The sequence below is a fragment of the Bombyx mori genome, chromosome 21 (assembly GCF_030269925.1).
Source record: "Bombyx mori chromosome 21, ASM3026992v2".
Classification (NCBI taxonomy): Eukaryota; Metazoa; Arthropoda; class Insecta; order Lepidoptera; family Bombycidae; genus Bombyx; species Bombyx mori.
Genome location: NC_085127.1, coordinates 8,008,458 through 8,080,546, shown reverse-complemented (window position 1 = coordinate 8,080,546; position 72,089 = coordinate 8,008,458). Strand labels below are relative to the sequence as shown.

The window sequence follows — 72,089 nt, the reverse complement described above, 5'->3', positions numbered from 1 at the left end:
AAGAGCGCTAGATGGGTCTCCGGAGACCGGGGTATATCATTGATATACAAACTAAATAATAACGGGGAGAGCGCGGAGCCTTGCGGGACTCCGGCGGTCAGTTGACGGGGACGAGAACGAGTTCCCTCTACTCGATATCGAAACGAACGGTTCGACAAGAAGTCTCGTATGATGAGCACGAGTCTGTCTGGCACTCCCATGTTGTACAGTTTATAAATTAAACCGTTGTGCCAGACTTTGTCGAACGCCTTCGCGATGTCGAAGAAGAGGGCGCCGGTCGGGATTTGTTTACGCCTATTTAGTCCTATCAGAATGTGCTCCGTGAGGCGGTGCACTTGTTGTACGCACGAGTGTTTTGAGCGGAATCCGAACTGTTCGTCTATGAGAATTTTGTTCGCGGTAACAAAATCCCAGAGGCGTTTTCTAAGGAGACGTTCGTAAATTTTTCCTATCGTCGAGAGGAGACTAATCGGACGGTAACTAGAAGTTTCGTTTCTCGGTTTGCCCGGCTTATGTATACCGATAACGTCCGCTTCTTTCCACACCGCGGGAAAGATGCAGTGCGTCATAGCGGCATTTAAAATTGTAGCCAACATTGCTATCAGTTGGACTGGCAAGAGTTTAAGCGCGCGGTTGTGGATGCCGTCGGAGCCGGGTGCCTTCCTAGGTTGTAGGTTGTGGATCGCGTCTCTAACTTCGTCGGTGGTAATGGGGGGTAACGCGTCCGAGGGCGGCAGGGAAGCTCTGCGCTCGACCTCCCTGTCGACTAACTCGGTGTGTTCGGGGTCCGCGTGTTGAGTGCTGGTGGTGCACTGCTCTTGCAGTGCATCGGCCAGCAGCTCAGCCTTGTCTTCGTCATCGAATGCCGGTGGTTGGCCTGAAGGGCGTACGAGGGGAGGCATAGTAGCGGTAGTTCCGGATTTGAGAGTCCTAGCTAGTCGCCAGTATGCTTGGTGGGAGGGCGCGAGTTGTTCTAAATAACTATGCCAATTATCGTTACGCGCGTCGCTTAAGCGGGAGTGGACTTCGCGTTGTAGGCGACGCATCTGAATCCGGTTTGAATGCGTGGGAAGACGATCGTAGGCCCGGATTGCCGCGTTCCTAACTCTTAAGAGATTCCTAAGATCGGGGGACAGTCTGATGCGGTGGAAGCTGTCCTCCACATCGACTTCTTTAGAAGATCTAATGATCGCGGAAGATATGTGATCGGTAATGATGTTTATGGATTCGACGGTGTCCTCGGGGGATAGATTCGAATCCGGGCCGTAAGGGAGGATTGGCGGAGCGGTGTCGGCTAGGCACGTGCCCAGCTTATTCCAATCCACCATGGTCCTCGTAACAGTGACTGGGTTGTGGGGGCGACCGAGCTGCATAACGACAGGTCGGTGGTCTGAGTCGAGCTCTGACATTGCTTCGATGGAACGCAAGCGCAGAGTTACGTTCCTAAGCAATGCCAGGTCTATAGTGCTCGGACGGAGCGCGATGTTATACGGATAACATGTTGGAGTTGGGGGACCGACTATTTCAAAGGTGAGGTCGTCTATAAACGCGTCGAGACGCCTACCGTTAACGTTAGTACGATGGCAGTTCCACCTAGTGTGGTGGCAATTTAAATCGCCTGCCAGGATGACGGAGTCTCCCATGCCGAACAGTGACTCGATGTCACTGCTCAGAAGGGGCTTGTCCGGGGGGAGATAAACGGATGCGATGACGATCGGCTGGTGTCCCGTCAGCGAGATACGGCACACTGACGCCTCGATATGTGAGAGCGAGGGAGTATCGAGAGGGACAACGTGCAGGGCCCGCCTATAGTAAATGGCAGTCCCGCCTTTGGAGGCGGTGAGTCTGTCATTCCTAACCATGACGTAATTCGCGACTTTCGGGTCGCGACGCGAGGGCTTCAGACAGGTTTCCTGCACTAATAGAATATCTACAAGATTATCGCGGAGGAATTCGAAAATTTGATCGCGTTGCCGCGCGAGTCCGTTAGCATTGTAGAATGCTAACGTAAGGGAATACGGTTTTTCTCTACCTTTTTGCGCCATTGATTACCGGTAAGATTTTATAACGTACGCGACACGGACTCATAAACGTCCATGTGATCGAACGCGGCCGCGAGCCGCTGTTCGGGGGTTGTCGACCTACGGATAGCGTCAGCGAACGATCGCAGACGGTCGAAGTTCACCGCGGTGACGAAGTCGCGCACGAGCGCGAAGTCGTTGGCGGCAGAGGGTTGCGGGGGACGGAACGCGGGCGCGGGGCGAGGTGCGAGCAGGGGCTGAGGCGCGGGGCGTGTCGCGAGCGGGGGCGGGGGTGCGGTTTGCGTTCCCGCCTTCGTATACGGCAGCGGCTTTTTCCACGCTGAAACCGTGGGAACTGCAGCCGGCACGAAGGCAGGTTTCGGCACTGAGGGTGCCGAAGTCTTTGGGCCGACGGTTCGCGGAGCTGGGAGGGTTGAACGCTTGCGCGGAGCCCTAGGACATCCACGGTAGTTCGCGGGGTGCCCTTGCTTAAGGCATAGGACACAGCTTGGGGGTTCGGTCGCGGTTTCCCTAACACGCGAGCAATCTAGTGTGGCGTGGTCGCCGAGGCACTTTACGCAGCGGGGGCGCGCGTGGCAATTACGAGCCGAGTGGCCGTAAAGCTGACATCTGTAGCACTGCCCGGGAGTGCCACGCTTGTGGGGGGCTTCGATTGAGATCCCGGATAGGCCGCAAATTGTCGTGAGACATGCGATCTTCTTTTTGGCCTCCGGGGTGGGTTCTAACGCCACGAGTATCATATTATAGGGCTGTTTGCCCCGCCCGCTGTGCATCCGGTGCACACTAACTATCGGGAGGGCCTGAGCGATCAGATCCTCCTTTATGTAGTTGATGTCGAGTTCTTTAGGGACTCCGCGTATCACTACGCGGAGCTCTCGGTCCTCCTGAAGAGCATAGGTGTGGAAACCTATGTTCTCCTTTCGGAGGTATGCTGAGAGGGCCCTATGGTCGCCCGGCGTTGCGACCTTTATCTGAATCCCATGCGCGACGTTACGCGCATGGGTATAATTAATTTTATTTGCCTGAAGGGCCTGGGAAACGCGGTTCCACGCAGTTTTTTCCTGGAGAATCAGCGGGGGCGGGGCAGCTGCTTTAGGAGCGGGCGCGGGCTTGGGACGCGGCGGCGGGGTTACGCGGCGAGCGGAGTCCGACTCCGGTGTCACGACTACCTGCGGGCGGGAGGCGGTCGCGGATTTTGTCTGCTTCGTCGTGGAGCTCCGGGACTCCACGGCGCGAGTACGCTTTTTACCGCGCGTTACGGTTTGGAACCCATCCGAAGTTCCAGGCTGAGGGCTTGACGCGGATTCGAAATCCATCTCCGATTCGGTATCGGAGCCTGAACTTGAAATGATCGAGGTCGCGGCGGACGTAGCGCGTGATGACGTAACCGACGCGGGCGCGGGGGTGGGGGTAGCGCTAGGCGCTTCGTGAGTCGCATCGTTGGAACGTGCGCTCGAACTTAACGCGGCGGCGGGGGGCGCGCGGCGTGCCTCCGAGGCACGGTTGAAATACGCGGCGACGGACGCGGGGGGGGAGGGATTGCCACGGGAGGCCCTATACGCTAAGTACTCGGCCCTAATTGACGGGTACCTATCCCGGAGGAACCCGACAATGTCACTAGCACTTTCACTGACACTTTCTTCATGCTGCATTTTCGGTCTTCTTGCCCGGGGGGGGCGGCCCCGGGACTTTTGTTGAACTCGCCGAAAGGCGAGGCCCCGGATAGGATTTGTAACCCCCCTGTGCTGCAGGACAGCAAGGAGCAGGGGGGGGGAATGCCTATGCCGTGAAAACGGCAATCGGCGGGGAAAAGGAAAGGAACCCGCTCGGGCTGTATAGTGCTACAGCAGGCAGAATCGCGAGCGGGGGTCTAGTCTTGAAAAAGACTGTTGTTTTGGGAAAGGTTAGGAAATCGCTAGCCTGTGAGTGCCACAGGAAGCCTGATCGTAGCGATTGGTTTTGCCTTGAAAAAGGCAGTTGGTAAAGGGTGGGTTCGCGGTTACAACACTTTAGCGCACAAAAATGGACTCCGAGACGCAAATCGCAAGCGACCAACGGATCGGCACGTCCGCACTACTGAATTGTAAGCACGATGTATTCACGGTCACTACACTGTCGAGCACAACTGTGAGTTCAGAGACGCAGCTCGCAAGCGGGCCACGGATCGGAAAGCACGTCCGCGCACGACCGAGTCGTGAGCGAGAATGAAGTGTGTTGCTAACACTGACCCTAGCAAGAGCAGTGCTTCGCAGAATCTACCACCGGATCGGAAACGCGACCCACTGAGAAGATCCAGCAAGAAACTCAGTGGGCTGTGTCTATGGGTTAATTCGCTCGTCGAGCCCTTCGTCGTAAGCGACAGGTTCGGCAAAGATGGTGACCGGTGCTTGTGGTGCCTAAAAGCACCGTTAATGGATTAGGAGGATCCGTAATGACGTGCTTTGGGCGACGTCGACTGTTTACCGTTCGGCCTACAGGATCGGGTATGTAGTTTCTAGCGGCCACGACAAGAGGGTTCTCATGTCGTGCCGCCTTCTCGAAATTGCGCAATGATGCCGACTGTAGATACTTACTGACAGAGTCGAGCTCCAGATCGTCGTGGAGATCCACGTTCCTCAGGAACCACCTGCACGTTTCATTTTAGCAAAGGCTTTATTATAGCTGTAATCCAATTCACACAAGGCGAGACGTTATGATTGAAAACTTAATTTAAAAAATAATTAGCCCTGCAAATATTTTCATTATTTCAGCGCTCTTATCTGCGGGCTAATTGCAGTTTTCCCCGACATTAATGAATTTATTATCCTTTAGCTAAAATTGGCTCTTCATAGTAGGTGGTACTTTACTGCTCTACAGACTTAACTTATGAAAACTAGGATAACTTGTTAAACTAATTTTATTATTTGTTCAACAAATTTCAAGTTCTTTTAATATATATATTTTTCTAAAATACACTTATTTATTTAATTATTTATTTATTTATTATTATTAAATTTAGTTTTTTTTGGTTAGATGGGTGGACGAGCTAACGGTCGCTCTGGTGTTAAGTGGTTACCTGAGCCCATCGATATATAGATAGATAGCATTAACGTAAATGCTTCCACCAACACAAGCTAACAAGTAACAGTTTTGATAAGTCAACGACTACCCCACTCATCAAACCGAAACGCATTACTGCTTCACGACAGAAATAGTCGAGTGGTGGCCACCACTCGACTACTCTCAAGATGCCCTATTAGGTAAATTATATTGTTTGCGAATTTGATTACTTTTTTTATTTTCTTATTTCATAGATGGGTGAAAGATCCCACAGCTTAACACATGGTGTTAAGTGGAAGAGCGGACAGTGGAATTCCTGTAGTGATAAGATTAGTGATAAGCTCCGTTAACTACATAGCACTAAGTGCGTCGTGAGCTATATAACTATGTAAATAATACAAATAATGTTAACAGAGCGATCAACTGAACCCTAGAATGTGGACCGCCACAATATATTTTATGTAGTTCAATAAAAATATACTGGAACTTCGATCCTCATTCAGATAAGAGCAGGCTTAAAGAGTTCTCTAATAAATGAAATAATTGCATATACAAAAGCTGGTATTTTCTGAAGAGCATACATTAATACTGATTTGAATAAATCAACAGCAATAAAAATATGACGATTGATGAATCGGATTCTCTTTCAACAATAATAATAAAACATTGAAGCAAGTTTGAATAATTCACGCCTTCAGTTTTGTAGTGAAAACATGAAAAATGTCATGTGGCTTTCTAACACAGTACCATTGTATCATAATTGAATTAGTTTTTTTTTAATGCGACTTAACGTATCGTTGGATACAAGAATATAGCGAATTTGTTATTCCCCAAAGAACAAACCCGACAGCGGTGTTTTCGTTAATTAACTACCTCAGGTCAAAGAGACCGTACTTCATTTGGACAAAATTATACTTTGTCATTGAGAACATAAATTTAATTTCTACTATGTAAATTGGACGTATTCGCGCTTCCATCGCAAAAAAGGAACGTCATTGTAGATCACAATTCTTTGCCTCAATTTAATTACAGTTAATAGTTGCTGCGAGTCTTTGGTATCTGGTGTAATCGAGTGAATTTTGCGAATGTCGTTACTGGAATTCCGAGGCTGGTAACATTTTTTGTCGGTAAAAACGTACCTTCAACAAGTTCATTAATTATTTCCGAGGCGAATGAAAATCATCTAATAGAAAACGCATAGATATGCATAGTTTATGATACAATAACAGTAAATCTAACTGCAGCTTATCTATGCGAGTATTTATGAAGACCTCAATTTGCCTTTTGCGCGTGGGGAGCTATGCGTGGTTCAAATTTGAAGGGTTGTTCTGAGTAGAGGCTCGGGATGCAATAGTAGAATTATTAATGACATACAAGGAGCCTGGGGTTGTGGTAAAAATTACATGTTATAGTTTTTAGGTTATGAAATAAAGTAATATTGTTTACTGACAATAACTTTAATACCAATGTCAACGTTGATTTACAAAAAAGATCATTTTTGAAAAGCTTCCTGAAATAAGAGAAAAGTACGAAAATATAAAAGATGCTATTACAAAGACCTTGTCATATATTCTGCGTAATATTAACATATTATATCAAATTAGCAAGATTGTTTGCGCCACTATTTTTAAGAAACTGTATTTCAATTTCTGTCTATTTAAATGTGTATAAATATCTATCTGCCAAAACTTTCAAATTATAGATAAAACTAAAGTTATAATTTAGAATAAACTCCTTGGGATTTTATTAATTTTCATTAACAGTTATGTTACTAATTGGATAAATTATCAGACGAGCTCGACTGTATCATTATCATTAGAAGTACACATATAATAAGTAACTGTTCTGTAAGACAAAGCATGTTGCGGATAATAACATGTACTTTTAGGTTTTTTTTTTTCCACAGGAGAAAATCGCCGGATCCCCACCTGCGCGGCAGGTGGGGTATGTGGGAGTTGAACCTCACTAAAAATTCCTGCCGCTCACAACCGGCGCCCTAACTCGGACCGGGCCGGAGCCCAGTCGGGGCTACTGAGACGGCGGGACAGGGTTGACGCAGAGCACATTACATCCATCCCACCGTCCCACGGACGCCAGACCGGCGGCCGCCAGCGACACGACCACCGGTTCCCTCGTTCAGCGGGCCGAGAGCCCGCCTTGATGGCGCCGCGTTACACCTTCCCCATAGCGGTCGGGGGAACGCGGTCTACCATCACCTGGCTTTCTACTGCGGGTGAGCGTGCAAAGCACGCTACCCCACGTCTGGGTCTCTCCCCGCACAAAACGGGTGGGAGCCCTGGCTCTTAGGGGGCCAGGTCACCGATACGACCCCGGTCCCGACCCCCTGCTCGGCGGCGGCGGGTATGTACTTTTAGGTTAGGAATATTATGTTCTTTTTTTATAATAAATAAAGTTAATACATCTAAATTTAAAAAAAAAACAAAAGTAATAAGTAACTTAGTAGGGCTGCTGTGCGAAAGGTATATAAAAACTGCTTATTTGTTTATTTGGCCAGTTTATGGTACTGGCTAATCATTACAACCTTGTCACCTAAGAAGGATGACAGTCATGTTGGTTAATAGTTGGTAGTAGGGTATATTATGGGTAGATAGTATCATCCTTCCTCTTTTTGCCGTGAAGTATGCATAAGTAGTATGCGTTTCAGTTTGACGCATAGCCGTTAAACTAAACGATTATGACTTAAACGTCGAATCTCAAAATGACGGCAAACTTCGCCAAATTGTGGAAACAAATTTTGCAAAAACACCCAAACTATATTCAATCAACAAAAACCTTCGGTGTCCACGAAAATGTTTCAAGTAAAACTATTTAGATCCCTATGCTCCATGAATGTCGAATGAACTAAACTTCGACGAAGAAATAAGGGCACTTTCTTTTGAGACTTGATAAAGTGTAGAATTTCCTACTGAATACGTTAAGAAAGTTTTGTGTTTATCTGACTTCTGAATATTTTATGTTTTCGAATATATGATGATTATGGTATAATGCTATTAATCATAATGAAATAATCTTAATATTTCCTTTAATAATATTATATGCTGTTAATTTATTGTTAATAAAATACTTAATTCGTAATAAAGGCTATCCTTAGATGTAAGTTTCCGCCAGTGATTGTATTTCTTTTTTTACTCTTTCTGTTGATTGGACATTTCAACTTGTGACTAACATTTGTTTAAATTTACATAATAACATATTCAAAATTAAATGAAACTGATAGTGTACACATGACTGTACATTTGAATTCTGTTACGGTAATTTCTTAGTTCAGCTATTGAACTAGGAAAAATCATGGTAATGAAAAACTTCGTTATGCTCAAGAGAGTTAATGTTATTGGCATGACGAAAAAAGTGAAAATAAAGCCCACACAACTTTATCACAAAATCGATCGCAGATTGTCACGTGATTTTCAAGAAGACCAATCACAAACCACGAACACAAATAATAAATTTATCCGAGAAGAATTGCATGATAATTATTTGTGCATTTGCATTTGAATTTGTGATCTTAAATCTTAACTCTGTTCAGTATAAATCAATTAAGCTAAATTATTGAATACTGCACAGTTACAAATATTTAAAAGACCATTACGATGTGCTAATCAACTATAATGGAATTACAACGGTGAGATGGTTACTCAGGAATAAAACATTTTCAGCAGTTGTTCGTTCTTTGAGAAGATCTTATCTTCTAAATTTAAATAAGTAAGCAGTTTCTACTTACCTACTTGAAGACGATCAAGACATTGCAAACATAATACGATTGTCGACGCCGGGATCTGACTTTGTGGATTCAAGTTCATTCTTGCATGATATTATTATCAAGTTGAACAAAAGATGGTTCTTTTGTAATGTGATATCGTTGAAAATTGATCTCTGTATTCGTGTCACGTTCGCGAACCTCCAATCAGATGGAGAGGAATCGATTAAATTTAATTATTTTGTCGGCCCTTTCAATTTCGATTATCTCTGTAGAGTGCTTCTGAAAGGGAAATAGCTCGCCGAACGGGTAACATCTTTATTTGCCAGTTAAATTGTATCATTACCTCACCTTTATCGAGATCGGGATCCTCTTTGCACTAAATTATGAATCGAAATAGGAAATGAAGAGCTGCCGAATTTTTTCCTGAAAAAAAAAACTCAATTCGACTGCAGATCTTTAAGTTTTTAAGCTATTGCATAGGTTTTATCGCGGGTTTTGACCGCGGCGACCGAATCAAGAAATTCCGTAACGAAAATAAAACCTAACACCTCCCACTCCGCCTACCATGTAGCTCGCATTCAACACATTCACACGTTGCGCTTGTGTAGCGCTTGTGAATAAGCGCGTGGTGTGATATCGTACTGCATGCGCATCATGAAAAGTCTGCCTATCTCTCTCTCGGTGTGAATGTGACAGTAAATGTTTTCCCACACGTCCTTTTTTTATTTAAATTTAATATTACTTTAATAGTATTGACGTTCATTCATTGATCATATTCATAAGATCACAAAATTATGACGTTGAAGACTTAATTGTAACACATAACGGCTATCCTACGGTTTCAGCCGGATTTTTTCCTACCTATTCACTGGTAGCTAAGAGGCTATTCCAGCTTCTCGTGGATGGGTAGGTGAGCTCACGGGCTCATCCTGAAAGAATTTGCTAACACCAGCCCGAACAAAAGCATCACTTCGCGGAATCTATCACCGGATCGGAATCGCGACCTACTGAGGAGGTCCGGCGAGAAACTCAGTGGGCTGTGTTTATGGGTCAAACCGGAATGCATGAGGGCATCGCGGCAGAAGCTCAACTTCGGACCAAGAGCTTTTGGCTCCATCTCAAGCGAAGCAGAAAGATGCAGAGAGACATACCCGTGGAGGCAATTTATATTGTAATAAAAAAGTATCAACCCTAAAAATGTTTCGAATAGATCATATTTTAGACAGGACATTGTATCTAGGTTTTAGTTCGTGTGATCCTGCGCTGTTACTACGGGTGTAAGTAGGTCAGTCCGTAACTACTACGATATGAGGGTAATGTTACGGGTGTTTAGATAACGTTTTACTTCGTTAAGCATAGTTTGGGTAAAACAGCTATTTTTAGGGATAGTGTTTTTTTTTCTTTTTTTATTATCTATGTTGATATATTGTATTAGCCTTGAGAGGCTATTTCAGCTTCTCCTTGACGTTTAGGAGAGCTCATGGGGCTCAAACCGAGAGTGCTGCTAACACTGGCCCTAGCAAGAGCAGTGCTTCGCAGAATCTAAAACCGGATCGGAAATGCGACCCACTGAGAAAATCCGGCGAGAAACTCAGTGGGCTGTGTCTATGGGGGTTAATTCACTCGTCGAGCCCTTCGTCGCAAGCGACGAGTTCAATGAGCACGGTGACCGGTGCTTGTGGTACTTAAAAGCGGCGTTAATGGATAGGGAGGATCCATAATGACGTGCTTAGGGCGACGTCGACAAGGGATGGTCTTGAGATAAGGAATATAAGAAAATAAATAAACAATAACAATTCAAAATTCAATTTTTATTTGCTGACTTAATTAAAAATCTACCTATATGTCATTGTTCTAGAATATAACAAAAGGCTTACCTACATTACTGAAACTGTTGATTATTCATGAGATAAGTAACAGAGGTTGATAAATATTCAGCGATCGACTAAATCCTGGCAGTAATGCGTCACCCAGTGATTAACAGTCCTGTAAATGAGCACTGAATTATCGAATACTACTGTTTCGATAATAGTAACAGTGATTAAGCATTTCATATTTTTGTATTCTTTTTTTTCCTATATTCATTCAAAATCTAAATGCTGGGAGCGTTATTGTAAAATGATTGTTACATGCTAAAACAGCAACGAAAGAGCGAGTGCGTATTTCATTTGAGTGTATCCTGATTAGACAGTTAAAATTTTTGTTGCTCGGTAAAGAATGTATTTCTTTTTTATTGCTCTTGACGATAAATTTAATTATGCTCTGGGTTCGTAGATATCGCAATCACCACAATCACTACAGTTGAAAAGGCTTGAACAATTTGGTAAATGTACAACTCTTACAATCGGTGGTAGAGTTATTTCATTTATTATTTTGTATGCATTCATGCTTCCATGACATTTTGGTTTAAAAAATCATTTTGAATTTTAAACTCATTTTAAATAATATAAAAATATAAAAATATTTCATGTATGATATACTAATGAGCTTACGTCGATATTGCATGTTTAAGAATAATCGTTATAAAAACTAATATTTTGTTTTATGTATCATAAGAAAATCAATCGCATACATTGGTTAAGCTCAACAATATTATTATTTTACGCAGTATATCTTTGATTTCAATCAAGAATAAATGGGATTCAATCATGTTTCTCATTTTACGAGCGATGCAAAATATAAAACGAATATTGTTTCTTATACGTGGATTATGATTGAGCACGGTCACTAAGTAATTTTACTGTATATTTATATTTACTTTTATAAGATCTTATGGAGGAGGTCTAAAAAAACACCGACCTATAAAAAACCGTACCGACAAAATTGAACAGGAAACTATCTCTTTTATTTTTCTTATCACGTACGCATGTGGAAGGCTTCACGATAACGACCTGCGTTTTCCTCTTTATTTAAGATACAACCTTCTATGATATTATCCTAAGTTTGTCTCAATACGATTTATTATCACATTTTTTGTAGAATAAATTGACGGTGTGGAGTTCAACACAAATGCAAATTGACAATTTCTGTTTTGTTTTTAGAACGTATTTTTATTTATTGTTACTAGTCATCATCATCATCATCTTAGGCCTTACAGCCCAAGGTGGGCCTTAGCCTGGTCCAGTATGTCTCTCCAGACTGCTTTGTTCAGGGCTTTCTCCTTCCAGTTCTTGACGCCGATATTTTTGAGGTCGCACTCCATTGTAACTAGTGGTCCCCTGGTATTCAAAATTCGACATTAACTAATGGAAATTATAAGTTTGTACACTATTTTGATTCTATTGTCAAAGACTATTAAATACTCCTTTAATCACAGATTTCGTCAAAGCTATACTTTAGACAAATATTAATAAAGAGAAAACAATATTTAATCATTGAAGTATGAAGCCTATTTAATCTATTCTCAATTTGACAGACTATAACTGACAGACTGCAAAGAAAAGCTTGACAATAAACAAATAGTATGAATGCGTGTGTGCGTCAAATACATGGTAGTGTGTGTGTAATGTTTTTTTATTGATTTAATGTATTTTTTAGGCATAACTTAAAAAAAATATTAACATTGTGCACTCCTTCTCTATATTCTCTATAAGTGTGAGAAATTTTATACTCCTCCGTCCGCGCAATTTTCGTAAAAAGGGGTACAAAGGTTTTGCTTCACGTATTAATATATATATTGTTATAGTTGGGCTGTTGCAAGTCAGTGTTTTAGAACGTGAACGATTACGCGAAGCATCTTTTCATTTTAGTATTCGCTACGGACAATAACTACCTGTGTGCAATAAAGAAAATTTATGGCTTGTAAGCGATTTTTGCTTACAGTCCATTTTTATTGCCAAAGGCAGGGTTGGAGTCCTATTTATTACGGGTATTACAAAATAAACTGAGCCGTTTCGTTAATCTGTAATGTAATGCGCAAATGCTCGGTCTTTTCACGTTAATAATAAATTATGACTTGTTTTGTTTACACAAATACTCAACGTGTGTACCGATTTCAAAAATTGTGAACGCTTAAAATGTTTCAAATGTCTTTGTTGACTGGTTCGAGAATAATATTCTGTCTATTCAATTTTCCCACGCAAACATTCGTGCTTCCACGAGGAAAAATGTAGTTGTATTTTCTTATGCTCCAGTTAGTACTCTTAATGCTCTCATGAAATGAAAATATTATGATCCCACTAAATGGACATTCAAAGCTTAAAGGAATGAAAATATCATGACATCTTGTGTTTATTCAGAGATTGCAGTTTTTAGAAACAAGCATGAATTTAGTACTCAGATATTACAGAAGAAATTAGTGTTAATTTTTACTGAAGAGCCCGTGAAACGAAAGTCTTTGATCTGGCATAAAAATCTTGATTTACACTTGCATTTATAAGTAACCTTACTTTCTCTATCAACTTCTAACAAGTTGGTGAAATACTGGAGTTCTTTGAAAACTCTAAGGACTTATCTTAGGGAAGTGATATTACATTATCGACTTTCGCACATCAAAGGATGGCTTAAAAAGAGTTCGCTCCCAGGCTGATTAGTCGGCGATCCGGGAAGTATATAAAAAAGTTAAAGGACATTGCGGCCGCTCTAGTTACGGATCTTTTCATTTAAATTGGGGTCATTTATATAATACGCTGTAGTTAGGTATTTGAATATTTAAAATTCGTCAGTATTTTTACTTCGACTGATATATAACAAGGCATGATCTTGGGTCCGTGTGACCTCAATTTTATTATAGTACATTGTGAACTTATCTATTTAATAAATCTATTTAAATTCATACAAGCCGTCTGGATCTTAATCCAGTTGACCTTTTATATTACATGAACGAGCCACCTAGTATTGAGTGGCTACCGGAGCCTATAGATAATATTATATAACGGAAATAGCGACACTCATCTATAGACACAAAGTCTAATTCTCAAGTGTATAGGGTAACGGTTGTCTCAAGCTTCTAATCGGAATGCATGTTTGCTTTGTGTGCTTGTGAGTCCGCAAGGGTAGGTACCACCGCCCTACCTATTTCTGCCGTGAAGCAGTAATGCATTTCGGTTTGAAGGGTCGTTGTCACTATACTGAGATCTTAGAATTTATATCTCAAGGTGGGTGGCGCATTTACGTTGTAGATGTCTATGGGGTCCAGTAACCACTTAACACCAGATGGGCTGTGAGCTCGTCGACCCATCTAAGCAATAAAAAAAAACCTATATTCAAGCAAAAAAATGTACTTAATGTTTCAGCGGTATTTAATTCTTGTCTTATTCCATACAAAAAAACTTGTTCATTGTCATTTTATATTCTTCACGAATTTACGAATCAAATGATTGATCATTGATAAGTCTTAATCAGTGGTTTAATTTGAGAGCTGTGGTTAATTAATATCGAACTGAGCAAGTAACTTCTCTAAGAAACGTGTAGGCGTAGCATTCGTGCTACGTTATATACGTAGATCATGAGTAGGCGGACATGTCTACGCTAGTTGTAGTACATAGATACGTCACCGAATTTGTTATATAGCCAAACAGTATTGTATTATATGTATCTAGCTCACTGAGTTTCTCGCCGGATCTTCTCAGTGGATCGCGTTTCCTATACGAAGTTAGATTCTGCGAAGCACGGTTCTTGCTAGCTAATGATACCAGCATAGGGAATACATATATCATTTTCTTTACAGATTACCGTAAAGAAATATTACATTATTATGAGTGCCTATGTTTTTGTTAGTCATAATATGATGATAGATTTTTGGAAGGCTTAAAAGCCAAATAAACGACGGAATTGTTTCAAATTATTATTTTTGATTTCCCGTAGAGTTTATAGCGATGTTAAGAGTCTTAAGATAAGAGCCATTCACGGGCTCTGATTATAATCGGACATATATGATCTTGTCAACTGATATAAAATCCAAAACAAAAGACTTGTCAATGTTAATGTAATCTGCTTAATAAAGTAACTTTTAGCCTTGATTATCCCATTTGGCTGTGTCCCTGGCATTGCTGACTTCCATGAACACCGGTAGCCGCTCATCATCAGGTGGACCGGATGCTCGTTTGCTTAGGCAATAAGTAAAAGAAAAAAAGAAAACTTATTTAAACTTTAAAAGGAAATAATATTTCCGTTTGTAAATAAATACAAAACTTATAAAGGTCATCAACTCCATCATAAGTCGTATTTTATTGATAGGAATAAAAGCGAAAGCCGAAAGGTCCTTTCGATATCGCACGGATGTGAGTAAGGTGACCTTTTTTATGTGAGGCCGTTAGTGTTAAGTCCTCTACAAACGTACCTGGGCGCGGGCGTGTGATCGGCGAGAGATTTACCCTAAGGATACAACTTTATGAAGAAACATTGCTACTTCTTAAGATGTCGGCCTTTGAAGATAGTGTGATCTGCTTTGAAAATAATCCCTGCTGTTCCTTAGCACCTTTTATATACCCTATACAATCACATATACATATTATTATATATTATTACATACTTATTTTCCTGAATATAAAAGATAATGTTGTACTGAACAATACCTATGTTATGTTGTTTTATATTTTAAGGAAATTAGTGTTATTAGTAGACTATGGAGAATATTGTACATCATAACATAATTTACATTGAAAATTAGTAGGAGCTAGAGTAGCCAGAGTAGGTATGATAATAGGTTGTTTGAAGTCGTCGTGGCCTAAGTTATAAGACGCCCAATGCATTCGTGTTGAGCAATGCACCGGTGTTCGAATCCCAGGCGGGTACTAATTTTTCTAATGAATTACGTACTCTACAAATGTTCACGATTGACTTACACGGTGAAGGAATAACTTCGTGTAATAAAAATTAAACCCAGAAAATTATAATCTGCGTAATTACTGGTGGTAGGACGTCTTGTGTGCCACCACCTTGCCTATTTTGGCCGTGAAGCAGTAATGCGATTCGGTTTGAAGGGTGGGGCAGCCGTTGTACTGTTAAAAGTCATGTCTCAAGGTGGGTGGCGGTAACTACGTTATAGATGTCTATGGGTTCCGGTAACCACTTAACACCAGGTGGGCTGTGAGCTCGTCCATCCATTTAACCAATAAAAAATAACTAGAATTTTTTTCGCAACAATTTGTTTTGAGACAACTGCTAGAGCAATAAAAAATAACTAGAATTTTTTTCGCAACAATTTGTTTTGAGACAACAAACAGGTACCGAATACCATTTTGACTATTTCTACTGAAAAGCAGTTGAGGGATTCTGTTTAAGGAGTGATATAGCCGTGATGTAATGCAAGTGATTACGATTTTCAGCATTATGAACAGCAGCTGAATCGTAAGCTCGTTGACAAAATATGTGATGCAATAAAAAAAATCCTTAAAAATCATTCATCGTACAAAAATACTAAAAATTGTACAATCCGTTTAAAACATCAAATAGGATCCTTTATTTTCCTTAGATGTCAGCTGTATAATTGATTTTCTGCATCGCTGGCACCCTTTCTCATTTCTTCTTCAAGGTGATGTTCTGAGGTCTGCCGTACGCGGTAATCATGTTACATGGGACAAGTATTTTCAAAGAGTTAATTTGGTTTTGGAATCCAATTACGTAATTCGTAGAATATCGTATACCGTACAGTTTTGTTTGAAAAAAGAGTTTCATTGTCGTGTTTGCTTTTGTAATTTTTTTAGTTTTTTTTTTAAATGAAAAAAAAAATAACCAAGTTATTCAACGACTTGGTTTTATACCAGAAGATTTTATATGAAAATTGTGTGTCAGAGTCAGACTACTGATCAAAAGTCACGAGCCAAGCGACGTACAAAATGAGACGAATATCTTAGCTATCGATGTATTCACAATGCCACGTCCATCGTTTTGCTCCTGAGAGAGGAATTTGAGGAATGCCAGTGGACTTGCGACCCTGGTGCCGGGCTATAAGTGCGAAATTCCTCCCGTAATTTTTACTATCATAATGATGGTAAAGTTTAATTATGAAGGCCTATTTATAACAGGAAATAATCTTGCGTTCCGGCTTAAAGAAAACTAGACCCTAATTTTGTGCTAACAAAGTAAACGAAAAACAAAATCTCAACTTTTAAGGCAAGATGGTATATCACTGTAGTGAGATAACATATTTATCAGAATTTTTATAGAGATAAATCGGAAAAGCTCTTTCTAAGCTACACCTTTTTCTAAGACACAAGCTTCACTTAGTGCAGAGACTGTTGAAAAAGTGTATGTTAATAGTTATAGTTTTTGGGAATAATATAACATTAATCATATTATTCATATATATGCACAATCTATATATATAAAAATGAATTGCTGTTCGTTAGTCTCGCTAAAACTCGAGAACGGCTGGACCGATTTGGCTAATTTTGGTCTTGAATTATTTGTGGAAGTCCAGAGAAGGTTTAAAAGGTAGATAAATATGAAAATGCTCGGAATTAAATAAACATAAGATTTTTGTTTTCACTTTGATGTGTCCCCCGTCGGACGGATTCATTTTGTTTGTTTCAAGTTTATTTTATACAAAAGTTTAGGTCTTTTATTTATCGATTGAGGCACTACGAAGTCTGCCGGGTCAGCTAGTCTACTAATAAAATCATAAATTGACTCACATGCATTGTCCCTCATGAATGAATGTTAATTGAATATTCAAAAAATTATCGTCGATCAATTTATTACTTTGTTGATTTTTATATACCTGTGAAATATGCACAATTTAATGATATTTTATTACTTGTTTGTTATGAAGTATTTTTTATGAATAAATAAAACAAAAAAATCTTTATTACACTAAACTTTATTAATAGTCTTATAATGATTATAACTTAGTCTTTCTCTGTTTACAGATAAAATGGTAACGAAATAAAAATGTTTCATAAAATTTAATTTACTCTTTATCAATTAATATGGTTTGGGTTAATATCATATAAAGTAAGGGGAAAATAGTGTAAGGTAAATAAAAATAATCTTTTGAATCAGTCAGATAAATATTAATATTATCTAGTATGGTTTTTATTACCCCGTAATAAGAATAATAAAATCAATAATATCGAAAATAATAATCATCTAACTCGAAAGTTTCAAAATGTCGGACAAAACGCAATTCACCTTTCAATTTCCCAATTACTTTATTTCATAGCTCCACATCGATATATTTTTATGAGAATCAATACCAATCTTTTATGTTTTTAAAAGTAATATTGTATCTTATGATCATTACTTATGCATTAAAAAGCCCAGCAGTAATTATAAAATACAAAAAAAAAATGTAATTAATAATTACCTAGAAGAGTAGGGAACTGCAGTTTTCATACAATTCATAGAAGCAACCACTTAATAGAAACTTAAAAAAATTAAACCAAAACTTTAAGTTAATTATCAATTGCACTGAGTTCTGGTATTCCAATTATTTTTAATTGATAAAGAGTAAAATAAATTATTTTAGGGGCCGGCTATGCCATAACATTGTAACAAACATTCGTGGTGTAGCTTCCACAGAAACTATTTACTAAACTGTACAATTTAATATTCATATCAATTTTTTGGTTAAATACGCAATAGTTGAGTAGTGACACAAAGATATTGAAACATTTAATATTTTTTGTCATATTATGCAATATGTACATTCTACCTTATTAAAATTAAATAATATATTTCAATAAAATTTTGGTAAACTTTACACTTAAAGCTAAAATACACTTCGTGTACGTATGCGGTTTTGGCATAGAGATTCAGACATTCTGCTTAAATTATTTTACAAAAGATAAATTATATACACCGAATACAAAAATAATAATTGATCAAATTAAAATATTTGTCTTGATCAAAATCTTTATGCTTAATTTCGTTATAAAGGCTGCTGTTATTGTAATTTACGTAATTTTTTAACGTTTTTTATTTACTTTTAATACATATTGATGATGCGTAAGGTTCTATATTAAAATTAAACTTAACTAAAATAAAGCCTAATCCATTAAACTAAAATTTAATTGAAAAAATGTTCAACAAATATGTATAATACGTATGTAGGTTTATTATACTCGTACTTGCGATAGAAAATATTAAGCTATTCAACAGTACAGATTATTAATTAATTCGTTATAATTTTATCCTAACTTTCATGGTCATTCATGTAATCACTAGTCTACAAAAAATATTGTTACTTAAATTTTGTTAATTTTTGATTTAGTTGAATTTAGAAGTTCATACTTAAACAAAAGCAACCAATTAGATTATAATTTATTCTGAACAATAAAGCATAAAGAAGATCGAGAATTAACTGTAATTTTAACAATTATTTTCAAAATTTAAAGATATAGCACAAGTAAATTTGATAGAACAAATAGGTAAAACTCTTGCGAATGCCAAAACAAAGTTCCTTTGTTCCACGTGTCATGATGTACAGCAGCTTGGTTCTCGCCTGACAAAGATACGTGTATTGTTAATTTTACACAAATTTTCCAATGTATTTAGAAAATTCCATTGTACCTACTCGTACTAATAGTGGACCCAACTATCTATGTTATGCCTAAAGTTGTTGATTTATCGTAGTAAATTGTTAACTAAATTTATAAATCTACTTAAGGTACTTCTCCACTTAAATGTTATACAGTTGCTTATATTTGTAATAAATATATAACAATTCGATGAATTAAAAAAAGTAATTGCCAAGATCATATATTTAGTAGAATTAAAAGTATCTCTTTATATAAAATAACTGCTTACCAATCAATACGTGAACGTTAATGGTGACTTGAGAATGATTGAGTAGAAGGCATGTGTAGGTTCCACTGTCATTTTGTGATGCCGACGTTACACTTATTGTGGCACTAAAAATTACAATACGTTTATATACGAATAAATATTTCATAATCTCTATTTTGGATTTAAAGATATTTATGGAACATTCTAAGGTTTTATAAGATAAATCTTTGAGTTTTTTAACTGTTTTCTCAGCGTAGATAGAGAAATGAACCAAAAGCCCTTTTTAGACACAAGGTCTAAAATAAAAAAATAATAAAAAAATGGTCCATTACTCAAACCAAAACCCTTAGTGTTGTTCGTCAGTAATATAAAATACATAGCAACGAAGCTCCATCGCTCACAAAATACTCTAGAATCATTTGTATATTTACTACTAATATTAATATTTTTACAAAATTGGTTGTTTATATTTACCTTAAATTCCTCCAAGTGACATTTTGGAAAAAGTCCTTCCCCTGTTTCCTCCACATAATTCCGTACACATTATTCACCGTAGGCGGTGTGGTTGGAACAACTGTTGTCAACTCTTTTGTAGTCGTTTCAGGTTTTCTGGTCGTTGTACCTATACTAACCGTCGAAGTAATTGTAGATGTTTCGACACTCCAACTTTTGTTCATCATAATATCTATTCTATTAAATATAGTACTTGATTTAGTTGTCAGTTCTGTTGTTGTTGTTCTTAAAGTAGTTGTTGTTGTGGGAATTGGCGTCGTAACCGGATTGCTTGTGGATAGTGTTGAAGCATATTCTTCAGATAATATACAAGATAGCTTTATTGCACTACCCGCTTTGTAAAATCTATCTTTCATATCGTGCGAATCGTCTCCGTTTATTGTTATTACTGGAGCTGCAAAAGTATAATTTAAAGTTTATTTTTTATATTAAAAAGTCTCAAATTAAGTAAAACCGATTTTAATGAACTTATTTTATGGATCAATTAATCTAATGAAGACACGTTATCTTTAGAAATAAACTATCTTCGTATATTTATCTAATTAGCAACATAAATTCTGTAATCTATTTATTATTAAAGTTTGCCAAATTTTGGAGATCTAAGAGATTTTTGATTGTAGTTTTATGTATTTATGTTAAATTAATATTCTAAACTATGGAATATAGCTTTTCGGTTACAAAATTTTCGGGTACATGTGAACGAAATATCCTTTTTTTAGGTCTCTCTGAAACATATTTAATTTAGAAAGAAAAGAAACGGCGCGAAAGCGAAATGAGAAAGATTTTTTTCCTTTTCAAATGTAGGAATCCTCGTATCTAAAGCTCGTTGGTTCGTTTCAATTAATGCTGAGAACCGGGAAAGTAAACTTGTCGCACTTACGTAATACGGTTAGGTTCGTAAATATGGTTCTAGGAGGATGAGTGGATATTTGGCACATATAGTGCCCTGCGTCAGATCTTTTCACAGGATTCATGCTAAGCCTCCAATTGTTTGGATATTGGAATTTTACTGCGATCCGACTATCGCCCGTATATGGAGCGGGACCAACGGTAAGTAGTTGCGCAGAGTCGGTCGTGTTACGCAGCCACATCACCTAAAAAAGTTTCTTTAACCATAAATATTTGATGATCATAAATATATCAAGAGCTTCCGCACAGGATTAAAGTCTTTTGTATTTACACTCTTTTGAAATAAAGTTTAAATACAAAATATTGCTGCCGTGGACTTAGATTAAAAATATAACGTTGAATTAACTGAGCCTTTGTATGTAATAGAGTTTATGTATTGCAATCACTGATTTATTGAAAACATTTTTTTGCACAATATGGTTGTAACTCATACTGTTTTATTAGGTATATTTTATCTTATTTAATAAAAATTATTTGTAGCGCATACATTTTTTACGTAAGTAAACACTCCACGTATTGAATTCAAGTACTCACTGTTTTATCTTTGAGCATTACAACCCGGCAATTTAACAGCGCCTCAGCTCCCACGTGAGCCGTGACTTGAGTGTACTTCTCCTCCTCGAAATATGGCCCCCAGTGGTGTTCGTGGTGATGATCGTGGTAACTTTGATATGGAGCATAATTTCTCGTGTCTTCTACCTTAGCTGTAAAATATTTTATTCATTGTTATAAAGAAAATTACTATATGAATAAGTTATTTGCGATATTTTCTAAAATGTAGCCATGTTTTTGTTATCATAGTTTTGTTACCAAGCTCATGGCCTTTCTGCTGCTAAGTGGATAACGGAGCCCATAGACATCATTATGCGGATTTTGACCTTGAGACATGAGATGAATATCCCGACTGTACGACTGCTTTTTATTATTTAAATCATAGTTAGGCCAACGAGTCGCTAGGCCGTCTGAGGGTAGGTGGTCACCGTCGCTTATGGACAGCATTTCTAGGGGCATAGCCAAGTCATTGTCTACCACTGCAGACTCTCCTCAAATTTTGTTTGAAGAATGATATATAGCATTCCGGAAACATTATGAAGGGGAATTCATTGCAAAGCCGGATGGTACGTGGTAATAAAGTCTGAATATACATAATAGATAAAAGTAGTGGTTACAGATAGTACGAATTTACAATGAACCCTTGCTCTGGATACATACAGTGAAATAGTAAAAATTCCATGAAGGGATATCTCAGTTTCAGGTGTTGTTCAATTATTAAATATTATGTTACAATAAAATGTTTATGAAGTCTAAAACTGTGACCATGTTAAAGCTAAATAAAGTTTTATAAATTGTTAATTGAAGTAGTAATGACCACAGCAAGACTTTACTCAAAGGCATAAAGTACCCTCTTATCAGGGGGCCCACCTCGTGATCGGAGGCGTTCGCGTCGAGATCGAGGCAACCGGGTTGCGGTACCTCGGTCTCGTACTGGACGGTCGTTGGAGCTTCCGCGCTCACTTTGAAAGATTAGGTCCCCGACTGATGGCGGCTGCCGGCTCACTGAGTCGGCTGTTGCCGAACATCGGGGGGCCTGACGTGGTGGTGCGTCGCCTTTACACGGGGGTGGTGCGGTCGATGGCACTGTACGGGGCTCCCGTGTGGTGCCACGCCCTGACCCGCGACAACGTTGCGGCGTTGCGACGTCCGCAGCGCGCGATTGCGGTCAGGGCGGTTCGTGGATACCGCACCGTCTCGTTTGAGGCGGCGTGCGTGCTAGCTGGGACGCCTCCCTGGGACTCGCTGCGGATTACGCGTGGCGATGCGATCTCCGCTCCAGGGGGGAGCCGCGTCCCGGCGCGGCGGAAGTTCGAGCGCGGAAGCTTCAATCTCGGCATGCCGTGCTCGAGGCGTGGTCTCGCCGCCTGGCGGACCCCGCCTACGGGCGACGGACCATCGAGGCGATCCGCCCGGTCCTCTCGGACTGGGTGAATCGCGACCGAGGACGTCTCACCTTCCGAGCGACGCAGGTGCTCACGGGACACGGCTGTTTCGGTCGCTACCTGCACCTCGTCGCCCGGAGGGAGCCGACGCCGAAGTGCCACCACTGCAGTGGCTGCAACGAGGACACGGCGGAGCACACGCTCGCGTACTGCACCGCTTTCGCGGAGCAGCGCCGCGTCCTCGTTGCAAAAATAGGACCGGACTTGTCGCTTCCGACCGTCGTGGCTACGATGCTCGACTTCTGCGAGTCCACCATCTCGCAGAAGGAGGCGGCGGAACGGGAGAGGGAGAGCTCTTCTTCCCTCTTGGCGCCGTGCCACCGCCGTCGAGCCGGGGTTCGGAGGAGGGCGTTTGTCCAGCTCCAGCCCCTATGAGGAGGCAGTCTCCTCCCGGTGATGGTCACGGGGCGACCTAAGGGGGTTGAGGCTGCGCCGCACGCTACCGTCACTCTAGCGCGCTGGCACCAGGAGGACAGGACGGCGCGTCGGCGGCTGCGGACTGCGATGCGGTCCGCATTTTCGTCGTCGCTGTCGTCGCCGAACATACTGAACGGGTCTGACCCCGGACGGAGATCGGACGTCGGGTGTAAGAGTGCAGGGGAGTCGTTTAGTGGGTGGGCCCTAACATCCTTGGGCCCACGATCTGCTCTCAACACCTGCAGATCGTTGAGTCTCACATTCCCCGCGCGCCCCCTAGGCGCGGGGACCTCGTAGGAGGTTCGGCCCCCGGCCCGAAAAAAAAAAAAAAACCCTCTTATAATAAGTGAATACGTTAAAGTTGCTATTAATACGGGTCGTTAGCTGAATGCATTTGTGCTAAAATAGATTCAAACTTTTGGTGACATCCAGATATTTTTAGCAAATATATTTTGTTCGTTCAATTTGATGTTTAACGAGTCTTATCTGTATATGTTAAAACAGCACAGTCTTTTGTATTTGATTAACTCAGAGGAATATATTTATGATAAGAATAGTTAAAGTTATCTTACGAGCAAATTTACTGTGCGCTAGTAAAATGTTATCTCCTTAAATTTGGTAGCAAATTATTTTACTGTTGATAGTACTATAAATTCGGCAAAGGAAATTTTCAGTTTAAGTACGGTGCTCCTAATAAAGTTTTCCTTTAAAATGTTTGACCTATCTTAAGATTGTCTGAAAACCTATCTAAAAGGTAATATTCTAATTAATCACAGCAGACTCTTATTATCTTAAAGAAAGGTAATCAAGAAGTAGATGTTTATAGAAACTGTTAATATAATAGCTAAAAGTCTATTACTCAATTTCAGAAATCTTTGCAAGCCTAAACGACATTTTTCTGAAGTTTTAGATAAAAAAAATATGAGGAAATAATTCACCAAATATGTATTATTTAAAGCTTAAAGGATATAAGCTTAATAGATTTAATCTATGAATTCCTGTCAGGTTTCATAAAATAAAACTGCAATATTTACATTGTATGCGATAAGAATATAAAAATAATTTAAATTTGAGAGCGAGATTATAAATCATGATCAGAATTCCCATTTCTAATTCCGTATTAATTTTCAAAAAAGGTTCAAATAGAGCCTGCATGAGCAACAGAAAAAACGATAAGGGGGATACCTTAATATCTCTTATACGTATAAATGGTATTATTATATATGTTCATACATATAGGTATATTGGCTTGCTACGGAAAGACAAAACAGCTTCGTAACTTTTTCCACTGTATGTTAATTTTTTGGGTTTTATTCTTCCTACTCGTACACTCTTGACAGAGTGGTCGTGGTCATGCATCAGTCGGATCCTGCGATACTGATGCTCTCGCGATGCCACGAAATGTGGCACGATGTTTCGCAGAGTGAGAGCAATCGTTTATATTGGGTTTTATAGCTATTAACCTCAGTGCTATCACCACCTACTGGTGGTAGGACCTCTTGTGAACTGGTTGTAGGACCACTTGTGAGTCTGCACGGGTAGGTACCACCACCCCGCCTATTTCTGTCGTGAAGCAGTAATGCGTTTCGGTTTGAAGGGTGGGGCAGCCGTTGTAACTATACTGAGACCTTGGAACTTATATCTCAAGGTGGTTGGCGCATTTACGTTGTAGACTATTATATATGTATCACACTATCATATATATGTATCACATAAAATGAATCCATATCCTGCGCAAAATTAATCTATATCCTGCGATCTTAGTGTTTATGATCGAACAATAAGTATTAGTAAATGGACATAATACAAAATTATGTTCTACGGATTTTGTGATTAAGTAATCGTGTAACTAGTTTTCTTTAGTGCAAATCAGTAAAACACTAACGACAAGTTTGTAATTATGTTGATTCATCTTTTGTGAGAGCTTTACGGTTTTGCGTGACCATAATGGACGGTAATTTGTGTTTGTCGAGAACAATAATTGAGACCTATAAAAGAACGCTTGTGCTAAACTGTAGTGGATCGGAGCCTGTTAGTGCGATACACTATTAGGTATTAAACATTTATTGAGCACTCACAGAAATTAGCTGTCAGAATACGAAAATGTGTAATCAATATGAGTCATACCAATTCTCGTGTCATTGAATATCTATAAAAGAAGGAAAAGCATGGCTTTTGTGTTATATTACTGTTCTTTCGATTTAGATAAATGTGCGTGGCATTCATCTTTCATTTGTTAAAGTATGAGAGTACAGAATCGTTCATTTTAAGATGTTTGCATATCACCAGCTACTTCATAATAATTAACTTTGAAGATATTTCATAAATCAAATAGTCAGGCCATTATCCAGGTTTTGTGCAAAGTAATTAAGAATATTATTTTATTATTTAGCATTTATCATTCTATAACTGTAAATATATTTTTGGAGTTTACTCCTTTAGAATCGATTTACATATATAGGCCCGGGGTATGAAAATTATGGGGACCAAAATCGTACTAGCATGTCACACGAAATGCGTTATGCGCATTTCGTGTGACATGCTAGTACATGCGCCGGCAGTCCGCCACAAAGCCTCGTACTGATCGCGCGTTTCTCTCATTATTGTATTTTCATATATTTGTTAGTCGTTTGTTTTGTGTCTCGTTAATTTGTTAATAATCTGTAGTGTATCGTGTTGTCGTAATATAGAACTATTTCTCGTATTGTTTCGTTTAATTTTTTATATCCAGTAAACTCCAGTCGTGCGTCGGAGCGGACACACACACTTTTTTTTTTATTGCTTAGTTTGTTGGACGCGCCCACAGCCCACCTGGTGTTAAGTAGTTACTGGAGCTCATAGACATCCACAACGTAAATGCGCCACCCACCTTGAAATATAAGTTCTAAGGTCTCAAGTATAGTTACTACGGCTGCCCCACCCTTCAAACTGAAACGCATTACTGCTTCACGGCAGAAATAGGCAGGGTGGTGGGACATGGTCGAACACCGATGCATCGCAAGAAAACGAATTCCTCAGACGTCTTATTCGTTAGGCTACGACGACTACATATAGCTTGGGTATTTTGAAAACTCATCGTCGTTAAAATATGTTAAGAAAATTCCTTAAGTTCTGTGATATCCAATGAATACTTCAATCATAGTCATTAGCATCATAAATTTAGAACCGAAAAATATTTCTATATTCTTTATTCAATAAAATTGAGTTACCAATTCACTGAATAAACGACCATAGTACCTATAGGGTGAACATTTAAGAATAATCTATACTAATATATAAATCTGCAGTGGTTTTTACGGATGTTCCGTTATAACTACTGAACCATGTATTCGATTGACTTGAAACTTGGTATCCATGTAATATTTATGTGAGTGTTGGACTCCCTAATAATAGTAACAATAAATAATAATGTTAATTTTAAATGCCAAGCGAAGCGGGCGAGTACGGCTAATTCTGAATAAATTCTGTCACGTATGATGTCTTCAGATCGTTTTAAGCTAATGAATAATGCCGTCCATAGCATCGCTATCGAACTGTATTACAGTCACACACACAAATCGATACTTACTCTGTAACAAATGATCGGTCTTGTCAGTCGCCCCTTCTCGCTTGATGTTCTCCCGAAGCTGTTTCGTGATGTTTTTAAATATTTCTCTTGAAAGTGCGAGGCTGTCCTTTTCCTCGCTTCTACGTCTACGGACACCATTCGTTCTGTAGTCTTCTGGGAACCGCAATGGCTCTACAAGAGTAAGCATATTTATCACAATGGTCCCGCAGTAGACGAAATTCGACAATAATTAATTGAAATTATAAGTTTGAACATTATTGAGGTTCTATTGTCATAGACTATTATACTTATATAGTCACAGATTTCGCGAAGACCACACTGTAGACAAATAAAGATAGATAAATAAACAATATTAACCTATTCGCAATATGACCACATTAAGCAATAATAACAAGTTTGACAATAAGCAAAGAGTATATAGGTATATGGGTGTGTGTATGTGTGTCAAATACTTGGTAGTGTGTGTAATGTTTTTTTATTGATTTAATATATTAATGCATAATTTAAAAAAATATTAGCGTTATGCACTCCTTCTATACTCGTATATTTTCTATAAGTGTGGAAAATTTCATACTCCTCCGTCCGCACAATTTTCTTAAAAAGGGGTACAATTGCTTCACTTATTAATATATATGTCAAGAGTGACGAAATATAGTCTAGTAGTTCGGTTATTTAACTAATTTATGTATTATACAGCATACACATAAATATATAGTAAAGCCATACTCGTATTTCAACTGTGCTTTATTGTATGTGACGGTTGTGAATGTGGTTTCCAATGACGTATGTTTGAACTAACATTGTTTTATTAATTTTGACACTACAAATATTAATCAATTTTCACGACATACGTACGTGGTACTTTTTTTTAATATGAAATCGATAGACCGCAATAGGCAAATGAGTAGATGTGTTTTTTTTTGGAAAAAAATATGAAGTATGTGTTCAGATTAATGCAGTTGATTAGATTTGATATCAAGCACAAACACGTACATAGAGAAGTATTTAGTAAATCATTTCATCCGGAATGTTGTCGCATTGCCACACGACAATTAAGGTTCAAATCAAATAGGCAAATAAACATTTTCTATGTAAATGCTTTCACAAGTTTAGTGAGTTCGACGATGAATTAACAAAATTGTGTAATAAAAATGTAACCCACAAAATGTAAGTTTTTTTTTATTGCTTAGATGGATGGACGAGCTCACAGCCCACTTGATGTTAAGTGGTTACTGGAGCCCATAGATATCTAAAATGTAAGTGCGCCATTCCCCTTGAGATATAAGTTCTAAGTCTCAAGTGTAGTTACAACGGCTGCCCCACCCTTCAAACCGAAACGCATTACTGCTTCACAGCAGAAATAGGCAGGGCGGTGGTACCTACCCGTGCAGACTCACAAGATGTGAGTACCTACCACCAGTAAGTACGCAAATTATAATTTTACGGGTTTGATTTTTATTACACGATGTTATTCCTTCACCGTGGAAGTCAATCGTGAACATTTGTGGAGTACGTATTTCCTTAGAAAAACTGGTACCCGCCTGCGGGATTCGAACACCGGTGCATCATTAGATACGAAGGTACCGGACGTCTTATGCTTTAGGCCACGATGACTACTGAAGTTCGGTGTTGGTTTTTTTAATGCACTAGTTAAGTAATTGTGCTCATGATAAGTGGCGTGTATAACTAATATTAATAAAAATAATAATTATCACGGTTTTAGCACGCTTTTATTATTAAATTAAGCTCTATTTATGTATGGGATAGAGTTTTTCAATTTAATTTTCACCAACTACATTAATATTAATTAGAAAATGCGCACGTATCGAGAGTCGAGGGCAATAAAATAATTTTATTATTTTGGCCTACAATTATAGAATAACCAGCATACGAAGATTATTTCAACTTGATCTTTAATAAAATTATCTTTTCCGTAAATAGCGTTTATCGGAATTTACTCACCTAAAAATAAAATTTGAATTTACTATGACAGCCTCGTGGTTTGTCTAAGTTATCGAAAATCTGTCAGCGTTCTATCTTTGAGATAATTATCAAATTAAGTAGAATATCAAATATAAAATGAAAAATGTATGTCAGAGACTGTAAATGTATTTCAGATTTTAAGACTGAATAAAACTGACTGACACTAATACTTTGATTAAACTCAACAATTGAACTAATTCGACAGTACGCCCTTTCAAATATAAAAATATTTTCAGTCGAGCACATAAATTCCTCCTTTATTGGCATCAGTTAAAAATTGACTGATATTTATTTTAAAACTAGCTGACCCGGCAGACTTCGTAGTGCCTCAATCGATAAATAAAATACCTAAACTTTTGTGTAAAATAAACTTAAAACAAACAAAAGGAATCCGTCCGATGGGAGGGACATGAAACGAAAAACAAAATTGTTATTTTTATTTAATTTCGAGCATTTTCATATTTATCTACGTTTTAAACCTTCTTTGGACTTCCACAAATAATTCAAGACCAAAATTAGCCAAATCGGTCCAGCCGTTCTCGAATTTTAGCGAGACTAACGAACAGCAATTCATTTTTATATATAGAGATAGATAAAATTCGTACGTTCAGAATATCATTGATTTCGAAATCGATTACTTAAATCTATCAAATCTTGCCAACAAACTTCAGTCATTAATTGATAGGGTGTTTTAGGTTATTAACTTTCGATTAGATCATTATTAATGTTCGACCTTTAGTACTTACCGAATCCTTGCTACTGCAAGATTGATGACGCGATTCTTAACAAATCCTGAGATGATCATGTCGTTTGATAAATTTTTAGATAAACATAAATATATCGTAGAAGAAGTAAAAGTATCAATATATCAAATAGTGTCTAATTGTACATGAAATAGTTCTGTTTTAAACAAAATAAATAAATGCTAGTAACTGCACAAATAGTTACCAATAGAAAGATATAACAATTTCACTTAAATTTGTTTATGTTTTTAGTTACATTTTTACCTGGAATTTCTATAGACCTAGCAGATACATCTAGAACTATAGATTTTACTAGTAGTGTTGTGGGCCCGTATAGAATAACGCGTGTAGAGGATGCAATCAAACGTTTCAGTGTCCCAGTTCAAATATCATTGCACTACGAGCGTCTATTGTCTATGAACTTCCCTAGTTGCTTCCGATAGACATTATACAAGCTGATAAAAGGTTTTGTGTTAAATTGCAATTCGGGTAAATGCAAATGTTTTTTCAGCCTACATTTCCATACGTGTGGGTTTTGTAACTGAGCGGTCATTATTGTAGCTGTCATTGTCCGTAGCAATGTTAGTGAATTGTCCAAAGACGTATAAACATGATAAGCCTGATGACAAATAACAATGTAATCAAACAATTTCTTCTCTTTAATTTACGAAACAATAAAATATGTCAATTTTAGTGTTAGATATCAGTTAATTTTAGGCTATAACTTATCGCATAAGTAATCCTAATAAATATATCTAAAAAATCGTAACATATCGACACTTGAATGGCAAACGTGAGTAAGCGACAATGCGTGAACTTTACAGTAGGCTAATTTAAAATTGAAATACCGGAAAACAAAATTTATTTTAACGAATCTAGCTGCAGTAGAATCTAGCTAGTAGCTGTAGGATTGAAAGGGTTTTAATAGACCTAGAAATATATTTTTTTTGCGCATCGAATATGGTTATTGTCTATCATTTATGTACAAAACAGTTATTGTCGCTTAGTCATGTTTGCCTTTCAAGCGTCGATATATTAGCAAATTTTTATGTATCTCTACACAGAAATCGTGTGTAGCAACTTTTGTTCGACACAATCTTTGGGCCTGTTCATTTTAACCAAAAATTTTATGCATCCACCATTCCATGAATATACTTTTAATGTACAATAAATTTGAACGTATAAATTCAATTCAATTTAATGAATTATTCGAATATAAATTTCAAATGGAAGAATAGCGTTATAGTATTTTTGTTTTAACTTTAATGAATATCAGATAATTGCTGTGTAATATATTACTTTAAAAATATTATGTATGTCCCGCTTTCTAAAGCAGTTGTAATACTGGTCAAATACCTTTTTCCTTCGCGTAATCGTACGTGTGGAACGCGATATTTGTTTACGAAATAAAAATACGAACGTTTTTTTTTAAATTGAAATAGTCCTGTTACGGTGCAACGCTTTAAACCATCATGACCTTACCACCGAACCCGAATGTAGTTTCAGTACTGAAAAGAATCGCCAAGAAACTTGCTAGTTCTTATACAAATACAAATGTTTATCGCAACACAGAAAAAAAAAACACGAAATGTATTTAATCCGTACATACAATACATATAATAATGATCGATAAATAATATAAAGATAATTACTGGGAAAAGTCAGACACGGTCATTTGACCTGAAACTAGTACTGCCGCTATTATGGGAACTAGAGAATATGACACATAATTATATTATACGGCCAGATAAAGAGTACAGAGTACACAAACTTGTACATTATACAAATGTTTGCCCGTTGTGAAAATTGAACTCACAGCTCCGGGCCCAGCATTGAGGGGCATTGACTACTGCACCATTGAGTCCTAAGTCACGGGTAAGTACAAAAGACGACGGTTGGGCTTAAGCCATAAGCACGTCATTTCGGATCCTCCCGATCCACTAATGGTGCTTTTAGGGACTTCAAGCACCGGTCATCGTTCTCGTCGAGCCCGTTGCTTGCGACGAAGGGCTCGGCGAGTAAATGAACCCACAGACACAGCCCACTGAGTTTCTCGCCGGATCTTCTCAGTGGGTCGCGTTTCCGATCCGGTGGTAGATTCTGTGAAGTACGGCTCTTGCTAGGGTTCCTGTTAGCAAGGTCGTCAGGTTTGAGCTCCGTGAGCTCACCTACTAGTTCGGTGAATCTAGAATAACCCCTTGAGGCTACTAGAATAGGTAGAAAATAAATATAAGCCATTAGTAACTATCAAAATAAATGAAAAGAAAAGAAAAACACTTTATGTAGCTATTAGTTATAATATTAATAGCACTCGTTAAGACAAATCACATGTGCTCAAATCGAATGAGTTTTATAGTCATTCTAGCTCGGTTAATATCTATGCACCAACCGAGTATGTTTTGACATTAAACCTATGACATTACATTATATTAGAAGCTTTTATTTTTAATGTACAGGCGAGTAAAGGAGCTCACAGCCGACCTTGTATTAAATGGTTACCTTAGCCCATAGATGTGAACGCCACTAGCCGTTTTGAGATTTTGCAGTACTTTTGTATATAATAATATATATATACGTATAGTAAATGTAGATATTATGTTTTCTACTGGTTTGGTGTGCATTAAATAAGGCAAGTGCGTATTTCATTAGAAAAAATGGTATACGTCTATGGGATTTGGATGCCGTGATAGGCATTTCGCACCATATGAGCACACTAGGTGACTTATCCTGTAGGCCACGATACATGATACCCGAGTTTTATGACAGCTATAACAAGTCAGTGAATTAAATGTTATGAATCCCTTACTTTTACACATTGGTTACATGTTGATACAAACGAATTATTACGCTACTAATTCATGAAACACGAAAAAAATATACTAAATTTCTAATAGCTTTTAAAGCACGCAATTCAAGCTAATTAAAATAAGTAGCCACATCGCAGGGGGTCGTTCACGAGCAGCTTCCATATTCATTAAGTTACACTCGACGAACGAATAGACCTCGGCGTGGCTGATGTTTTATGATTGCCAGAGTTTTTTTTTGTTGCTTAGATGGTTGGACGAGCTCACAGCCCACCTGGTGTTAAGTGGTCACTGGAGCGCATAGACATCAACGACGTAAATGCGCCACCCACCTTGAGATATAAGTTCTAAGGTTTGAAGTATAGTTACAACGACTGCCCCACCCTTCAAACCGAAACGCATTGCTGCTTCACGGCAGAAATAGGCAGGGTGGTGGTACCTACCCGTGCGGACTCACAAGAGGTCCTACCACCAGTACAAAATAAATTACATTTATAAATGACGACATGTATAAATGTGGAACACTCTTTCAAAGTTAACAAATTCCCGTCCGCGCGTAGTCGGAATAGCTCTTTAGGATGCCAGAGAATAGGTAAGGAAAAAAACGTCTTGGTATTGAAACGATACCCCGCATTCTGTGTTCTGTTAGTCGATAAATTAATTACCAGATGCAGTGTGCAGACAACATAATGCTAGAATCACGAAGTAGAGTCCGTCCCACTGCATATTAGAGACATCACAGGCGATGCATCACCCTCGCGTCTCACCTGGAACAAAGAAGAGAAATGAGACCGATAAACAGAACTTAATTATATCAAAATTCTGGACTGATTGTTAAGGTAAAAAATATCCGTCGATTAAATTATAATACGATTAAGAAAGTTTGATAAGTAACTAGATGATGACTTTGCTCGGTTTTTTTTTTGATAACGCCATCTTGTTGTGTCTTTAAAGCGATTAGTTGCCCTCAATTAAGAAAAATAGTATTATTATTCGCCAATAGATGTCGGGAACAGTTGATTATTGAAAACACGAATAAAACAACATTTCCTGAAAATAAATCGTAGCTAGATCGATTTATCGCCCCCGAAATCCCCTGTATACTAAATTTTATGAAAATCTTTGGAGCCGTTTCCGAGATTCAGATTATATAAGTATATATTAATATACAAGAATTGCTCGTTTAAAGGTATAAGATATTGTCATCCTGCGGTTACATGGATACACACATTGTACTGGTGGTAGGACCTCTTGTGAGTCCGCACGGGTAGGTACCATCACCCTACCTATCTCTGCCGTGAAGTGGTAACGCGTTTCGGTTTGAAGGGTGGGGCAGCCGTTGTAACTATACTGAGACCTTAAAACTCATATCTTAAGGTGGGTGGTGGCATTTACGTTGTAGATGTCTATGGGCTCCGGTAACTACTTAACACCAGGTGAGCTGTGAGCTCGTCCACAAATCTATGCGATAAAAAAAAAGCATCCGGGAGTCGATATCATTTTTCGAATATTCCACCTCTATCAGATTCTTTTTTTTAAATTCCACTGGCATCAACAGTTTTTGAGCTAATTCCAAAAATATCTTTTTTAGAATCCTTAATGGTTTAAGTCTTTTGAAATTATTAAATGCGGGTTTGAAATTTTAGTACATTTTGTAGACCTCAGAACGAGTCAAACACGCTATCGTACGTATGTTAATTCGCAGCATTAAGAATTAACACGTTTTTGTTCTTTTTGGCTAGAATATAGATTGCTATAATGGTTTTTCTTTTTCCAAGATTTATCTGGTTATTAAAAAGCAACTCTAAGCATATTACAGGAGAAAGACTGTTTTTGTGTTGTAATTTCCAAAATTATGAAATAAAAGTTATAGTCTGTGAAGTTTCAACAGGAATAAGCACATGTTTCACAGTAAATACATATTTTATTATTGAGGGTCGTGGTCATGGCCTTGAAACAGATTGTTTTTTATAGTGCACCGCCATCTGTTCCTATCTGCAGCTGAGTGCAGAGCATCGTACACTGTGGTATCCAGGGCTGCACGAATCTGGTCCGTCCAACGGGTCGGGTTCCTGCCTCTTGGTCGCTTGCCCTCGACCTTTCCAGTGACCATCAATTTCTCTAAGTTGTCACTGTCTTTCCTTGCGATGTGGGCAAAGTATTCAAGAATCCTTCGCATGCAAATGGTGGAGAGTCTAATAATTCTCAATAATGAGGAACCGACGCAAGGAGGAGACATATTAATGAAATTCTATCAAGCGACAAGGGTAGGTATGCTTAGAATCATTCCTAATTTAACTATATACTTCGTTGACATCGGTATCGTATTTAACGACTTACAACAGTGAATGTGCGATAGAATTTGAGAGACTGCGACCTTTTGTCTTGAACTGAGTGGTATTGACGCTTTAGAATCTACGGTTCGTAATAACTTTGAACAAAACAGGATCAGTGTGCTTAGTGCGAGTTTTTTAACGTTTTCGATAGCGTAAAAGTTAACCCAATTTTGTATGCACTTGGAACAGCGCCCCTAGCGACAAACGTAGGCAAACGATTCCATTCCATACAAATTATGAGTTAACTTTTACGCTATCGAGAACGTTAAAAAACTCGCACTAAGCACAAAGAACGCGTCTGCCCTTCTCGACAACGATAATAAAAATATGAACGATTATTACATTGCTATCGTTCACACAGTGGTTAGGAACTATTTAGCCAGCAGACTCACCAATGTTAGAGTAGGTATTTTGGTTCAAAATATATTTGGCTGTTGGGGTCTAGGTAAATTTTTTCATTGTCTCGGCGATATGATTCTGACGTATCGATTATATGTACATATTAATTCTGAATAAATATCCAAATACGTGTTTCACGAAGTCCACTATTGTTGGTTGCAGTTGGGCATATTGTGAATAATACCACTATTTTCCCTTTTTCTGTCGCAAAGCAGCAGAGATATTGAGCTGATGTCTCAAAGTAAGAGACAGTACTCATATTATAATGGCTATTGGTAATGGTAGTACCAGTTAATTCGTGAGCTTATCTGCCGATCTCTATATAAAAACAAATCTGAAAATTTTGCGGCCCCGAGAGATATTGTATTGTTATTAGTTTAAAGAATTAGTTTGAAGTCGTCGTGGCCTAAAGGTTAAGACGTTCAGTGCATTCCTATCTAGCGAATGCAACGGTGTTCGAATCCCGCAGGCGGGTATCAATTTTTCTAATGAAATATGTACTTAACAAACGTTCACGATTGACTTCCACGGTGAAAGAATAAAAATCAAACCCGTAAAATTATAATTTGCGAAATTTTACTGGTGGTGGGATCTCTTGTGAGTCTGCACGGGTAGGTACCAGTAGTAATGTGTTTCGGTTTGAAGGGTGGGGCGGCCGTTGTAACTATACTGAGACCTTAGAACTTATATCTCAAGGTAGGTGGCGCATTTATGTTGTAGATGTCTATGGGCTCCAGTGACCACTTAACACCAGGTGGGCTGTGAGCTCGGCCATCCATCTAAGCAATAAAAAAAACCTTCATCTTATTTAGTGTATAAAGTAAAACACACTTTCATCTTAAAATCTCATTCGGAATCGGCTCATTAATTCAACTTACTACCCTCAGTTTTGGCCGTCAGCATTTTTAGGTATTCATATAAAATATTCAGCGTTCGTAAATCATGACGACCCATTTTAATTTTGTGTCACAAATGCAGACGACGTTTCTTTCCGCATTTCAAAACAGTTGTGTAAAAAAAAATGGGCAGGCCATCTCATAAGTTTAACATATAAACGGGAAGTTTTATTAAATTCTTTTTAAGTTTTTCTTTCTTTCTTCTTAATTTTTCTTATGTCAGAAGTGGTAGATCGCTTTGTGAGTCTGCCCTAGTTGGAACAGTCGCTCGGTTTACTTTTGTCGCCAAGCAACTGTTCCAATGTAATTATTTCATATTAGGTACATAAATGTATCAAAAATCTTTGCTCACGCAAGTAAAACGTATTTTTTTTCTAGTGAGTTAGTAACAAATTCTTATACCCCGGTCCTACATCACTGGTGGTAGGACCTCTTGCGAGTCCGCGCGGTTAGGTACCACCACCCTGCCTATTTCTGCCGTGAATCAGTAATGGGTTTCGGTTTGAAGGGTGGGGCAACCGTTGTAACTATACTTGCGACCTTAGAACTGATATTTCAAGGTGGGTGGTGCATTTACGTCGTAGATGTCTATAGGCTCCAATAACCACTTAACACCAAGTGGGCTGTGAGCTCGTCCACCCATCTAAACAATAAAAAAAACCCTAGTAGTATACTAGTTATTTTACTTTGTATTTAATTGCTCTCTAGATAGGCAAGCGAGCTCACGGTCCACTTGGTTTTAAGCTTTTAAGAGGCTATAGATATCAAAAAGTGAATGCGGCTACCTACGAAAAAGTCCCGACCGTATTGAATAGCGGCAATACCGTTCTACAAATGACTGCTTCACTGCAGAAATAGTCGGGATGGTGGCTTTTACTTGTCGAAGCCACCGATTTGTGCGGGCTAGCTATACTATCTATCACATGAATATTGTCATCACAAAACAGGAAGTAATTTTCTAGAAAATATTATTTTTCTATTGAAACTAAACCTGATCAAACGATGCTTCCACAAAATTTAACTCGATCAACAACATTGAAGAAGAACAACATAATCAAGTAAGATTATGTAACACGCTCCGTGAGTAACTTAATCCAAACATAATTAATCAATTACGTTGAACCAATTCAGTTGTATCGCAGTATATTATCACCTTGTTTTCAAGCGCCTGATAAATTCATCACTCTAACGAAGATAGTTATCAATAGAGTTACCAAACTTAAATTAACCAGCACGTAAGAGTGCGTAATTAGCTGGGGCATTATCGAAAAAGATTCGTTCTAAGTTAGATATTTTTTTTTTTTTTTTATTGCCCTTGTAGGCAGACGAGCATACGGCCCACCTGATGGTGAGTGGTTACCGTCGCCCATGGACTTCAGCAATGCCAGGGGCAGAGCCAAGCCGCTGCCTATCGAAGCATTATTATATTAAGCAGTGGGAAAAATAGGTCAATGTCGCGCAATTTTTTATTTCGTTGTTGTGTCGAATATCGTGTATGTGAGAAATTGGTATATTGACTTGAGGATTTTTGTTTTTTAATCGACTTCAAAAAAGAAGGTTCTCAATGCAACTGTCTTTTTTTGTATTTTTCATTTTTCCCATCGTAACTACGGTATAAGCAATTACCAAATATATGTCCACTACTTATTTATTTATTTTTTCCTTTTTTTATTGCTTAGATGGGTGGACGAGCTCACAGCCCACCTGATGTTAAGTGGTTACTGGAGCCCATAGACATCTACAACGTAAATGCGCCACCCACCTTGAGATATCAGTTCTTAGGTCTCAAGTATAGTTACAACGGCTCCTACCCTTCAAACCGAAACACATTACTGCTTCACGGCAGAAATAGGCCGGGTGGTGGTACCTACCCGCACGGACTCACAAGAAGTCCTACCACCGGTAATATGTATTATGTAGAAGGATTATCAGGGTGGCGACGACAATTGACACACTTTACACGAAATAATAATAATATATTATTCTCTTTAATACACGTTAGGACGGGTAGAATACGAATGAACAGAAATATGCTAACAGCCGGTATTTATACAATCATCTTGACCTATTTTAATACAAACTTAATAGGTAATATTAAACATTGTTTAACATAATTATGTGATTATTTACGCACAATAATTATTTAATAATATCGAATTATATAACATAAATAACATTGAAGGTTTATTAGGCCGGAAGCTGTCAAGCGGAAGGCGCCAATAACATATTATAAGTGAGTCGTCTATTATCAAAGGTGGCAATCTGTGCATTTCGACAAAAAAATGTTATTGATATGTCAATACAGATTGATTTGAATATAATCGTCTCCTTTAAAGAATACGTTTCAAAACCTGCATTAAATAAAGGTTAATACTTAACCTGTTATTTATCTAAGATGTCGTTCAGAAGAGTTTTGTGACTGCCAATGGAATACAAAGTCAATAATTCGTTTTTCTGATTTACCAATAATTGTCCAAAAGTCACATTGCCGGCTTTGATAATGGTCGACTCAAGTATAGAAATATGAATCAACTACGAATATTTACTTGATTATAAAATTACTAATTATATTATAAAACAATAATAAGTTCTATATATTGCCTAATCATTAGGTTGTACCTGAACTAGTTCGTAAATAATGGCTCACATGTAATGTGAGGCCGGAAGTGTAACATCGAGTATGTTAGCAATTTTTATAGTGATTTGAATGTTGCGCTATAACTGGTGATACAGTGTTTGCTGAAATCCTACATACAGGTACTGCCGTTTTGATTATTTTTGTTGCGAAGCCTTATTTGTTTCAAGTAAAGACCGAAAAAGTTGATTTGTCACAAATCAGGGCAAACAGTGTATGTTTTCTATTTACACAGTTACAAAAAAGGGATCATAAAATTTCCCTCGATGTTAACATGAAAATTCACGAAGGTTTTATTTACCATTTTGATACGGTCCCGAAAAGTAATCAACCTATCGAAACGAAACAAATTGGAGGCCCTGAACTTGGATAACCATTGGACGTGAGCCTACACAGAGTCATCGAGTTACCCAAGTGTTTCCGAGACAATTTTTACAACTTATTTCGGATTCTCTTTCCGTCAGTTGAAACACGAAAAGTGTATTATGTGAATTTGTTTGGGTTTTTTGTTTTATGTTTATTTCTCTTAAAAGAAGATAGCGTTGAAGGGCCATTGGTGTAGGACTTGTTTTTTCTATTTTCGAATTCAGGTAAAACGTGTTGTTATGTTATTAAAAACTTTACACCTCTTGTTTTTTATTCATTCATATAGTACAAATAGTAGTAGTAGTAGTAGTAGTAGAAATTAAAAAAAAAACTGTTTTTACATATAAAAAACTGTGGATACACGAAGTGTTAATCAAGCATTGGAATATTAATCTCGGTAGAGCTGGAAGAGAGTAGTCTGAATCGAATCCAAAAATAATGTATCAGTATTTTATTTTTCAAGAAAATAAGTAAGAATGTGCCAGCACATCAACCAAGGGGTTATGATAGTAATTCACCACATTATACAATATATTAAATCAGTACTTAAACTGGACACGGTTTTCATACGTTCATATAACAGTAATTTTTATTGTATCCTGAATGAAAAAAATATCTAAAAAGTTTTGAAAACGGAAAATACCTATACTCATTACAGTTTTGCACAAGACAATTTTGTTTAACTCCACTTAATTATGAAATTAGGGATCGTTAGGAAATAAATCATATTTTTGCGACTTTCTGTCTTTGATGAATACTAAAAATTATATGAAAATGTTTCAATAATTTGATTAAGTACATTGGCATAATATGCGTTTTTTTTATGATTGAATATTTACTGGTGGCCCGGAGGCCTTTCCAGTTTCACCAGGACAGGATAATATGCGTATCGACACATCATAGTGCACATGGCCTCTGTACAATCTTCTCTCGTACATTCTGCACGAGTGTGTTTAGTTCATTTACCTACTTTCGAAACAGCGGCATGGTCGTCTATTACAAATTAAAAACAAACACAATGGCTTGGCAATACGCCGGCCAGAAAAATTGTAGCGTTAAAAAAATAAGACATCTTTAGTGGTGTGGAATTAAAAAATAGTTGATTTAATATTTTTTTACTTGCTGTTGCTGGCAGATGGCCTAAACCATTAAAAGTGATAGCGACATAATCTTAATTACAGAAATAAATAGCTCACGAGCTGGTGAGTTCTGTGAACGAATTTAAGTCCGCATTTTACTATCGAAGAAAGAGTCGAAAGAATAAACTAAGAAAAAAAAATCTAACAAAATAAGTCTGCCTAGGCCTTTTACTATTTTAATACTTAACTATTGTACACTGACAATTAGTATGATCTAACGGCCTAGGCTAAGCATGGATTTGATAGATCGGGTTCGTAATACCCAGATTAGACGCCAAAACAAAAGTTACAGAGATTGGTAAGAGAGTACGGAATCTGAAATGGAGTGTGGCCTTGATAACAGATGGAGTAAGACAATGACGAAACGGTGGCCAAGACTAGGTAGATGTGCCGAAAGAACTACATGTGACATGGTAGACCCATGACATAATCAGGATAGCGGGACGAACGTAGATGAAAATGGCGTTCGATCGAGTATTTTAGCACAAAAAGGGGAGGTTTAAAAAAAGGGGAGATTTCATGTCTCATGGTTTGTGGCCACATTCAAGTTCTGATTTCCGTAGGTTCCGGTTACCACATAACAGGAGGTAAGACGTAAGTTAGTCGACTAATTTAGAGCACCGGTTTTCTCTTGTAATAAATGAAAGGAAGAAATGATGTCCGGTTTATTTCAGTCATCTTACTAAAAAGAAGAAAGCGCAGACCTGGAATACATATATACTTATTCTGGAGAGCAATAAAGTCTATTAGATAAATGCGGTAGTGCTTTATACCCTCTAAAAGCAAAGTGAAGCGTGTCTGTTAAGGACGATAGGGTAAGTACAGATGCGGCTTTTATGGTTTTTTTACATGAATACAGTTGAAATATAAACCTACTATGGTTTATAGTTTTGGATCAATGCATAGAATAAAAACAAATCTTTATGAAAACGGCTTAAGACATACGAAAAGAAATTGAACACCAAAATATATCGGTTTTTCGATCACAAAATAAAAGATGTTGCAAAAAATGGTATCAAAAGTTTCGCTGAGAATCCTTCGTAGTGTGGGTGCGGTTTGATAGGGCAGATCTTTGGACCTTTTTGGTGTCAAGACTAATTGTTTGGTGAACTAATTAAAGATAATATTATATATGACTGATGGCGTCAGCGACCTGTGCCATATTGTTATTACAAACGATGACGACAGCGAGACTGACGTCATCTGTTAGTTGTTGTCATCGCCTTCCATAGAGAGAGTAAATAAAACTCACTTTTCCAATGAATTCCATTTATTAAATTTCAAGCGTACAATAATAACACTAGGGAGCTCCGCCTCGTTCGGCTGTTCGAGACAGAATGTGCTGTGCGTCGTTGGGTCTTCATGTCCCCTTACGGGGCCACGGATCGAGCCTCGGGAAAATCCCCTCTGCCCGGGCTTGGACTACCTGCCTAATGAGGCAGAGGTGATGTTTTTGACGGCCACCTACTAGATGGACCGACGACCTAGTAAAAAGTGCTGGGTCTCGTTGGATGCAGGTGGCAATGGACCGGTCGCACTGGAAATCTATTGGAGAGGCCTATGTTCAGCAGTGGACGGCGATAGGCTGAAATGATGATGATGATGATGTTTTTGCTGGAAGGCGATGAAATGAATGAGGCGATGACATTGTGGTCTGATAATGAAGGATGGTAAAATGATAGATAGATGATGTATATGTAAGTGTTGTGCAGCAATAGTCACTCGTATTTATAGTCAAAGTGGCGGTTTCTTAGTCGTGAATTCTTATGTATACCGTCTTAAGCAATTGTTTACATGAGTTGGACTTCCGATAGTCAACCAACTATGTCAATATTAAGGAGACAGTTAACTTTAACTAATCTTAGTTAACTAAATAGTACGTACAGGGTGTCCCAGAAAGAATGAATAATCCTGAAACACCTCATAGTCGAGCTATTGGGGATATATATATTGACGCAACGTCTATCTAACTATCTATATTACATTATAATATATTAAAATTAAAATATGAATATCATTTTATATAATATTATAATATGCATATATGCATATTATATTAATTGATTATTAGCAATGCATTACATAAGATTTTAGAGGGAATAGGCGATAAAATCCAACGGGCCTGAATACTTTTTCGGAACACTTCAGTGAATGGCAAAAAGATAAATGCGTTAGAGAAAGGTTGATGGACATAAAAAAAATGGTGGAACTTAATGTAATAATTCAGTTCCAACCTACACACGCACGTTACCATTATATATATAGTACGTAATATTTCGAGGACTTGAATAATCTATCGAAGACGATAGTTAAAGTAATACAAAAAAGGATTTATAAGCTTATGAAATCTGGGCCTATACAACGTTTTTTAATGTTGTCTTTGATGTGGGCATCTCACACGTTTCAATTAGGTTTTCCGATCATTGTTGTTTTAAGGCTTAGTACATTTCTATGGCTATAATTTCGCCCGAACGTACACTTGTGTGAAATAAAGTGGACATACAGTTGAGAGTGAACTCTCCTCAATTTGTACAACTTACTTAAAATTGTATTAAAGCAACAATAATAAAAAAGTAAAATAATTCTGCACAACAAATGTCAAATATTATTTGATCCAAATTCAAATTTAAACTAAGAACAACTTATTGGCAGTGTGCGTAATACAATTAACTGATAACCACGTCTGATAATGAACTCTAATACTCAACGTAGTAAGAACCAATTAAATTGTTTCTTGCCAATGTTATTTTAGGACTACGAGAGAACTAAAACGAATTATACGGTTGTTCAATTTTATCATTTATCTTTACTCTTTGTAGTTACAAATGATTACCCTTACTTCGTTAGAATAAAGTAATTTCATCTTTTTTGTTTATAGATAATATGTATGTGATAATATTACTAAGCAATACATGGTAATACAAAAAATATATCGGCTTTCATATCGGTTTTAGAAAATATACACCCATTTAAGGAACTAACTTAAATATTTTTGAAGTATTCGCTATGTATTTAACAAATATTTCAAATCGGAATCATAGCTTTAAAAATCCTTTCCTTTCAATCTTTTATAAATGTCACCTGTCCATTTAATAATTTCTAATTTTTCTACGACCTAAGTACAATGTTTCCTAAAGCACGTTCGGATTTTTACATATCACTTTGATAAATAAGATTTAAATTGTTCAAATCATGACTATCCTTTCCCCATCATGCTTTGAGTTGATTAGAAAAAAATATTAGAAAATAGAAATAAGAAATTAGAAATTATTAGAAAATAGCTGACCCGGTAGACTTCGTAGTGCCTCAATTGATAAATAAAAGACCTAAACTTTTGTATAAAATAAACTTAAAACAAACAAAAGGAATATTTTATATTTATATTTATCTACCTTTTAAACCTTCTCTGGACTTCCACAAATAATTCAAGATCAAAATTAGCCAAATCGGTCCAGCCGAGTTCTCGAGTTTTAGCGAGACTAACGAACAGTAATTCATTTTTATATAATATATAGATTATTATTAGAAAAAAAGTTATTAGAATAGTATTTTGAGGTTAACAAGTGTGGTTATTGTATTTTTGTAACAAGAGCGGCGAGGTATTACACAATACCGCCAAATATTTTGTATGTTCTGTTATTTTAAAATTATACGGATGAAGTGAAGTTTATTTATGTGAGACTGTAATGATTTGGAATGAAATTAAATGAAACGAGATGTGGTGAACTGAAATAACGTCTTAGTAAAATGGTGGTTATTTACTGAGACCTCAGTGGACTTTTTCGAAGAATTCGAGAAGCCACGTCAAGAGACTTTGTTTAATTTTCCCACAGATGCTAAGCAGTTAATAAGCCACTGTTATTACACGTTTAAGCCTGATAAAAAACCTAAGTTAACTAAATAAAAAATTCACATAACTTCATTTATCGCGTTTACGCAAAAAAGTCCTTTGAGGTCATCAGTAAGATCAAAAGAAAGCCAATGCTAACGTCATGTGAGGATAATCAAGGTCAAATATGTTTGATGAAAACAAATGGTAATTAAATATTGTTTCTCATTGAAATTCCTAGAAAGTATTCCTAGAAATAATTTTTCAATAAAATAAAATTAAGGCCACTGATCTATTTCAATAAAAAATTAAGGTGTTTTTTGCCTATTTGTCTCTCATTATGTACTTAAACCAGTAATGCGATTATATTGAAACTAAGTCCATTTCTTTGTGGCACTTTAAGATTCCACTGCGTAACGTTTCATAAAATAGATCTATTTTATAAATTTAATAATAGTCACAACAAAACGCGGCTGGGTTTTAATAGTGTAATAATATATTAAAACATAATTTTTTATTTTATTTTCAAAATCAGTTCTTTAAAGTCTGATCACAAGAGCCGGTGAGACGACTTTTAGCGTGTGAAATTCGTTAACTTGTTAAAAATATACAAAGTAGTGCTCGTTAATAAAAAATGTACCGCATAATAACAGTCGTGCTTACTAAGAAAAACTGCCAAAGTTTTGTGCTATTTACGCTACATACATATTTGACGGAAAAATTTAAACCACTTTTTTGCATGAAATTGTTTGTGAAAGTTTGTTCGCTGTGGCAATATAAACTGTGAATTTCTAAATCCAATTTGTATAATAGCATATATATAATAGCTTATGATGTAGGTCTGTATGTAAGATTAGGGCTGCCTGGTGTTAGTGATTACTGACTGCTTTTTTGACTAGAACGCAGCGATGGTTATTACCAATGATTGGTAATAGAAATGGGCAGGTAATGTTTGAGTAAGCTATGGTTTACCTCAGTATTTTATTAGAATCTTAATTAGAAATATTTTTAGGGTTTAATTTCGCGTCTTTTAATGTCACTATATTAATATTATTTACTGGTGGTAGGACCTCTTGTGAGTCCGCGCGGGTAGGTACCACCGCCCTGCCTATTTCTGCCATGAAGCAGTAATGCGTTTCGGTTTGAAGGGTGGGGCAGCCGTTGTAACTATACTTGAGACCTTAGAACTTATATCTCAAGGTGGGTGGCGCATTTACGTCGTAGATGTCTATGGGCTCCAGTAACCACTTAGCACCAAGTGGGCTGTGAGCTCGTCCACACATCTAGCAATAAAAAAAAACCAATGTTTCAAATACTTTACATTTTCCGTAGTCACGAAAGGCGACGACAGTGCCCTTAGTTGATGTAAAATTGGTCTTGACTATGTATATAGTAGCATGTATGGCTTGTGAAAACCGAAAAAAATATCATTTTAATTTTTACCCATCAAATCTTCGCTAATGACCTACGGAATGAAAGAAATACACCATGTCATAAAAATTATGCCCGAAAAACTTATTTACGTCCAGAATGTGGCTCACGTTTAGGTAAGCATTAATATCATACCTATTACTAGATGAATATTACGACTTGAATGTAGGAGAGCTATTATTTAATAAAATTCATACAGTTTTCCTATTCAGACAGCAAGACGAGTTTATACATCACCTGAATTATTTATCGGAGCCGAATTAGATTATGACGTCACAAGATGAATACCGTCAATATCCTTGAGAAATGAATAAATTCGAATTATCCGACTCAGCTTATAACTATTATAATAAATATTACAAAAAAAAAACGTGTCTAAAATGTTACTAATTAAGTCGACTACACAAGCGCACGTAACGCTCTAGGGAAAGCTTACGTCACTTATACGTGACTCGATACCTTTGCTCCCGTATTGTTTTGGCAAATAAGGCATCTCTTAAATAAGCGGTAAACAGAACCAGAACGACATGTATAGAACAAAGGATAAACAGGACTAGTTGTGGCATATTGTCTGCGTATAATTAAGCTGCGTTAATGAAGTTTGTTACAGTAATCTTTTAATGAGATATTTGATATCGCCGTAGTCTGTCTCCTGAATACTTTTCCTTTATCAAAATAATTTGGAGTGATTTTAGCATTATTATATTTCACGCTTTTATATATCACATATTAAATTATGTACTAGTAGTACCTTGATTCACCCAAATCTATGGTCTTTAACTAAATGCACAGATTTATGAACGAAATAAATTCTATTAAATGTTAAACTTGATTTCCCTTCTGATTTTAGGATTATAGCAACATAATTCAATGTGTTTGTATAAATATTCTTCTTTTCTAAAAATAGAAATATAGTAGTGGATTTATGGTCGCGTAAAAATATCATTTCAAGTTTGAATTACGATGTCAGATTCCTAAGCAAAATGGAGAATCATAATTTTATTGATCTCTTGAATATTTTCGTGTGTTGTAAAAGTATGTGTGCTGTAAAATTTTTATAGATATGTGCTTCTAGTTTATACACAGGTACTGTACATAAAGCATATTAAAGTAGTATGAATCTATTTATGAAAACTATACATACATATATACATACATACCTACATATGTATACTACCACAGTCATCCGTACCACGAAAGTTGTATACTATTCAAAACATCAGAAATGATATAATGATAATAAAAAACGCGAGATTAAATCGTAAAAAGAGTTTTAATTAAGCATACCACTGGCGAAAACCGAAGAAAATAGCATTATCTCTTTATTCAAAATTCTAAATAAGCTTAACAACACAAGATAAATATGAAATTCTAATACTGGAGTGTTTTTTTTTTATTGCTTAGATGTGTGGACGAGCTCACAGCCCATCTGGTGTTAAGTGGTTACTGTAGCCCATAGACATCTACAACGTAAATGCGCCACACACCTTGAGATATAAGTTCTAAGGTATCAGTATAATTACAACGGCTGCCCCACCCTTCAAACCGAAACGCATTGCTGCTGCTTCACGGCAGAAATAGGCGGGGCGGTGGTACCTACCCGTGCGGACTCAGAGGTCCTACCACCAGTAATTACGCAAATTATAATTTTGCGGGTAAGATTTAAAATTGAACTACCAGAAAAAGTAGGCAATATTAGAGATTGAAGGTGCTTTTAGGTACCACAAGTACCGGGCACTCCTCTCGTCGAACCCATCGCTTGCGACGAAGGTTTCAGGGATTAAATTAACCCTCAGACACAGCCCACTGAGTTTCTCGCCGGATCTTCTCAGTGGGTCGCGTTTCCGATCCGGCTGTAGATTCTGCGAAGCACTGCTCTTCTTAGAAGTAGGAATAGCAAACTCGTTAGAACCCCGTGAACTCACCTGCTCGCTAGGCTACCAGCTTAAGTAGGAAAAAAAGAGGTTGAATAGAGTCATATTTTTAAAATAACGTAGTTTTTTGAACTACACTTTTCATCAATTCGCTTCCAACTAAAACCATAAAACTGTTGACAGTTTTGATTGGATTTTTTTTTTGGTTTAATTGGTAACTAAATAATTTGATCCTTAAACATGAACTGAAAACAAAGATTTCAACAAAGTAATTGCCCTGCAAAAGTAAATCTGTGGTCGTCGTGGCCTGAAGGATAAGACGTCCGATGCATTCGTGTTGAGCGATGCACCGGTGTTCGAATCCCGCAGGCGGGTACCAACTTTTCTAATGCAATACGTACTCCACAAATGTTCACAATTGACTTCCACGGTGAAGGAATAACATCGTGTAATGAAGATCAAACTCGCAAAATTATAATTTGCTTAATTACTGGTGGGCGGGTAGGTACCACCAGTTTCAGTACTAAGACGTTTTCTTTTTCCTTACCTATTCTCTGGCATCCTAAAGAGCTATTCCGACTACGCGCGGACGGGAATTTGTTAACCTTGAAAGAGCGTTCCACGTTGTCATTTATACATGTCGTCATTTATATATGTCATTTATTTTGTACTGGTGGTAGGACGTCTTGTGAGTCCGCACGGGTAGGTACCACCACCTAGCCTATTTCTGCCGTGAAGCAGTAATGCGTTTCGGTTTGAAGGGTGGGGCAGCCGTTGTAACTATACTGAGACCTTAGAACTTATATCTCAAGGTGGGTGGTGCATTTACGTTGTAGATGTCTATGGGCTCGAGTAACCACTTAACACCAGGTGAGCTGTGAGCTTGTCCACTCATCTAAGCCATAAAAAATAAAATTGCGTTTTTAAAAACATAATAATCGATTTAAGTAGAAGTCAACGATATAGTTAACCCAAATTTAAAATAGAAGTTTTTAGTTAGATGATACGAAATGAAGAAGGAATACCCCTTTTTTTTTTTTTTTTTTTTTTTTTTTCCACAGGAGAAAATCGCCGGATCCCCACCCGCACAGCAGGTGGGGTATGTGGGAGTCGAACCTCACTAAAAACTCCTGCCGCTCACAGCCGGCGCCCTACCCCGGACCGGGTGGGAACCCAGTCGGAGCTATTGAGACGGCGGGACAGGGTTTACGCAGTGCACATTACATCCATCCCGCCGTCCCCCAGACGCCGGACCGGCGGCCGCCAGCAACACGACCGCCGGTTCCCTCGGTCGACGGGCCAAGAGCCCGATTGATAGCGCCGCGCTACACCTTCCCGGTCGGGGGAACGCGGTCGGGGGAACGCGACCTACCACGCCGCCCCACGCCTAGGTTGCTCCCCGCACAAAGCGGGTGGAGCTCGAAGCCCTTAGGGGGCCGGGTCACGGACGGGACCCCGGTCCCGACCCCCTGCTCGGCGGCGGCGGGTTTCTGCGTAGTGAGGAGAGCTTTGCCTCACTCGCCCCGCCGCCTCCTTCTGCGAGATGGTGCACTCGCAGAAGTCGAGCATAGCCTTCCAAGACTCGTCGCCGCCAAGCATCGACGCCACGACGCCAGGCAGCGACAAGTCTGGTCCTATCTTTGCGACAAGGACACGGCGCTGCACCTCCCATGCGGGGCAGACAGCGAGCGTATGCTCCGCCGTGTCCAGGTCGTGTCCACAATGGTGGCACCTCGTCGTCGGCTCAGCTCCTATCCGGTGCAGGTACTTTCCGAAGCATCCGTGCCCAGTCAGCACCTGCACCAGACGGAAGGTGAGGCGTCCTCGGCCACGATTCACCCAGTCATAAAAGACTGGGTAAACCGCCTCGACGGTCCGTAGACCCCACGTGGGGTTGGCCAACCGCCTCGACCACGATTCGAGCACGGACCGCCGAGAATGGGCCTTCCGCGCCCGCAGCTCACTTTTGGAGGGACGCGCCACGCCCAGAGCACGAAGCTCACTGCGCCACCGATAGTCGGCAGCGAGCGACTCCGCCTCCAGTTCCCATGGCGGCGTCCCCGCCAACACACACGCCGCCTCGAATGAGACGGTGCGATATCCACGGATGACCCTGATAGCAACGGTGCGCTGCGGCCGACGCAGGAACCGAGCCATAGTAGCCCGATTGCGCGGCTCAGCCCATACAGGCGCACCGTACAGGGCCATCGATCGCACCACCCCAGCGTAGAGGCGGCGTACAACCTGATCCGGCCCCCCGATATTTGGGAGCAGTCGGTTCAAAGAACCGGCCGTCCTCATTAACCGGGGGACCAGTTCCGCAAAGTGAGCACGAAAAGCCCACCGGCCGTCCAACACGAGGCCGAGGTACCTTAACTGCACCCCGACCCCTATCCGGACGCCCCCAACCACGATGTGGGCGTCGACAGGTGGCGCTCTCCGCGGCCCGTGAAACCACAAGGCCTCGGATTTACTGAGCGCCACGTCGAGGCCCAGTCTCTTTATCCTCCCGACGACGAGGGCCACTCCCGCTGTGGCGAGACGGGCAGACTCTCTATAATCATCCCCCCGGGCCACGACCAAAGTGTCGTCCGCGTAACAAATAACACGGAGGCCCGGGAGGAGGGCACCCCTCAGCACCCAGTCGTACCCGATGTTCCACAAGAGGGGTCCGAGAACCGACCCCTGTGGAACACCACGCACGACCGGAAAACGGTGAAGGGTCCCACCGTACCCGGTACATTCGACCGACCTGGCCTCCAAATAGGAGCCAACCAGCCGGCGGAGGTAGAGGGGCACTCCATGCCTCTCCAGTGCCCCCCCTATCACAGACCAGGGCAGGGTGTTAAATGCGTTGGCGATGTCAAGAGACACCGCCAGCGCCACCCCACCCCGTGAGACAGCCTCGTCCGAGAGGGCCCGCACGCGAAGTATCGCATCCACGGTCGAACGGCCCTCCCGGAAGCCGAACTGCTCCGCCGACAGGTCAGGTCCAACCCCGACCAGGTGCTGAACGATGCGGGCAGCCAGAATACGCTCCAGCAATTTTCCCGCCTCGTCCAGCAGTACGATAGGACGATACCCGGCGGCTGTATCTACCGGGCGCCCCTCCTTTCTTAACAACACAAGTCTGCCCGTCCGCCAGAGCAACGGAAACCGTCCCGACTCCAGGCAACCATTAAATAGCTCCAGGAGCCGGTCCCCCAGGGCATCGAGGGCCAAGGCCAGCACCCGGCCATGGACTCCGTCCGGGCCGGGGGCCGTGTCCTTTGCAGTCATCCTGACAACGGCCACACGGAGCTCTGCCCCAGTGATACGGGGCACCTCAGCAGGGGCTTCGCCGTCGATGGCGTCCGACGGCTCACCCATAGCAGGGGGAACAAAATCCTCCCGCTCCTGCGGGAACAACGCCGAAACGATGTCCCGCAGCTGTTGAGGCTGAAGTCGCTCAGTCAAAGGGGGGGCCCACGGGCGCAGTTTGCCGCGCACCAGCCTATACGGGCTCCCCCATGGATCCGCTTCGAGCGCCTCCAAGAGTCTCTCCATGTTCTGCTCCTTAGCCCGCCTGATGGCCAGCCGCAGGGCGTCCTTCGCAGCACGATATTCGCCGTGCAGCCGGGTCTCCTCCTCCGCGAACGCGACGGGGCCGTCGCGCCGCAAGTGGCGGCGACGGCGGTGTCTAGCGCACCGACGGCTCGCCCGAATGGAGACTGCACGCAGTCTCGCAATTTCGGGCGACCACCAGGGCGACTGCCGCCGTCCACAATGCCGAGGGCCGACCCGGGGCATCGAGGCATCGCATATGCGGTGCATCGCGCCGCGGAACCATTCGGCCTCAGCCTCCACGTCGAAAGGGTGTGGACGCATGGGCGTCCACGCCGCCACTATAGAGGCCTCCACCAGGAGCTCCTTCTTCAGGAGCTTCAATGCCCACCTAGGGAATGATCGGGACGCACTCCGCGGGGGGTTAACCCCGCGAGCGCCTGCGGCCGGCGTCGGCGCGGGAGCGGAAAGATCGAACCGGATATACCGGTGATCCGACAACGATTCCGCCCCCACCACCACGCCCCAGCCCAGGATGCGCTGTGCGATGGACGAGCTCGCGAACGTCAAGTCCACGATAGACTCTCCCATCCACCGCACGCATGTCGCGACCGAGCCCCTGTTAACGATACAGAGATCGGCCGCGACCGCCCACTCCTCCAACAGCCTACCACGAGCGTCCGTGGATGGGGAACCCCAAGCGACAGACTTCGCATTGAAGTCCCCCGCCAGTATCACCGAACGGGGAGAGAGGTGACGAGCGATCACCTCTAGCCCGTCCAGAAACCGCTCGAACTCGACGGTAGGCCGATTTGGAGAGAAGTATACCCCGATCACGACGGTATTTTCTAGTTGTACCGCGACGATCCCGGGGCCCCTGGTCACCATCGCCAGGGGAGGAATCATCGCGGATCTTCTTATATGTATGGCCGCCAAGCCATCAACGTCCCCAAACCAGCAGTCGTCCGCTGGGGGAACGAAGTACGGCTCGGCGACCACAGCCACGTCAATTGACCACTCCGCCATAGTCTGGAGCAGCATGTCCTGAGCCCCGGCGGAGTGGTTCAAATTTCCTTGGAGGAAGCGATAGGTGTGATCCATTAAGGCTGGACCACATCCATCGCCCCCTCCCCTACTCTATTGTCCCCGCTATCGGGCTCGAACGCCTCAGCGGGGGCCAAAGTGTCAGCCGGTGCTCCCCCGGCCGACCGCTTCTTTTGGCGCCGCTTAGCTTGGCGGCGCCAATTTCGAATTGCATTTTTGCCGGCCGGGGGGCATGCCTTGCCCCCGGTCCGGTGATCAGCCTTGCGTCCGGCCGCCGCGCATAGTGAACAATGCGGCGCAGCCAAGCACACGGCCGCCTTGTGTCCAGGCTGACCACAGCGGAAACACAGTCCACTGCGGTCAACCGCACTCACGCACCTGGCGAGGCAGTGCCCAGTGCTGAAGCACCTTAGGCACCGCCAGGCACGCGGTTCTAGCAGGCGCACGTGGGCTGCTACCCAGCCCACGCGCAACCTGCCCGGATCCCCCGACGGTCTCCCAGGCGGAGGAGCAGCCAGGGCGACGGCCGCCTCTACCGGGCAACGTACCCACACGGAGCCGGCCCCGGTATAACCAGAGCGCAGCTCGCCTACGGTTATATTCTGCGGGGCACAGTTGCCCTGGGCAGCGACGGCCGCCGCCACCTCATCCCTGGTGGTGCAGTCGTCCAGGCCGGTCACTCTCAATTCAGCCATCTTGACCGGCCTATGCACCCGCACCTCCTCTTCAGGCAGAACCATACGGAGCCTTGCCGCCAGACGCTCCGCGATGCCGGCACTGTCGGCAACGGGACATTCTAGCAGCTTGGCCCCATTGGCTGTCTGCCTACAGCGGAGGCCCTCCCCCGCCCCGATCTCATCCAGGTCAACTGCCGCGCGCGCCCGAGCAATAACATCTCCGTATGTCATGCCCTTTGCTTTGGCAGCCGGCAGCAGCGTTAGGACCACTGCCGCCGATCGCGGCGCGCGCGGTGGCTTCTTTGTTTTTTTGTTTTTATTTTTATTTTTGGCGGCTACAGGCGCTCGACCCTGTTGGGGAGCAGCATGAGCCGCCGTGGCCGCGGGCGCTCCACCCACTTGTGGAGCTGTCAATGGGGCCTTCTTGTTACCCCGCCGGGCCACCACGTTCCACCCCTCGTCTATGTTAGACGGAGGCGGAGACAGCGGACGGGGCTGGGGTGCTTGCGATGGTCGTTTCGCGTTGGCACCGCCCCCTCGTTTGGTTCTATCCCGTCCCGGGCCCAACTTAGTAGCTGGAGCCCGTACGGGGGCGGGGCGAGCGGCTGGAGTACCCGACACCGCGGCATATGCCGGTCGCCGAGCGTCAGCCGGAGCAATGAGCTGCGCCTCGAGGGCCGCCAGCCTGCCGTCCAGCCTTTCTAGTACAACCTGGACAGTGCGACTGATGACCTCGTCCAGGCTGAACTTTCCAGCTAGCTCCCGTGGCCCCACGAGTGCCTGCTGCCGCTTGGTAACGGTCATCTCTCTAGTGCGCGGTGACGGGAGACGTCGACGCTGCTCAGCCGCGCGCGGTGGCGGCAGCACAGGCCACCCATCGCCAGTCAGCGCCGGAGAACGGTGACTCCGAGGGGCCCCGGCGATACATGACGTCGCTGCCGGTACAGGAACCGGAGGAGTCCGCAACCCAGTGGCCCGGGGCAACGCGGGCGACGGCGTCGACGCCGCTGCCCTCCTCGAAGCAGCAGCCTCATCACCAGGCTGCTGTTGGGCTTGAAGTAGTGCTCGAAGCCTCGAATTCTCCGCCATCAGCTGTACCACCTGGTCATTGGCGGAAGCAACCGAAGGCAGAACCTTCGAGACCTGCGAGACCACCTCTCGCAGCTTACGGCCAGCGGCTTTGGTCTTAGTGCCGTTGGCCGCATATGACTTGACGGTCCTCATGGCCCTGTCTATGACCAAGGCAGGGTCTTGAAGGCCGCCATCTTCCTCCTCTGTCGTTCGCCCGTCCAGTGAGGCGACAGACATCGACACCGATGACTGCGCCGGTGACGGCGCGCCCCTCCTCCGGGCGGGTCTTTCTTTAGGTGGCGGCATGTCCTCCGCAGCAGAGGCCGCATCGGAGACTACCAGTACCTTCTCCGGCGGGGCATCTGCGCCAGAGGATGACGCTGGCTCCCCTCCCCCCTCGCGTGAGGAAACTCGCTGGGATTTCCTTTTCCGCCTTATCTTTTTGGCGGTTGTCTCTTTCGAGCCAGCCGCCTCGCTGTCACTGACGAGCCCAGAAGGCGTCAAGTCAGCGCTGGCGTATCTCTGTTCGACGGGTTTTCCGCTGCCCGTCACACAGCCCCCTTCGTCCTGGCAAGCTTTGCCCCCCCCAGAATACGCGGGGCTGCGTGCTCCCACCAAGGTGGAAGCACGGAGGGATTCTCCACCTAGGGTGGTACCCTCCTGGGGTAATTTTTGTAAAAACTTTGCCATCATTAATTTTTCCTTTGATATTTAACCAGGGGTCGGTCCCCTGGGACGGCCCTCACGACTGGACTTCCTCCAGCCACTCATCCCATCACCGGGCACGTCACAAGCTTAGGATTAGGGCATTTTTTATAGAGGTTCGCATCCTCGCGGCCCCTGCTAGGCAGCGGCCCCCGTCCCCTACTCGGTAGGGATTACGGTATGCTTCTACGAAGCCACGCCGGTAAACCGGTACCCCCCTCTGGAGGGCCTTCCCCTGTAGCTGCCAAGAGGCAACCGGGGACATGGCAACCAGCGACCGGAAGGGAGTGCCCTCCGGTTCACTTCTCATCCTCTTGGGGTCTGCCATTACTGACAGACCCACACGTCTGACCATGATGTGGCCACGCCGGCGTACTGGTACCCCCCTCTGGAGGGCCTTCCCCTTTAGCAACCAGAGAGCTGCCGGGGACATGGCCTAGCATCCAAGAGGGCTCCAGAAGGGAGCCCTCGCCCCCTTCACGCACCCTTTGTCCAGCAAAGGTGGGAAAAAGGGAACACGGTATGCAGTCTACTTAGTTCGCGTCACCCCTGTGCAGACAACGCTGCTCCACGGTGTCGGGGTGCACGCTTAAGCCCCACCGCCACGACAAGGCGAGACCACGCTTAGTGGGGAAGGAATACCCCTGATTGCTTTTTAGAATCAAATTCACGAAAACAGCGAACGATATTAAACGTCCATAAATTATAAAGAAAACAAACATTCAAACCCAACGATGAGGTTTAATCCCACATAAATTTGACCGCGTTCTTATTTACAAAGACATTACTACGTTATTCAAACGTCCTAGATTTTAATTTGATATAAAATTCAATTTTAACAGCAAATCAGTTTTATTTCTAACGAGTCTAGTAATGGAATTAATGAAACTTCTAATATTTGACGAGTTATTTTCATAAACCGGGTGCTCGGATTAAAGTTTGTGAACTGAATTTTGGAACGATTTCAGCAAGTTAAAGTTATCCCGTTTTAGTTTAAATCTCACTTTATTCAAGTCTGGGTTAATACAGTTAATATTTGTGTAGTATTAAATTTTTGTTTAAGGTTAACAAATGATTTATCTTGTGATACCTTAATGAAACATTGAAATTTAATTAAATATGCGAATCTTTCATTCACACGTTAGAAATCAGATCGCACTATTGTTTTCGCTTCCCCTTTGACATAAGAGGCTAGACCTTTTTTACTTCGGCGCTTTTTGAATTCATATGTACCTAAGTCGAAGTTCACAGGTGCTTAAGGGTTGGTAAGATAGTGCAAAGTGTTGGTTGACCCTCCTTGGAATTGTGACGCTATGACAGAATATATCGGAGATCCGTTTTGGCGAGCTATAGACATAATTAAAACTTCTTTCTTCTTTAATCAATCGGTGATGGCAAATATTCTCGAAAAGTTTTTTCAAGCCTTAAAATGTCGATCAGAATTTCGGGCCTCCCTGGTGAGGACTGGCTGCCGTTGTTCATAGGCAACGGCAATGCCGGGACCATATCTGAGCAGCTATTTACCGCTTAAAGCAGTGTCTTGGTTGTGCCTTTGGCACCCATCAACAGGTGGAGCCTATACCCATCTGACGAAAAATCCAAGAAAAAAGGAAAAAAAAATGTTGGCATTTAAGGGACTCCCGGTTGGCGGTGTATCGCGTTCTGACCCAGCAGGCAGGTTCTCATCCAGCGGGGTATCCTGGAACATCAGCGACACCCCCAGGCAATCTCATGGGCTGACGTATTGTGGCTACTGGCGTCGTAGGTCGTTGACGATCACCTTGAAGACTCGTCAGTCGGTCCTCTTCAGGATGGCGTCGCGAGTCTGGTTGTAGTGTTGAACGCGGGAGCTCCCCTACTCAGACTCGGGATATTGGACTTCGGGTGGGAGAGTGCAAGAGGAATCGTTTGGTGGGTAGGACCCTAAAAACATTCCTGGGTCCGCGGTCTGCTTTCAACATCTACGGACCATCAAGACCCTCATACCCCGCGTTTCCCCTGGGCGTGGAAACCCAACGCAAAAGGTTCGGCACGCGTCCAAAATTTGTAAGAGACTGACATAAAAGCTAATATTCAGCAAAGGAAAAAAACAGTAATTTCAATTTCTACCTAAACCTACTTAATATACGTAAACAAAAAAAGAAATGCTGCAGCTTTATTAAAAGAAAACAGGGGAAATATGAATAAATCTATGTAAACCAATAATTCTAAGTTAATTTTTCATTTTCTGTCTGAATGTTGGCAATAGAAGCTCTATTATAGTGATATCTTTTGAATTTGGCTTTTTAACAGTTCTGATTTAATTTATATTATTGCAATAGCCGAGCATTTTTCCACTTTTTTCGTCGACTTAAAATCTAAATAAAGAGCTTTTCCAAATTGATTCACCGGTTCTGTTTTGTTTCAAAATGTATAAAACTGCAGACTTAAATCGAATTCATCATCGAAGTCACAATTTTAAATTTTATGTTAAGGTTGTAGAGTATAAAACTTATTGAAAATCACAATAAGAAGATCAAAAGTAATCTGTTTGTACTGTAGAGCGTGTCAAATGAACGTAATATACTTAAAAAGCATTACCATTTTTTGAGGTCGTCGGATAATTAGCAGACCTTTAAATAAACACTTTCTAAGTTTAAATACTCAAGCATAAGTAATAAGCTTTTTAAATCGTTCTGGGATTACGTTGAGCTTTTGACCATTGTTGTCAAGAAAAATAATAATTCAACGTTATTGTGGGCCAATGCTACTCAATATAGAATACTTGGAAAAAAAAAAGCAATTTCTGTACTTTGGTATTACTGAGGCAGGGGAAGCGGACGATGAGAAACGTCCTCTGTGCGATAATGGGACGAGTAAATTATGTGCCAAGCCAAAGGTCTGATGGAAAACTTCTTACAAAACATTATTCCTAGTATGGCCTTTTTTCTTTCTGTGTAAAGAAATATAGAATAACATAGTATATGTTATATTGGTAAAGATATTTAGAATGGTATTGTTATATTAAAGTCAAATACATAAAATTAGATCTACGGTTAATGCTAATTTATCGATCCCAACATCGACCGATGGCGATTTTAAAGGTAGCAAATATCATAAAGGTTACTAAGCAGGACATGCTACCAAGCTATAAAACGAAGCATTCCCTTAGGAACATTACTGTTAGACTTAGACTTAGATTGTATCTTCTGTCAATGTTGAAAGCACTATGACAAAAGTCATTGGAAATATATAAAGAAAATCTGACAAAAGTTGAACGATTTTATTTTTCATTGCTTATAAAAATATCTTAGTGAAAAAATAATAAGTTATAATAAATGAAATGAACTGACATAAAGAGATAAAGTTACCTAAATTACAATGTGAATAGTAATTCACCTCAGGAGGATTACATTTAGCTTGTCTTCTAGAAATTAAAGCATATGGCATATATAAAAACAGTATAATTTACCATATTAACACTAAAGTTTATGAAAAGACTAGTATCTTACATTATACTTTTGTTAAACAAAGATGAGAATTTGTTGTTGAAAAGAACAAATATTAAGGAAAAATATCATTTTACAAGGATGGCGCATGTCATGTTGGGTATATTCCAAGTACTAACGCTAAGCGTGGCGACATTTAAGAAGATATCCTTGCCTCGTTTTTACGACTTATTATTTAGGTACTGCTGGAACTTCGAACGACATACCAGCCGTGCTCCAAGACAAAAATACGAAAAGAATTCTCGGGTAAAAGTATTTATAAAATTTAAGCAAGGAACAAGACTTTTTCCTGTATTATCTTTTTTAAATTCTGTTTTTGGGAACAATATAAATTCTTGTGTGATACATAGAGAACCAATAAAAATATTTAATCGCGAAAAATCGAAATTTCTAGTCAAACGTGCTGAGTACCATAGATTCCTGAAGGGGTGATTAGAATGATTGCGATAGCAATTTTATGGAAATGTCTTGGACGGTAGCCAAATCTATAAGGAGACAAATTTATTCGAACATAATAATAATGATAAATTAAGAGGTGAGATCTTGTCTTATTGTCATATTCGAGTATATTCGATATTTTCAAATGGCACATAAGATCAATAAATACCCTACTTGGTATTATGAGAGTATTAATGTTCAGAGGCACAAAAAATAGATCGGGTTTCTACAGATATTGATAGAGCTGTTGTATTAACAAATATAAACTAACAAAAGGTCTCGAGACCAATAATTAAGAAACGACTAGACAGGTAGGAAAATTTGCTAAGTTTATTGTTATACGGAGCAACGGAGCGGTGATGTAATGCATCTTTTAAAAATCAGGCACATTGATGTAATCATGCATTTCATACAAGTTCGTAAGTACTACACTTACTTTAATAAACATATAATTTTTATTAAGTCGTTTTCAAATAAAATTGCATAACTGATATTATCCTAATTATCCTAAATGGAAACGCTGTATGGTCGTCGAGCGGTTTAGGCAATCCTGTATTGCAATATTATTTTCGAAATACAAATTTTGATACAAATATGAAAAAAATACAAAATTTGAACAGAAAAACCCAAATATCAATCTGTGCTTGAAAATTTAAAAAGTATATTATAATAAAAAAATTTAAAAATATTGTTTTTAAATGTTTTTTTTGAAATTTTATTATTGCTTGGTTTATATTGGTGTTTTATTTAAAAAATATAGTTATGAACATGCCGATTCATATTACGAGTCTACTATTTAAGTCAACACCTACCGCCAAACATTCAATATTAGAATACGGCAGTCTTCTCGTGTCATTTAAGTTAATAATATAAATGAACTTCCAGATCAATTTCCGGCTGTCAACTTCACGAAAAAAAAGCAGCATTTTTAGGAGATATTATCAAAATAATTTCTTAGCTTAATCTTCGCATCAACAAAAAAATTGTGAAGTCGGACCTCATTTTCTTTGAGATGCGTGCGTATTATGTTGCAGATTTTTAAAAGTATAAATAAATGACAGATTAAACCTTGGTTCCTGGATCCTGGAAATTCCTGGAGGTTCCTGGAATTTCTTAGTAAATTAATAGTCAAGCCCCAACTTACTCAATAACGTTATCAGTTTTCATCTTAAAGGATAATTTACAAGATATGCTAAAGCGAGCACTTTATCTTAATAATTGGCCATTATAGTAATTGAAGTCAAGATATTCCAATTTATGACCCGATAGATTATAATCGAAAGCGCTCGAAGTAAGCCAGAATGGATAGAATAAGAAACTGTAAGAAATGGATCGCATTGTTGGATTGCTTGTATTCTTTGTATCAAGTCAATGAATACTGTAATGGATTTGTAAGTATAAGAACCCATTTAGATTTAGCTGGTCCGTACCTGTATTTTGAGACCTTAAATTAAATGGGATCTGTAAAATAAATTATAACTGATTATGATTATTATGACAGGCCTATTGACTGACCAGTCTGGAAATAACGTGTAAAATTTTCACCACTAGGTACATCTCGTAAAAGGCAAACTAATTACAAACTAGTCATTTAAAAAAAAACATTGACACCTTTAAATTTGACTATGGTTATATTTAAAAAAATCGGCATCCCTAAATGTTGCTCAAAATGAGCTAGTTTTAAAAAAAATGAAGGTATTATGTTTATAAAACACAGAAAAATATTTGAAGAAATTCTGGAAACAAAGATGTTGTTTAGATGAAAACTGCGAAATTCGTACGTGGATTGGTCTCCCTCTAGTTTTGAACGGTTTCTTAAATTCCCAAAGGACGTGACGAGAAAAGATTGATTTTCACAGCCAAGTTTCTTAAGATTTCAGTTTTTTTATGCAAATATCGACGATCGTTCGTAATAATGTAAAGCACCGGGCATAGTATTTTTTTGGTGTTTTTTATTTCATTTTTTCATTTTGACCAGGTTTTTGCCGGAAACCTTAAAATAAACACTTATACAACATATGCACATTACATTCCAAGTAATGATTGAATAAATATTTGTTATAATATAGATTCGTAGAGCTTTGAAGATAAAATATCGCGCAAAATACAACCAGAGATCGGTGTATTTAAGGAACTACATAATATATCTTACTGAAATAACAAACAACGAAAGAATACTTACGTAAACTTATAACCGGTAATGATATTTAACTATCCACATTAAGACTGTTTGTTTTTAAGAACATTCATTTTTTAAATAGTTCCACAGATCGAAATTTCGCGAGCGCATTATAAAATGCACTAAAATTAGTTCGTAAATTTCGTTTATATTTAGAATACTGAAATATTAGCGATTTTGATCACTTAACAACACTGCACTCCGATTATTCATTGAGGATCAAAAGTAACGAGGTAATATGTTGTATAGGTCGTGTTCGCCGTCGGGGTGCTGCGATGTGAACGCTACAAGAGGCTGCGTGGTACTGAGTGAAAACGGGAGCGAACGGGAGCTGAGTGACAGGCAAATAGGCATGTCGCGTTAGGCTAAGGACAGTGTACACTATTATAATAATATAATATATTAATTAGAACTTTTAACATTTAAGAATTTTTTGTATATAACATGGGGATAAAGCCTTAAATATAAAATGGTCGTAAATCTTTATTATGTTTATGTTTTTTGTTTTATTAAGCCGATATTTCGCTGTTTAGAAATTCACGTTGAGTGATAGTCATGATAGTGATAGAATAAAAAAGATGGAGTGACCAAGTGTCCGAGTATCTGGATATGAGACTGAGCCACGCACTTCACTGCGTCACTGACCGACACAAGTGGCTACAAATTACAAAAAAAGGTCGCAGGCGGATGCACCACGATGCTCAGCAATGAGCGATCAACTGAAGGAGGAGGAGGATAGTCTTCATTTCCAATTGCCGTTTGGATTATATATTAACTGCAATTGTTAGTATTCCTTACTCACATAATATTTTGTTTTGAATTATCAAATTTACGCGGTAGTAATTATAAATTCAGAAATTGTGTAATCAGGTTTTAGGTTAAAAAGATAACCTGGTATGGCTATCGGTGAAAAGGAGGAGCAATCAAATATCACTTATTATGATGTAATTTAAAAAGAACCAATAGCTGGAAAACACGAAAGACAGTAGATATAAAATTTGGTGAATTAATAGCATTATATATAAATTAATCGTAATCTAAACACAGCTTTAGCTATTGTGGACGTCTTTTGAATACGCAAAGGAAACGGAAACATTTTAGACGAAGTAATTCCATAAGAAATTATATTATGATGTTTCGTTTCATATTTAAACTTCTTTTGTATCTGTTGGACTCAATGAGCGATTTTTCTTTTCTTTTTATTTAAGACTAGCAGCCCAGTCTTTTCAAAGTTGAACCAGTATCTTGTGTTCTCTATGTAATTTTTTCTTGAACCAGCTACTTGATAACTGGGTTCGTTCATGAATGAGCTCATTCAGTGAATGATTGTACCGATGGTAGAACCTCATGTGAGTTTTCATGGGTAGGTACAACCACCCTGCCTGTCTGCCGTGAAGCAGTAATGCGTTTCGGTTTGAAGGGTGGGGCAGCCGTTGTAACTATACATGAGACCTTAGAACTTATATCTCAAGGTGGGTGGCGCATTTACGTTGTAGATGTCTATAGGCTCCAGTAACCACTAAACACCAGGTGGGCTGTGAGCTTGTCCACAAATTAAAGAAAAAGAAAAAAAAACATGTTATTGCTTCAAAAATAACGAATTTTCCTTATAAACTTTCAAACTTTAATTTATCATCTTACTAGGTAGGGGTTGAATTTCAAACATGCAGATATCCGTATGTGTTTATTTATATCCAGAACCAGGTATGTGAAGATTCGTGTTTCCTTCTTTGAAAATTGTGGAGATCCAGACAGCAATGCTCTTGTAACATAAAAGCATCGACTCCCAAGGTAATAGTTCCAACTAATTAGGCTCAGCGTTGATGATCCATTCGGTCAGTGAAAACGAATTTAAATCTTGAAGCGTCAGTAGTTATGTTCTAATTTCGATCATAGAACATCAAAACTAATAATTCATCCTACATATTTGCTATAATTATTTATGACTTTTCAATTTCCCTTTCCATTAAAGTACTGATTAAACGTTCAAATATTTCTTAGAAGGCTTTCCTCGTATGTGCCAGGCGCTCGAAATAATTCAGCTCCCACATAAATTTTATATCAAGCCGAAAATCATCCTACATTATTGTTTGTTTTATTTTAGCTTATTTCGTAAGTAAGCGACAAAAATACTTCAGTAAATATTATACATTTTCTGGTTTGACGTAACAATAATTCTTAAAACACATCAGTGTGGGCTGTGTGATAATTGAGTTGGTTTTTCCTTATTATTGTTTACGTATTCACGTTGTTAAATCTATATTTATTTATTTAATCAAGATATACGTGCTACTTATAGAAGTAGATAAGGTGGATTAAGAAATCAAATTTAGTGAGAAATTACTTTTCTCTTTAAAATAGAATAATATAAATATGTATATTACACATATTTAGTTTTACATTAAAATAGACTACAAATACCTTACGGATAACCATTATGGAACAGAAGAAGGTTATAGTGGTAACAGGATTTGATCATGCAAATAAATGAATTTAGTTTTACCTCACGGCGCTTTTGGGTCTTGGAATAGTCCCTGGAGCGGATAGCTTCCTGTAACCTATAAACAAAAGAATAACGTTAGAAGTGTCATAAGCCCGTACGGGTCGGGAATATCGCCCTGCGTCTATTGTAGCGAAACAGCAGCTACTCAGTACAATTAAGAGACCTAATTACTCATTCTTGTCTATCTTAAATGATAATCTGGAAATTAACAGGAATCATAAGGGCTTTAAGTTCATGCCTCCTCAAAATATAGCTACTATTTTTTCTACTGAACTCTTCCCTCAATTTCTATAATGAGTCCTTGTAAGCTGTGAAACCTGTATGTGCGGCAAAGTAGTCGTGGGCGTCGGTTTAAATCTGACTACCGCTTTTTTTTTGTATTTAGTATTTATAATTTCAATTAATTTTCAGTTTTCATTTTACTTCAAAATATATTTACACTAAGGAGTACCTACCATTTTTAAGTGACCTAATTTCGAGTTTAATCTTCACTCTAGAAAGCTTTTCTCCTTCGGTAACCTTTTTGTTTCTCTGCGTTTATTTTATGTACACAAATTCAGTTTGAAGTGGAATTTATTAAGAAATGTTATTTATAGAAAAGCAATTTGTATTTTACAGAAATTAAATGAATTAAAAATGTTATACACCGTATTTTTTGCGGTTTTTACGATTGCAGAGTGACACGTTAATACATACTAGAGGTCCCGCAGTAGTCGAAATTCGACTATAATTAATTGGAATTGTAAGTTTGTACACTACTATGATTGTATTTTATACTTCTATAATCACAAATTTCGCCAAGACTACACTATAAAAATATTAACAAAGACAAACAATATTTAATCTATTCTCAATTTGACAACACGGCGTGGCGCGTCCCAGCCACAGTGTGGTCAGAGCGCGGAGGGCCCAATCTCGGCGGTCCGTGCTGGAGTCATGGTCCAGGCGGCTGGCTGATCCTTCGGCCGGTCGTAGGACCGTCGAGGCGATTCGCCCGGTCCTTGTGGATTGGGTGAATCGTGACAGAGGACGCCTCACTTTCCGGCTCACGCAGGTGCTCACTGGGCATGGTTGCTTCGGTGAGTTCCTGCACCGGATCAGAGCCGAGCCGACGGCAGAGTGCCACCATTGTGATTGCGACTTGGACACGGCAGAGCATACGCTCGTCGCCTGCCCCGCATGGGAGGGGTGGCGCCGTGTCCTCGTCGCAAAAGTAGGAAACGACTTGTCGTTGCCGAGTGTTGTGGCATCGATGCTCGGCGACGACGAGTCGTGGAAGGCGATGCTCGACTTCTGCGAGTGCACCATCTCGCAGAAGGAGGCGGCGGGGCGCGTGAGAGACGCACAATCCCGCCGCCGTCGAGCGGGGGCCAGGGAGGCGGATCTCGCCCAAGCCCTGGCCCTCTAAGTGTTTCGGGTCCCCCCTCACATGTCGGTCTGGGGACCGGCGAGGGGGGCCTAAGAAGACGACGTGCAAGCTGCTCTGCACGCGTTTTACGCAAGAGCATCCGGGTGATGGAAGGCCGGCTATCCTCGACCCACGCTGGTTCTGGTCCAGCGGGGTATTCCGTAGGATAGCTCACTCTAACCGGCGCCATCTAGGCGGGCTTCGGATAGCCTGCCGACCGAGAGGGCTGGTGGTCGTGGCGCCGACGACCGCCAGTCCGGCGTCCCGAGGGGGAGGGTGATGGGAGAGATGTGCTCCGCACTAAACGCTTCACTTTCCCCCCTTTGCCTCTTCATGAGTTCTGTCTCATGCGAGGTTTGGACGTTGGTTGTTGAGCGACAGGAGGTTTTAGTCAGTTCGACTCTGACATGCTCCGCCCTCTATCCCCAGTGGAGGGCGGAAGTCCGGCGATTTCCTCCTGACCAAAAAAAAAAAAAAAAAAAAAAAACGTCAAGAACAAAAGTTATATTACAGACATTATAAGACAATAAATAGTATGCATGCGTGTGTGCGTCAAATACATGGTATGTAGTGTGTGTAACGTTTTCTTTATTAATTTAATGTATCTTTTATGCATTATTTAAAAAAAAATATTAGCATTGTGCACTTCTTCTCTACATTCTCTATAAGTGTGGAAAATTTCATACTCCTCCGTCCGCGCAATTTTCGTAAAAAGGGATACAAAATTTTTGCTTCACGTATTAATATATAGATAATATAATTATATATTATCTATCTATCACTTTAATAATCTAACGGCTCATCTGACTTAAGTGATCGGCATAGTTCATGAACACCGGTGATTCAAAAAGGCGGAAATAATATATTTAAAGTAAGTAATTGGAGATTAAAGCGTATTTGCAGTTTTAGAGTTGCTCGGCCGTGCAATTGTTAACGCCTCTGACTCTTGCGCTGAGGGTCGTAGGTTCAATTCCCACATCGGGCAAACATTCGTGTGATGAATAAGATTGTTTGTTCGTTGTCTGGGTGTTTGTTATCTATATATGCATATATTTAAATGTTTATATACATATGTTAGTTTTTGGTACGCATGACACAGGAAATCGTAATTTGGTGTCCGTGCGTGATTTGTTTATTACTTATTTATTCCCACAAACACAGCCCACTGAGTTTCACGCCGGAACACCCCTCAGTGTGTCGCGTTTCCAATCCGGTGGTAGATTCTGCGAAGCACCACTCTTGCTAGGGTTCGTGTTAGCAACATCATCAGGTTTGAGCCCCGTGAGCTCACCTACGAGGGCGGTGACGCTGATATGGTCTCTCTAACTCTAGACTATCAGCATCTACCTAAGTAGGGAGAAAAAAAAACTTATTTATGTATTATTTATACTAATATCAAGCTTAGTACTATTATACCTTGCAAAGGCTTTTCTTCGTTTAAGTTATATGGTAATGGGCAGGCAATATGCAACCATTAAATGCAACCGACTTACTGTTAACTATGCACTTATATAAGTATGTGCATAATCTGTCAAACAACCCATAACGTTCTCTTTAAATTACTTACTATCCATAAACTTAATACATACTGAAAATACTCGGCCAGTGGGCAACGAATATATTATTATAAGGTTTCAAATATAAATAAATAGAGTAACATGGAACTGAGCATATCACAGTTACTATTAAAGTAAGTGTATACTCGTGCGGGGGGTACTTAAGCACTTTAAATTGCTTTTGAAACAGCAATCATCAACCCTTATGGACCTTAAATGTAATAATACAGTGCTACATAATAATTATACCGGTAAGTATACTAAGTTGAAACTGAACTACCGGCTATGGAATGAGCTCCCCTCCACGGTGTTTCCCGAGCGCTATGACATGTCCTTCTTCAAACGAGGCTTGTAGAGAGTATTAAGAAGTAGGCAGAGGCTTGGCTCTGCACCTGGCATTGCTGAAGTCCATGGGCGACGGTAACCACGCACCATCAGGTGGGCCGTATGCTCGTCTGCCTACAAGGGCAATAAAATATATATATATATATATATATATATTGATTTTGTAGTTTATAAAAACGTGTTCAGAAACTAATCTGGATAATTATTACATTATATGAGCCTCCAATGGACCTATGAATAAAAATAAATATTTGTGACTTTTTTTATTCGTGTTTCCATTGATTTGAAATTTAATAAAGTTGTTGGCACATCCGGAAAGATCGCCAAGAAAGCTATTATCGTACTTATCATACGTTCGTTAGAGTTGATAGTTGTATAACAGTTGACGCGAACTGTTTAAACCAATCCAAGTGTTCGGTGTAATACGACATTTATAACATAGAACATATTTTGTACGTGATTGTGTGTATTAAAATGAGTTAGTAAAATCCAGACTTATCTCTATATATAAAAATGAATTGCTGTTTGTTAGTCTCGCTAAAACTCGAGAACGGCTGGACCGATTTGGCTAATTTTGGTCTTGAATTATTAGTGGAAGTCTAGAGAAGGTTTGAAAGGTGGATGAAAATGAAAATTCTCGGAATTAAATAAAATAACAATTTTCTTTTGTTTCCTTTTGTTTGTTTTAAGTTTATTTTATACAAAAGTTTAGGTATTTTATTTATCGATTGAGGCACTACGAAGTCTGCGGGTCAGCTAGTCATTAATAAACAACTACTGCACCCTCGCTCTGTGCTCGCACAACAAGAGTTTTCAACAACTAGGTTTTTTGTTCTTCGAAATCTGTGACGGTCCTCCGCCCACATTAAGACTTGAAGTAAACAACCTGATTTAATTAGATAATATTTGTTCCTCCCTTGAAACCGGAAGGCGCAACTGCTCCTTGTAATACGCTTTTATTAGCTTCAGACGTATGTATGTTAGTATGTAACGGAATCTTTGAACATGATTTTGACCCCCTTCAAAACGTTGGATTAACTCGAAATTGGGTATACTTATTAAGGACCGATGACAATTCAATATTAAAAAAAATATGAAAAAAATAATAATATTGAAAACTGATGAAACCCGCGCTTTTTTTTTAACAATAAAAAAAAAATTTCTTAGACTATTTGTAATTCAAATTTATTAAAATTTATTGTCTATTCTGTAGTTGGATTTTCTATAGAAGCGTATTTTGTTAGTTTTTTTAAAGTATTATTTACTAGAAATAAAAATAATGGTGGGATAATCACAGGCATCTGTATCCTTTTTTTTATTTTTTTTTTATATTTTTTTTTTATTTTTTTAACGCTGGGGAATCCATTTACGGATACCCGGTCGAGGGGGGTAGGCATCTGTATCCTATCAGCAACACGTAACAAGGGTGCGCACGTGCAATATAGCAACCCAACCCTCTAAAAAGCGGTCACGACAGATGGAAGGCTTTGATTTTAAAGTCCCAAGTGACTCCCTTTCACTCTTCGCTTGAGTATCCGTGAACTGCTCGGGACAGCACCAGAAGAGAACCAAGGGGCGACCATGGTTAACGCTCAAAGCAGATTTTAAAAAAGGACGCCGGGCCGAAAAAGCCTTTAGTGGAACTATGTCTGCGTCTATGTGCTTAGTGCGAGTTTCTTAACGTTCTCGATAACGTAAAAGTTAAGTCAAACTTGTATGCAGTTAAAACAGCGCCCCTAGCGGCAAACGTAGTAATACATTTCAACTCCATACAAATCTGAATTAACTTTTACGCTATCGTATTTAAAAAACTCGCACTAAGCACACTGATATCGGGTTGTTCTGCGTATTTATGAAAATCATCAGCATTGCGTGTGATATAATAATCAATATGACAATATCATAATTTTGCTATCTATTTACCAAAGTTGATAGTGTAGAGTAGTCTGGTAAGTATTTTTCAATCGCGTTACCAAATTTGCATATGAACTTAATAGACTCCCCGCGATGGCGCTTCAATTGCTAACTGACATTTATTAAATTGCCTGACCCAGTCTGACCCATTTCGAAAGTTGATCGACGTATTGATAAGTAAACCTATAAGAGATGATGGCCTCGTAAACTTGGGGAAAAAAGATCGTAAAGTATGAAAAACGCCATATTGAAATATATTTACATAATAATAGGGGAATAAGCCCTTCGTGTGGTCACCTGAATTTAAATTGGTAATTTATTTTGAATACGTGTTTAGTTAGAGATCTTTTTTATGGAGTCAACAATGAATTTCGTTGTTCTCTCTTGCGAACTGAGTAATCAATGCGACCTTAAGTCTCAAGTATATTGGCACCTGCTCCAGTGATTATTTATTTATGATTCCAAATTAAGCCAAACAAATAAGAGAAAAGCTACTTTTATTACTACTACTACTACTACTACTACTTCCCACAATAAACACGCAATTTTTGACGTGACAACGTCTTTTAATTCGATGGAGCCGGCTGCACGCACCAAAAACATGACTCATGCGGCGTTACCTCGCTCTGAGTCGATGTGAGCGATGCATCCGCGTGGAGAGCTGCTATACAATAATACATTTACATGTTTTCGTCAAGCATGAAGTTCAGTGAAAAGTGAATGTGGTATCAATTGTTTATAGCAACGATAATTGCGATAGTTGAAAAATGAAACCATTCCATCAGTATTTTCCTTATCACGTTGTCACGTTCAACTATCGTCAGTAAACCGACTATACAGACAACCGATTTTTATAAATTTTCAATTTAGAAATTGATTGAAAAATAAATGTTTTTATTTAAATTCGCCCTTACTAGGTAGGTAGCGGCTTGGCTCTGCCCTGGCATTGCTGACGTCCATGAGAGACAGTAACCACTTACTCGTCAGCGTACTAGTGCTGTCACATTGTCATGATTTTGAGACCGAATCCGAATGCTGCCTTAGAACTAATAAGAAGAATAGGCAAATACCCAAAGTCTGTTCTCTTAAAAACAAGTACCTAGTTATTTTTCACACTATTTAACTATATTTTTAAGGAGTAACAAACAACCTTTACATTATTACATAAGCATTAAAAATATTATATTGGTTAGTGATATTGCGACAATTTGACACTAAGTACCACATGAGCCAAATTCAATGATATACAGAGGACCAAAATTTTTGCTCAAGCTCTCAAACAATATATTGTTTTGTTGTTCATTTTTTGATAATACGTTAGGCTGTCATCGGGCCTTAAGCCCCTTTAAAATAAACATGGTCACGACACAAGGCACCGAACCCTATTGCTTTGTAGAGATTTACTGTTTAATTTTAAGGCAATTCGTTTTCACGTGTCACGCCCTTACATCACAGCGCGAATGTAAGCTGTCTTGTGTTATACGTTGTCTCTTAAAACTCGAAAGAAATGAGTAATACTAAAGTTTTCTGCAACCCCGTATGACAAGCCTGGCATATTCTTTGTACAGTCGAACGCACTGGTAGGATTCGGTTCATTTTGGGAATTACAGCGCGACGTACATATTTCTAATATTAATTAGACTGTAAGAAAACAAAAGGCAAGGGAGCTAAACAAAAATACGCAATTCTAAATACTAGAGGTCCCGCAGTAGTCGAAATTCGACTATAATTAATTGGAATTGTAAGTTTGTACACTATTATGATTGTATTTTATACTTCTATAATTACAAATTTCGCCAAGACTACACTATAAAAAATATTACCTAACAAAGACAAACAATATTTAATCTCAATTTTACAACAGACGTCAAGAACAAAAGTTTGACAATAAATAGTATGCATGCGTGTGTGCGCCAAATACATGGTATGTAGTGTGTGTATTTTTTTCTTTATTGATTTAATATATTTTATCTTTTATGCATTATTTTAAAAAAATATTAGCATTGTGCACTTCTTCTCTATATTTTCTATAAGTGTGAAAATTTTCATACTCCTCCGTCAGCGCAATTTTCGTAAAAAGGGATAAGAAGTTTTTGCTTCACGTATTAATATATAGATACTTTTTTTGACTTCTGTTCGTCATAGCAATATTCTAAGCACGTTTTGTACCTATGGTCGAACGTCTTGTGAGCTCGTGCGGGCGGGTGCCACTATCCTGCCTATTTCTGCCGTGGAGAAGTAATGCCATATAAAAGTCGGCAATGACATTCGTATTGCGGTATCTCCGAAATAGGGTAAGCGTTGAGCAAACAGTTCGTCTGACAACGTTATGCATTAATGATGTTATGAGGGCTGAATAACAAAATGAGAAAGGTGTGTGACTTAAATACTGAGGGATATATACAATCTAATGCAGAATTGGGAGCTAACAAGTTAATTGCTTATTTATTGCTATGGATATAATATACCATGGAATAAGTAAGGTATTAACTAGTCGAGGTCACGGCCCATCTGGCATTAAGTGATTACCGGAGACCACAGACAAAAACAACGTGGCAATGGCACCACCCACCTTGGTATGAGTTCTTATTCTCTGTTTTATAGTAAAACGGTTGCCCTTTAAATTGAAATGTAATACTGCTTTAGAAATAGTCAGGGTCTAGTACCACTAATTACGCAAATCAAAGTTTTTAAAGCTTTGATTTTCGTTATACGATGTTGCTCTTCCAAAGTGAAAGTTATTCGTGAACATGTGGTAAGTACGTATTTAATAAGAAACAATCTTGGCTATCTGGGGATTCGAACACCGGCACAGTTGTATCGCCCCGTACAAATACACTGGTTCTCATATCCTTTAGGTCAAGTCGATTTCAAAATATTTATCGTGGTTATGTGCTCGTTGAAATCACTTCAAATCAATTTGAAATTTTCTGTCAGTAACGACATTTGATATGGATCATTGAGCTGAATTCGACTACACTGCATCCAGCTACACGTTCTTACTCACTATTGAAACCTTAAGCTTTTATTACTCGCGACTACGTTAATGCGAATGCATTAATTAAACCTATATATTATAATGAATCACAGCAGCTTTTTGCTGTTACCAATTATTTTTATGCTATAAAAGATTTGTTAGTAAAATAAACCCTCATATCTTAAGGCATTAGTATTGACCTTGTAATATCGATGAACCTGCGACCGAATAACACTTAACAACAGATTTGGTGAAGGTTTTTTAATACGTTTTTAACATATAAAGCATGTGTGAAGTTTACCTACGGTAGAAGTGATAGGCCTACATACTGAGAGAGATTCGGACGTGGGTTGTTGAGGGACAGGAGGTTTTTAGTCGGTTCGACTCCAATATGCTCCGCCCGCAATCCCCAGTGGAGAGCGGAAGTCTGGCGATTTCCTCCTGACCCAAAAAAAAACGGTGGAAGTGAAGGCAGAAGTATACTATCCCATTCTGTCTTAGGATAAATCTTATAGTGTTATTTATTAGACAGTTTTTAGTTTCAATTTTTCATTTTATATTGTTGCAAACCACTAATGAAACTTTCATTTCTAAATTTACAATATTATGTCTGATAATTCCCGCTGATGGTTTCTAAATTCAGTATGAATATTCAGTAATCATTTCTAAGTTTCTAAGTTAACGAAATCCTTCAGAACATATTTTGTCACTTAAATCTAAGCAACGTAGAACTAAAAATAGAAAAACTATTATGTATTCAGAAAGAATGTTCAGCATTCTCATGCCTAAAATTTTTCCCTCTAACTCTGGACAGCGTTTAAGCGAATATTGAAAAATATTGCAAGACGTGCCGAAAATCCCAGTTATGGGTTCTGTATACAAGACTCTGTATTCATGGTTAAAATTCAAAGTGAATGATGTACAAATATTTT

The 72,089-nt window shown here is 39.7% G+C and overlaps 1 protein-coding gene across 1 annotated transcript; it reads right to left on the bottom strand.

Annotated features, from left to right (window-relative positions):
• Nucleotides 1–17,545: 17,545 nt before the first annotated feature.
• On the bottom strand, nt 17,546–60,761 carry LOC101741259 (uncharacterized). Its single transcript, XM_004929707.5, has 8 exons — nt 60,458–60,761; nt 33,070–33,171; nt 26,875–27,045; nt 21,427–21,596; nt 20,864–21,077; nt 19,945–20,377; nt 19,492–19,595; nt 17,546–19,186 (listed from the first exon to the last, which is right to left on the bottom strand). The coding sequence occupies exons 2-8, from the start codon at nt 33,128–33,130 to the stop codon at nt 19,074–19,076; spliced, it is 1,266 nt and encodes a 421-aa protein (XP_004929764.3). The 5' UTR covers nt 33,131–33,171; nt 60,458–60,761; the 3' UTR covers nt 17,546–19,073.
• Between the last annotated feature and the right edge of the window lie 11,328 nt (nt 60,762–72,089).

Bases quoted from the DNA above. Each gene is read 5' to 3' on its own strand.
- LOC101741259 (XM_004929707.5), bottom strand. From the start codon at position 33,130: ATGCAGTGGGACGGACTCTACTTCGTGATTCTAGCATTATGTTGTCTG. The intron at 21,597-26,874 runs GTAAGTATCGAT...AATATTTTACAG, and splicing joins GACCGATCATTTGTTACAGA to CTAAGGTAGAAGACACGAGA. The intron at 19,596-19,944 runs GTAAATATAAAC...TGTAATTTTTAG, and splicing joins GTCACTTGGAGGAATTTAAG to TGCCACAATAAGTGTAACGT.